This window comes from Argiope bruennichi, chromosome X1, assembly GCF_947563725.1.
Source record: "Argiope bruennichi chromosome X1, qqArgBrue1.1, whole genome shotgun sequence".
NCBI lineage: Eukaryota > Metazoa > Arthropoda > Arachnida > Araneae > Araneidae > Argiope > Argiope bruennichi.
Window position 1 is genome coordinate 87,217,794 of NC_079162.1, and position 72,089 is coordinate 87,289,882.

At 28.1% G+C, this 72,089-nt stretch overlaps 1 protein-coding gene across 1 annotated transcript; it reads left to right on the forward strand.

Annotated features, from left to right (window-relative positions):
• The first annotated feature begins 838 nt into the window (after window positions 1-838).
• Window positions 839-51,121, forward strand: LOC129958181 (WD and tetratricopeptide repeats protein 1-like). The gene is made up of 16 exons (XM_056070447.1): window positions 839-1,268; window positions 8,524-8,620; window positions 8,723-8,806; window positions 11,546-11,592; window positions 24,930-25,041; window positions 28,278-28,465; window positions 28,989-29,190; window positions 30,756-30,870; window positions 33,647-33,853; window positions 34,841-34,955; window positions 36,301-36,474; window positions 37,907-38,045; window positions 38,149-38,239; window positions 40,300-40,525; window positions 41,072-41,264; window positions 43,102-51,121. The coding sequence occupies exons 2-16, from the start codon at window positions 8,573-8,575 to the stop codon at window positions 43,300-43,302; spliced, it is 2,142 nt and encodes a 713-aa protein (XP_055926422.1). The 5' UTR covers window positions 839-1,268; window positions 8,524-8,572; the 3' UTR covers window positions 43,303-51,121.
• The last annotated feature ends 20,968 nt before the right edge of the window (window positions 51,122-72,089 follow it).

The following is a 72,089-nucleotide window of genomic DNA, read 5'->3' on the forward strand; positions in this document are numbered from 1 at the left end:
AATAGCACACCCATTTTATCTGATAAATATAATTTGCTTCCACGTCATAGATGACTGGACATTTAAAAACCATCATGGATATTAACTATGTCCTTGAAGAGTTACAGAGTCTTATAATTCTTTAAAAGCTGTCAATGGAATGGCGTACTAAATTTCATATATAGAGAATTGCTTTATCTGAAGAAAGTATGTTGTATCGGTGTTCCTGCTTAAGGATGCGATTAACTTTTTTCTTTGAAAAATCATGCATACAGAACTTTTACTCATAACTCTCATGGGATCAAAATTATTAAGGATGAGATATGCGATGACATTTAATTAAAAAAACAATGTCATAATAAATCTAGCGAAAGAAAAGTCAGCCTTTTTATAACAAAACTGGAACAAGATAAAAAGAAATGAAGAGGATATTTGTATTCCTTCTTTTTGCATATAAAGATGAGATAAATAAAACTATCCTGCTTAAAAGAAGTTGGAACAGAAACGTAAATAAATAGTTATAATACATAGGAAATTTTTTAACAAAACATAATTATGAAGTAACAAAATGAATGAAAAAACAATGATTATTAACAGTAGAAAATATATCGATTTCGTCACTTAAATCATTAACGAGCTTTCAAAGTGAATTCCTCATTCAATGCATAAAAAAGGTAGTGTTGAGAGTCCTGAGATATTTGGTAATTTATATCTTGAAACTCAACTTACATACATAACTGAAAGGACATATTTTTAGTATCACCTCTGATGCTCTGGACTCTTTAGTATCATTTCTAGACGTATGATCGATTATCCGATTACGAAGTCTAAATTGGTATCGTGATCGTGTATCCTATACCGCAGTTTATTTATCAAAAATTTAGGAATTCAAACGAATAGGAAAAGAAAACGGGACATGCCGAGGAATTGACGGAAATTCTTTTTCTTGTATAGTTATTGCGCACGAAACTAGAGATTTTGCAATAACACTGAAAAAAGCAAGATTTTTTTTTCTTGCAGCATTTGATTGCAGAGAAAAATTTATTTTTGTCAGCTGAATCAGCAACTGATGTGTTAACGTTGAACTTCTAAAATTATCAATTTCAGAAAAGTTGCGAAATCAAATATTATTAATATATGTCGTTTTATACGTAGTATATTCATAAATGTAGTGAATAAAATTATTTCAGATGCACAGAAAATTGTGTTAAAAAGTTGTGAAAGCTGAAAGTTATACGAATTGATGAATTTGGAAATAAGGAAAACACTACAGTGTTATGTGTAGCAAGGTAAGTTTTCTGTGTATCTTTTAGAAACAATCATAAATGTCTGTCAAATTTGTCGGTTACTGAAGGAGGATTTTCGCGTACGTTCGACACATCACGAGCTGCTAACATGGATGAAACGTGGGATTTTGAATAAGATTTGCATCTTAATTCGACGACGTATAAACGTAAATTAGAAGTCCTTGATATGAGAAAAAAAAGTTTGTCTGCATAAACGTTAAGAATTGCGGATAAAAATCTTGTTACAATTTCTAGTTTCATAAAGGATTTCCAAGGAATCGAATTCGTTTGGAAGATGAAATACTTTGTATCCGTTCTAAATTTCTAAAAATATTTTTTGTTTTGGCTACCTTAAAAATTGATCCACAAATCTCGTTGCTTGTCAATGATTTTTTTATGCATGAAGTTTCATTTTTGCTGTATAATTTTTTTAAATATGCTGTCACACAATAATTTTTTAACTGTCTTTCTGGACAGATATTAGTTTTATTGTTGAGTGGATCTTTTAAAATTTTTTCATTTATTTTCTGTGATTAAAATATATTGATATATTTTGTATTTTTCGTTTGTGGTATAAAATACTATAATGTTTATAATATAATTCATGCCTTTATCATAAGAAAACTTTACATTTTTATGCAGTAGAATTTGCATCTTCTGACATATCCTAATTCCTATCTATTTTTTGTTCATGTTTATAGAAATTAAATGCATTTTAAATAAATTTTACCTTAAAGTTCTATGATTTATTTGTTTGAGTATGATTTTTGGAATAATATTGATTTTGTAAAAGACAGTCTTTAAAGAAATTGCTATATAGTGAAAGTTTCATTTACTTTTTACTTTCAGAATTTATAATTTAATATAGTTATTATTGTAAAATCAGTTTGCCATTATTCTTCACTTTTTATATTGCAATATTTCTAAAAATGTAAATAAAACTTGTTTTTCATTTATAAAATCTGAACTAATAAATAAACAAATTGAAGAAATCTATGAATTATCATTAGTTCATCAGTGTTAATATTCTTATGAATATATGTATCTTTTTTGGTGAAACTATTAAAAAAAGACATATGTATAGTAGCATTTTTTTTACAGTAACTAGATTGAAATATGAAATATCTTTTGTTCAATACTACCAGTTCTTTCTTGTTATTTTTTAGGGTAAAAAAAAACTTATAAATGAAGGTGCAACTTTATAAATATTTTTGCTTTTCATAAATTTGTGAATAAGTGGGTATCCCCCTCCCCCCCCAGTATGTATTTTATTCATCAAATCTTTCCTGGTGTTCTAAAAGAAAGTTATTTTAACATGTTTTAAGTTGAGACCTCTCTGCAACAGTGTACTGTGAAAATGATCAATTACTCTTGTAAGAGAAATAGCTAGAAGAGCCATCAATTTTAATTTATATACATTTGTTTATCACCCCTTTCTAAGTATACAATTTGTGATGCTTCTAAAGTTTGTGTGAAAATCTGAAATTTTTTCACATCCTATCAGCAGAGCAGCTTATATATTTAGTATATTAGTAATATGACATTTTTATAAATTGATTTTTTTAATACTTTAAAATCATGAAACAAAACTATATTTGAATGATTCTATTTGGCTGTCAAATCCTTGCATCAAATTTCAATTCAAGTACTATTTTATCAAAAAGCTTGTTTTTCTTTTAAATAATTTCTATTTCATAATGGGTTTTTGATTTTGATGCAAAATTTTTATAACTTTACCTATCATTTCAAAATATATTAGAGTTTACTGTAGAATCAAGCGGAAATAATTATTTTTTTAATGATGATTTCTCAAAGTATTTCTGGCTTCTTTATTTCTAAAATTCTGTCTTGAGGTATTCTTGAAGTTGACCCTGTCATTATTTTATAAGAAGTGTTTATTACCCTTAACTAATTACAAAAATTTTAAGTTTGTAGTAATTGGAAAAATTATTGTATTATTGAGTCAATATGAAAGTCTGGCTTATGACTAGAAAATGGATTAAAATTTATAAATTCACCATTAAAAATCAAGCACTGAGAACAATAATAATGAATTTTTCTTACAAATAGAAGCTTGCATATTATTTTATCAGTGTGTATAGCCTCATTTTATCAATACTTTATGTGATCATATTCATTGCTATGTGATATTCAATGTGTATGTAGCTGCTGCTATTATATTCAATGTGTATGTGGCAGCTGCTTTCTTTAATTAGAGAAAAAAAAGTTTTAATTGTCAAGCGATCATTTTTGTTAGTTATTTGAATTGAAAATATTGTAAGTATAATTTAGTATGTAAATCTGACCAATTAGTTCATCATTTGAAACTAAGCAGTATTTCAAATTAAGCTTTATAATGATACTATTGAAAGCAAATAGTTTATCTATTGAAAAGTTAGTATTGATAAAGTAGAAGAGACAGAAATATAATCAATAGATTGATAATGTAATCATCTTCATCATTTCTGTTTACTCTTATTTAACTTATATATTTTAAGAATCTTTCTGATGCAAGTAGTTTTGAAGGCATTTAATTTCTTTTCTGGTGATTTAGTAAGTTTCCTAATTTCACTACAATAAAGAAGTATCTATGCATGATAGTTTAATGCTTTTTGTAAAATGTGCATTTAATGATGAATGAATGTGATAGCATTAATCACTTAATTTTGCAAATTAATTTAATTCATTTTCTGGAAATCAATGTCAAAATTGCAGATTTGAAGCATTTTCTACATTTGTTTAAAAATCTTTTTTTTAAAGTATTTACTTATCTCTTTATATAAATAATTTGATGACTTGATACAGCTGTACTTTTAATTTTGAATTTTGAGTGTTATGCAGTCTCAAGAGACAACTGAAAACCAATAATTTTTGTGAATAAGTACATTTTCTATATTCAAACCATTACTGCCTTCAGAATATTTTACTAATTGTATAAAAGGGCAAAATATCTCTCAAATGATCTAAACATAAATTGATAACTGACCACAAATTTATCCCCTTTTTCCTGCATAGTCCCCCCCCCTTTGTTTATGTTTGTGATAATTTTATTTTGATATTTGGTTGAAGAAAATTTTTCCAATTTTATAAATATTTCTTTTGTGCCTTTATTTCTCTTATTAGAAATGAATTATTCAGAAAAAAATCTATAGTCACAAATGGAAAATATGTTTCCCTGTGATTTTATTTATATCTGTACACACTGATTAACAGGGGGAGATGGCATTATTAATTGAAAAGAGTATAAATTACTGCACAACATTTAGTCAATGGTAATTTTCTTTTTTTACTAACTGGATTTAACAGACAAAATATTTTTATTTTTATTCTGTGAAAATGTTAAAGAACTAGTATCTATTTAGAAACTACAATTTAAGTTAATAAAAAATAAAAAGACATTTTTTTTTTTTTTTGGCTATTTGTATTTTAAACTTATATAACTTTTGTTATATGCATTATTTCCAAGTTGATGATAAATCACATTTTTCTTTTTGTGAAATTATAACAAGAAATTAATGATATTTGGATTTATTTTTATGTTCAATTTTGTGGAAGTGTAAAGTTTGTAATGATTTACTTGATTCAAATATATGGTTAGTTGATTGTTATGTATAAAAAGCGAGTTAAGAGTTTTGAAGCTCATAGTTGACTTTATTGAGGGAAAATCTTAGTTTTCTGTTTTTTGTATCAGCTTTATTAAAGTCTTTGTTCTAATTAATAAAACATGTGAAGTTTTTCAGTATTTTCCTGTATAATTTTTCTTTTAAGCTTATGCAAGAGTTTTTCTTTTAGTTTGCATACAAGAAGAGAATTTTGATATATGAATTTTGTATGTTAGAAAGGCATTGCAGATTTAAAATTTATTCAATTTTTTGTTATATAAAATGAATTCTTTTTATTTTTCTCTCATTGGTGTCTCTTATTTCCATATTTGAGAATAGGTGAAATTTCAAGCATCTGCTCTTGTTTGATAACCAAATGTGATGTTTGTCCAGATACATCTGTTTTACTTGGAAATTAGAAACATTCCAAAATATATTTTTTTAAAAGTATCTTTTGACTTCTGTTAAGCCAGAATTCTTATATTCAGTGTCATATGCTAGATTTTCTACATTTTAACAGTTATTTAGTAAGTATGGTTTTGCATCTGTTTTTATCTGCTTCATTTCCAGCTAATGCAAACTGGTTTAAAAAGATACAATAAAAGGATAAGATACAATCATCATCTTTGTCTAAATAATTGACTTATAAGGACATTAAATGTTACATAAATAGCAGAAGTTGTTTTCTCATATATCCAAAACAAATGATAAATATAAATAAATGATATGAAAATAAAACCTAGGAAAATTGTTAATGTAAAGGTTGATAGGGCAGAAGAGAACATAAAGAGATTGTTTGATTGACTACTTCTCATTTCCTTTATGATTAAAGATGAACTGCGAGCTTTGCAGTATTGGCAAGAATATCAAATACAGTTGCTGAAAAAATACATACTGCTGAAAAACTTTAAGTTTAAATTTTTATATAATATCCCCTATTAGTCATATTTAGTAAAATATACTTGGCACATCAACATTTGAAAAATTTCATCCTCCCATATCTAAAGCTGATTAAGTTATGAAGCTTTGAATATAACTATTGTAGATCATTTCATTAAGATTTATCCTCTGACATGTTAAAATGACAAAAAGTATGATTGGACTAAAATGATGAAATTCTTAAAAGTCTTATAATTTGGTCAGTCTTAATAACAATAAGTTAGGATGTTTTGTCTGTTTGCTTAAAAAGTTAATATTTCAAGAATATTTTACTATGTATGATTAATAGATCAGGTGAACTTTATAAAAATTTATACTGCATAATTTTTTCAGGAGTTTATTTATTGACTTAAATAGCATAAAATAAAATCCATCAATTTTTAGCAATTTTACCAACAAAAGGTAATGGTTTAGGACTTATCTATTAGGCTATGATTAGTATGGACACACTGTGTGTGTGTGTGTATGTATATAATGAGCTTATATTGCATATTTGTTTATAAATGAATGGTGCGAATGCAACTTGAAAGAAATTTAATAATCAAAAATTCATTTTATAAAATTGTTTCTGTAAACAGAAATAAAATTAGTAAAAAAATGGTTTTATAAAAATTAAGTAAAGCATTTTTATACACTATTGAAAGTATCATGTTGGTTTTAATTTAAATAAAATATAAATACAAATGCATATATAAGAAAAGAAAATACAAGTGTAATTATTTGAAATTTACAGAAAATCTCACCATTTTATGAAATCAGCAATTTTTTTCCCCCCCTTTGAGTAAAGCAGCTTTTACTCAAAAAGAAAAAAAAAAGTATTCTTCATTATTTTGCTTAATTTTATTCCCTTCATCTACAAGCTTTTTAATGTCAGTTTTAAAAAAAATTGGAAGTTTAGCATTAAAAAAAATCTTGACATCTTCTGTATGCTTTTCACACCTTGTTTTTTTTCTTTTATATGATTCTATAGCTGATAACATAAATCCTAGTTGGTAGGCTTTAATATGAGAAAATATTCTAATCATTCTCTGTTAGATTCATTTAATTTATTTTGGATATTATGCAGTAATGATATGACTTTTTATAATTTATGATACGTTGTATTCTTTTCTCTGCAGGTTACTATAATCCTTGGGCAAAAGGGGTCAGCATTAACTCCTAAAGAATAATACTTTGAATATGATATACTTGAAAAGAATAATTACATTCTTTGGTTGAAAGTCAGTTTTTTGGCATAGATTCTGATGTTATACCTTTATGAGAATCTGCATAGTGCCTTTTAGATTTCTCTGGAAGATTCATTTTTTATTTCGCGTCATCATAGGATTAAAAAAATGAATGAATTTTCATATTGAAATTTTGAAAAACTCGTATAGATATATAATCCACCTATTTGTGATTATTTTGAGTGAAGAGTTGTATTATTCCCATCTTTGTTTATACACCATTAAAGTCTGTATTCAATCCTTAATAAATACTATGAACATTGTAAAACCAATCATTCATTGCCACTCCACCTTATTAGAATACACCTATAATTTGTATTATTATATACATCAAGCCCCCCTTCCTTTTTATATATTCCAAGCCTCTCCTTCCCTTGTGCTTTCAATGGTCAGCCAATCTAAATATAATGGAAATTGAGTAATATTTAGAAGGGTTGGATAATTTAACTTTCCGTTCCACACCTGCCAATTCTGACTGATGATTTGTTTTAGAGGGCTATCACCCTTTTGGTATGATATAGAGTGTTTGTTAGTGTCTGTCTTAAAAATTTTTGCATAATCATTAGCAGTGTAATAAAAAAAAAAAAAAATAGAAAATCCATGATTGGATAAATAGCTATATTACTATTTTTTTTTTAAAGAGTCACCAATAGAATTTGCAAGGTCAGAATGTATTTAATCAGTGGTAAAATGCAAAAATACTCTTTTTTGAATTAAATATATATTTTATTGTATAGCAGAAGCCAAGGAATCTGAGATATTCATTAATTTTATGTATGGTCTGCTAGCATTATGTTGTTGCACATCTTATCACCAATGCACTTCCCTTTTTAAAATCTGAAAGATATATTAATTCTGCAATGCATTTTCTTTTAACCTTAAAAGAGAGTTTTAAAGAATAACTTTGCAATGAAAGCAAAAACAGCTTGCAAATATTTAAAAAATGTATTGGTAATTTAAAATAAAAAAGATATTAAACTGCACCAAATATTAGAAATACCGACAAAAATCTGAAAACTGTGTCAAATCAATTTGTGTTAGGCTGAAAGATGCAAAAATGAAAATAAAAACAATTGCAGATTAAAGTTGTAAACAAAAATTTTGAGTTTAAGATAATGCATTGCAACACCTAGCCATATCTACTGATATGATATATATATAGTCTGTTGTTCTAAAGTACAAAGCATTATAAATTTTTTTCAGGAGCCAAACGTATTATATTATGCTGGGCGATTAAGTATAAAACTTATGTATTTTTTTAATTATTGTGATCACCTCTTATATTTTTCAAATTAATAGTGCTAAAGGGTTCATTTTTAATTTTCCTTATATGTATTTAATGAAATAATCTCCAGTATGAATATATTTAAGTTTATATTTTATTTAAGTATCCTAGAAAAACAATGCTTATAGTTTTTATTTGAATAATATTTTTTTTTTATATTTCTAAAGTCTAATTTTTTTATTAACATTGTTTTTATTCTTTTCCAGGTGCCAGTTATAAGCCTAACATGCAACTACTTCTTCTGAGCTTATAGCTATGGAATATAATAATGTTCTTAAATTACATGCTGCACGACAGATAGATGTAAATATATTTTGGTATTTTTTAAAGACTAATATTAGCATTTTAATAGCAAATACCCAACTATACCAACATTAACTGTTTTTGTTTTTTCTTTCCTAATAGGATGGTTACAGATTACGATTTCAACGCAAGTTGCATGTTACGCAGAATTTGGTGAATCGTTTAGGATTAGAAGCAGAGCTAGAAGTAAGTTTTCAAGTAATATTTTTGATAATTCAGTTCTGCATTGCTGTAATTTTTTTCTAGGACGTATTCTTGTATCAGACAGTTAATGTTAATTCTGCAAGTCAGTTTAATATATATCTGCTGTACCTTAAACAAGTTTTTTAATAATGACAAATAATTATGTTTTGACTTTGTGAATTCTTTTTAATTTTAATTAACAATAAAACAGGAGAATGATTTAATGGTTAAAGCAGATTAATAAAAAATTAAAATTTACAAAAATAATTTTGTGAAGTATGTGTAAAAGATGAATTAAAATGTGGAAGGTTAGAAGACTTATTTGCCTCTTCATTTGTCCATGAAAGTCACAATTACAAAGTTCACATTCCCCGCCCCTTCTCCTCTGCTACAAATCTGGAGACATTTCTTGATAGAATAACTTCTTAAAAATTAGTATATTCCCCCCCCCCCCTTTTGATTTCTGATAGAATAATTAATCAATCAACTAAATACTTGTATCTTCATAAATTTTTAAAAATGTATTTTATGCTTGAGTTTCTTTCTTTTAAATTAAGAATAGTTGAATTAGTTTGCAAACATATAAAATTCTTTCTTTCACATTCATTATATGGAAATAAACAATATCAAATGAAGAGCATTTGGATTGTGCACTTTGGTAATTTGGAAAATTGTTTTGGCAAGTAAATATCATATACCTACATATTATATATTTCTTTTTTCTGTTACTTAATATATCTAAAAAAAAAAAAAAAAAAAAAAAAATCAATTTTATAAGTGACATTTTCACTGAATAGAAAATTTGACATCTTTGCTTACTTTATGCCAACAAAATTAAATAGCAACAAAATCAAATTGGTTTTAACTAATAAAATTGAATTTTCCCCCCTTCTCTTTTTTTCTGGGTGGGCAAGTTTCAGATCAAGATATCGAAATCTGATTAGGCATATGAGCAAATTTTTTCAATTGAATTTTTTAAAATTGTGTGCTTAAGCATACTCAGTATTGATTTGCATAAATTACTTACAAGCTTTTTTTAAATAGAATTTTTAATTATGTTTTTATAAAAAAATTCCCTTAAAATAATAATTTTTCTATAATTGTACTATACCATAGATATATTCAAAAACAGCATATTAGTTATTTTTATTTTGCTCAAACATTGTTTTCTAAAATAGAATGGGAAAAAAAAAAAAAAAAATTCATTAAAACATTTTCTAAAATGTGGTAAAAATTTCAATAATAAATCAAATTTGAAATGGACAATAAAGCAATAGAGAATGACAGTTTGAAGATTATGAATTAGTCATCTCATAAACTAAAACATACCATAGTTTTTAATGTATTTTTAAGAAATTTTGAAATGACTTCATATATATCTATACAGTTTGAAAGAATATATAGCTCAATCAATACCAAAATCAGCCCGAAATTCAGATATGGTCAAAATCAACCAGGAAAAAAAGAGCTGCTTCAGGCTTATCAGTCCAAGCTTCAAAGTTTATCAACTGTTAAATTACATGTAGTTTTGACAGAAATGCAATCTGAATTGAGTTAATCTAGTACTCTTTCTCAAGTATTATAATTGAAATTCTTATCTTCTTTTTAGGAAAATTTTAAATGAATGGAAATAGTAATTAAAATTAGTTTAAGAAAGTGTTATTTGATCCTCAAAAAAGGGCAATAATTCATTAAACTCCATCTTATACTAGAAAGAGGCATTGTAGAGAAAGCTGTGTGCAATCAGGAAATGCTTAAAGTAATAATATAAGAAAATATAGCATGCACAATGTTGGAAAAGTACAGAAAACTAATTTTATTTAATTTTTTTAATATCCAATCTGTTCTGTTGGCATCTTTTAATCAATTTTATTTGAGAAAAGAAAAGTATTTGAATTGAAATTTAAAGTTTTTTACATTGACACAAAAAAATCATATTGCATTCAAACTAATATTTTTGGAAAAATAATTATATTCTATTCAAGTGTTTCATGAGATCATCATTTTGAAAATCATGTAATTTTGTAAATTGCAGACATAGTCAAAATTTTGAAACATATTTCCAAGGTATGTTATCATGAGTGAATTGTGAATGTAAGTGATTGAGGTGTTCTCTCACATCAACCTGCATGTCAATACAATAATTTGTGTTTAAAATTTCCTCATTTTCACTTGAAGCTTTAAGAGGGATTATGCAAATTTTTAACCTTAAAATAACTAGGAAAAGGCAAAATTGCCTCTTCTTTGCCCTTTCCTTCCCTCGGGCAGTTAGCCTATCATGATGCTTTTAAAAATTTGATAAATTCAGACAAAATTTTATTTTTGGTAAGATGGTTTCTTCATTTTAAAATCACATGAAAATCGCTTTTGTATTATTTTTAGTTCGAAATTTGTTGGCACAAAACTGAGCAAAAATATTTTGCTTTCATTCTAATTAACTCAATTTTTTAATGGAAGTATCTAAAAAACTAGCATCTAAAATCTACCTATGCTTAAGTTTATCCTGCAGAATGTCTACTGACAAACAGACATGCATACATCGACTTACATTATTATTAGAGATTATTAGTTTAAATTACATCTGTAATGGATATCCTAGAAATTGAGTACATTTTGTCTACTTGTTATTATATCATACACAACCATTATGTATTAAATGTATATAGTTCATAAATATTGAATTTCTGTTGAGAAACTTTGCTATTGATTTTTTTTAAATATGTAATATTTGTTGTTTTATAGGGACATGGTGGATGTGTCAATTGCTTGGAATGGAATGATAAGGGAGAGTAAGTTTGTTAAACAAATTTATTTTTGTATCTTAGTTCTCTGTTACTTGAAGTGAAAATAGTTCATGTAGGAAGGAAAAGACAGATTTTTCAGAAATTCCGGGGATTTTGAATTTCGATACGCGGAAATTCCGGGGATCGTCGTTCAAATGAATAATAATGGATTATTATTCATTGGAATAATAATCCATAGGAATAATAATGTAGGAATAATAATGAATTATTTATTTTGATCTGGGTAGTTTTGTTTGCTTTGAAAGCAGAAAACGCAAGGTCAGTGTGTGTGGTGAAAACTTTTCCTTTCTTTCTCCAAAGGCAGTGATAATGCGTGAAAAAAACTTCTTTTTTGTTCTTTTCTTATTGCGAGTTATGACTCATTCCCCCGGTTCTCGGACATTCTCTTCTGGATTCTTTTCGGCAAGTAAGCGCGGCAGAAAAAAAAGGGAGAGACTTCGTTCGACCAGATGTGCGATCACGTGACCTGGGTTCAAAGGTCTTAATTTTGCAAAATTAATGGTTATTAATTTTGCAAAAAAAGTAATTCATTGAACTTTTATAATTAGGTCATTCAATACTTCATAATCGTAATTTTTCATTCCCCCCCCCTTCTCGAAACTCCAAAATGTCGGTAGTAAGTCCGTAAAAGTTTCAGGGGATTTTTTGGGGTCCCACAAACACCCCTGAGTCTCTAAAAGTTTATATAATTTTTGTTTATGCAAGGGACCATCTCCATATTAAAATTCATTCTAATTCTATTTTTTTGAATAGCAACACCAATTTAGAATGCAAATTCAAATTCTTCAGGACCTTTGTATAGCAGATGAGAATAAGGCACCCTCTTCATTGTTTTGGTGAACTTTAAATGCTTTTTTCCCCTAGTTTTTTAATCTTTTTCATAATAATCAAAATAACTTTACACTTATGATGTTATCAAACGAAAACGTTTTTGGCAAACATTTCACTGTGTGGGCTACTATATTATATTTTTTTAAAATTCCTATTTAATTTTGATTTAAAAAAAGAGTATTCCAAGCATTTAATTTCATATAGAGTGTAAAATGAAGCATATTCAATATTAGTTAAAATACTTACTAGACAGTTATTCAGCATATTTTATTTTTATGTTTCTATCACAAAATTCTATTTTTTAACTATTAGGAAAGCAAGGTTAGTAATTATTTATCTAGGTTATTTTTTGGAGATCAGTCATTCTCAGTTGAGGGTAAAGCTAAACTTATGAGCCTTTTCTATCCCACACTGCTTTGCAAATACTTAAAAAAAATAATTAATTAATTAAATTCTGAGGATAATAGTTCAGCCTTAGATACAGCCACTGGAGCAAGTGTTTTGCTGCAGACTGTGCACAGACTTCGATGAAAATGAATTTTCATTTATTGTCAACATTTCTACTATTGATGCTACTAATTTTTTTCTAGTTTCTCTTTAAATGATGTCTTACCTAAGATAACGAATGGAAATGTTGATAACCCATGCATATTATCATCTTAAAATCATTAAAGATTTTAAATTTTTGGTTTTTAATTATTACAAATGATTTATTATAATGAAGTTGTATTTATATCTGAAACTAAAGACAACAGCTGAAATAAATTAATAAAAATATATCAGCAGATGTTCTCAATATTAATAATCGAAAACAAAAAGTAGAAATCAGATGTTGAGTTATAAAATATGTAGGCAGGTGGTCCAAAATTTTAAGATACGATTTTCTGAAGAAAGATCAATATTTTTTGAAGATAAATGAAGTTTGTTTTCCAGTTAATCCCTTTCTTGTAGATAATCATTATTTATCAATTGTGCAAGATGCCAGAATATATCTTTCTTTCTTCCAATCTTTTCACAATGATTACCATTCTGGTTCTTGTTTGTAATATAAAAGTAATAAAAATATTTTTATGATGCCAGTAATTATAATTAATATTTATCATCATTTATGGTATATTTGTAATTATTATCTTCCGCTTAAAAATAAAATTATGATTTAAGTATTGGGTGAATGAACATTTATTTTTGCACTATACAAGAGTTACGTATTAATTAAAACTGTCTGTAAGTTGATCATTTTATTTAAATAATTTTTTTAAAGGAAATATATTTGTATCTAAAATTGTTTTCCTTTTAACAATTAAATTATTATTCAAGTATTAAGAGAAAATATATTTATTTTTCCATACAAAAGGAAGTAACAACTGAAGGAAGTATTAACTGAAACCTAAATTGTTAATTTATGTAATTTTGAATGTTTTTTTAAAAGGCGCATTCATATCTTTAAATATTTTTCTTCTAAAAATTAAATTATAATTCAAGAATTATGAAAATAAACATTTATTTTTGCATAAAAAATGAAAAACGTATTAATTAGAACTATTTGTATATTGTTAAATTAATTTGAAATAATTTCGAAAGAAAACAAAAAACACTAGCTCAGAATTGAACTCGGATCTCGCGAATGTCAAGCCAGCTCCTTACAAGTTCCGCTGTTCCTAGTCGCGGCGCAGTGACACATTATTAATATATAAACTATACTGAAAGTTCGAGGGCCATTTTCTCGAAAATGGTCGGTTATTGCGCTTTAATACTTCATTGAATGAACATCCTAAAGACATACCACCATTATACTAAATTTCACTCCGAACTCGGTTTTCCACTCTTCTTTGAGATTTTTTTTTTTGATCATTTACTGTACATTCGTCAACAACAACATCAAAAAGAATACCCGTGGAACTTTATTATTTATTGTCGTATTTTCACAAAATTTGTATCAATGGAAATGACGGAAAGGGACAGGCTTATTGAGGTAGACAAACTGATTAACTGAGTTTATTAACTACTACCTCGACATTTTTCCATTACGGGAGTCGTGATTTTTTAATAATTCGATTTAGCCAGCCATTTTATGTATGTGAATCAAATTTCGTTTCAAAATTCGCAGTAGTTCTTGAGATATACTTAATTTAGTTTTTTTGAAAGCCCAGCCGAAAAAGAGCCAATCCACCGGGGACCATATATTAAGTAAATTTCAGATTTTTAATATCTACAGATAAAGGGAAAAAAATATAATTATGCATTCGTACAGTCAATCTGTTCGGCAATCAAATTTTATGTCATCTGATTAAAAAAAAATTAAAAATTAAACAAAATTTATATTAATTTAAAATTGTTTGATCTGAAAATAAATTTATTATTTAACTAACTGCGATATAATAATTGTCGTTGAAGCGTGTACTTCATAAAGATTAGAACTATAAATACAAATAAATTTAATATAAGATCCTTTAAAAAGTCAGTGTTGTTTATCGGCTGTAGGAATTTCACAATTTTTGTGAATATTTCGAAAGCTATTTGAGACATGCGCACAATTTTTTGAATTCCGGCATTTTAGCAAGCCAGCTTTACTCCCATGGAAAAATTTTACTCTGTTATTATTTACTTTCCCACCAGATTTACATTAAAAAATTCATGAAAAATATTACGTTACGTTATTTCTGCATTTATTTCTTTATTTTATGAAATCTGATGATTCTCTTTAAATAAGTGAAAAAAAATTTGAAAAATATTTAATAGTTTCCAAGCCATCATTAAAAGTTCATAAAACTCATTTAACATTGGAATTTTTATTTTCCAAAACCTTATAAATCAAAATTATCGTAAAAATTCCATAAAATTTTATTGTGAGGTTAATTTTATGACAACAAATAATAACAATAATTAAAAAAAATGTAACTGTAATGGGAAAAATTTCGAGTTAGTAGTTAATTAACTCGGTTAATCAGTTTGTCTATCTCAACAAACCTGTCTCCTCGAATAATTTCCATCGAGACCAAATTTGTGTAGATGCGATAATAAATAACAAATTAACAGAGCTGCTTCAGTTTTGTTCTTGCTGACGACTGTACATTGTTTGAAATTCTTTTGAACGAAGAGTGCTGTGACTGAAACAGCGATGTATACAGGGTAATTTAAAACTTATAGTCCAAATTTCGTGGGGAAGTAACGAATACGTCAGAAAACCAATTTCACATAAGAAAGTATGTCCGCAAACGTCATCTGCATGGATAAAAAGGACATTTTGTTCATGCAGATGAAGTTTGCGGACATAACTTTCCAATGTGAAATCAATTTCCTGAGATATTCCCTACCTCTCCACGAAATTTGAACTATAAGTTTTGAATCATCCTGTATTTTGGACCATTTCAAGTACTATCTATATTCCGTTCAATAGGATCTTTTAAAATTAGATTTAGATAATGGATTGCATAATGTACAAAGTAAACACGTGAGGCTTTTTCTGTTAAGCATTGTTGTAAACATTACATTCCCGATCATTACTGTTGCATGGGCATATCTTTGCCCATGACATTTTCTTAAATACAAGCCTTTCTCTTGTAGTGATTTCATAATTTCTTCAAGTTTCTTTGATGATTGATCTCTAATCTTATAGAGAGAAAAAATCCCTGCATTTTTAACTCAACAGATTTACCTGCTCTGTCGGTCATCATTTTCAAATATCTATAAACTTAATTCATTGGTCAATTTTAGAAATATCTTGAGTTGTATAAAAACTGTAGTGGTAAAAAATGCGGCCTTATGAACATCTAATGATGTTATCATTAACTTCATGTGTTAAGAAGTTGATAAGCTCATTTTATACTCGGGTATTTTACTCTACTATATGGATGCTGGATAGATTCGTTTAACATTGGGCCATAGGTTGGAAATTTCCCTTCTTGCTGTATTCGAGCCGCGATAGCCTGGTGGTAAGGTTCCGGCTTCGAAACCCGATTCCACCGGAGAACCGTCGTGTAAGCGGGTCTGGTGCATTTTAAATCCGTCGGAGCTAAACACCTTCCGGTGGTTTGGTGTGAAGTTTGGAGAAGGGGTAGGGGTACCAGCTCAGGTGTCGTGCCTGTCATCTGACCGCGGTTCAAAAGTATGAAGTCCGCTCCAAAATAGCCCTAGTGTTGCATTAAAACGATACGTTAATATAACTAAAACTGAAAACTTCTTGCTGTATTCAAATCCCTCATCAGTTTCATGAAAAGCAAGATTGCATCTTATAAAAATTAGGGATTCTTTCTGTAATTTTTATGCCAGAAGCTTTTTTCATCCTCCTTTCTTTTCGTCTACAGTCCCATTCTTTCTTCCAATTGTTTCGTTTATAGCTCCATGCCTGCATTACTATTGTAAACAGCAAAAGCATTAGCAAGTCCTTCATGACTTGTTTTATGCATTCTTAAATACTAGCCGTCTTTGGCGACTAGCTTATTCGCCTAGATTATTGACTTTTTGGGGCAGTGAAGCAGTTAATATGAAGTGTATTTTTAAAAAGGATTCAAGATGCTATTTGATACGATTGAAAGACTAAATTTAATTGAATAATTAATTAAATTTGTGAATTAAATTTATAAATTAAATTAATGAATTAAATTTATAAATTAAATTAATGAATTAAATTTATAAATTAAATTAATGAATTAAATTTATAAATTAAATTTATAAATTAAATTAATGAATTAAATTTATAAATTAAATTAAATTTATTAACGTATTAAATTAATTAAATTTTATTGAATTCAAAGAAAATATTAAAAACAAAGCAGAACATTGTACGGAAATAGAATTAATGCCATGAAATTTTTTTTTTGAATTTTAACATGCGAAAGTCATTCTGTGAGATTATCATTTTGGAAGATATAAAGGTCTGTTTCTATAATAAAGTCATAGCGATTATCCAGCTGGCGACGGGTAAGCCTATTTCGCACTCGATTGAACTTTGCTCGACTTCTATTTCTATAATCTTTATTTCTTTTACATCTTCTTCCCTCTGACTAAATGGAGTGGACGGCAAACCCGCAAATGAAAATGTAACTACATTAGTAAAGCGAAGTGTTGAATTAAGTACAGCTGTGAATACAGAAACATTCACTGATGACTGTTTCTGTATCTACATGAGAATTAGTCATCAGATTGTGTGACGCTTTGTTTAGATTTGATTTTTACCGTTCAACAAGATAAGACCGATAAGTAACGTTGCCGATTTTTGTGCCACGTGGCCGATTCAGAAACAGTCACTGATGACTTTTTCTGTATTTACATCAGAAATAGTCGCCAGATTGTGTGACGCTTTTAGATTTGATTGTTACCATTCAACAAGATAAGACCGATAAGTAACGTTGCCGATTTTTGTGGCACGTGGCCCTATTTTGGGCCACGTTTGTTAGGGTTTTATGGTATATGTACATGCTTCCAGACCTTAGCTCCTTTAGTTAGCTCTTGAAGTTCAGACTTACTAATGTTAATGGAAGCTGTTGTTTGCATACGGATTGTAAAACCTTCCACGCTTTTGCGCATGCGTTAAGGATGGGTTTAATTCGCCAAAATAGGGGTGAGAGGAAGGATGAAAGGATGTTTACATTTAACAATAAAATAAACTGTTATTTCCCGCGGACTGAATTAAAATAAAATACGACACTGACATACACGTGAAAACAAAATTTAAAGAATGAAAAGCAAGGTCAAAGAATGACGGAGAATTTCGGAAATGCGCTCATCCTTCCGCGTCTCACCCCTTAGTGAGATAAAATCGTTGAAAAGTGGTAGTCTCAGGATACTGAAACGAACAATAATTGATTGATTATAATAATTTTTTCTTGCGTTAAGTTGTTACTTAACGCTTATAAATATTGTCTTTTTTCAGATTCTAATATTTTAGAATTTTAATTAATTATTGAACTTAAATCTTTAAAAAATTATTGAATAGAAATACTTAAAAGTTTTGATATCGATCGAAAAAGGAGCCGCTGAAGTGCCGCAGAGCGTAATTTCAAAAATTTCTATTCGATAATTTCGGAGATAAACACCGAAATTATAATGCGTGGCAATACTGCGATTTTCACACTTTTCTAGATCTTATCGCAGTTTTACATGTATTAATTGAGAGGAAAATATCGTTTAAATCTTAATTAATTTCCTAATTTTTGTCTTAATTTAACCCGTATTAACTTCATTCTAAAATGTTCTCTTATTTCCTTATCCAATTCCACTTTTTATTTAATTATTTTTAACACGCGCTCTAGAAAACTGTAAATTCAGCAGGTTCTCTGAGCGAAGGGATAACAGTCCTTAATGCTTTCAACATTGTTTTAAAGATGCCTAAATTTCCTATCTTAAATCGCCACGAGTCAAGGAAATCTCTCAAAATCTCATTGTAAAAAACATTGAAGGAAAAATTTCGCTCTCTTCTGCTCTTGTGTCGTGATGTAGCCTGACGTATTGCTAACCGCTTTTTTTTTTTTTTCTGTATAAATTATGCCTCCCGTAATGGAATAAAGCTAATCTTCTCGGCCACGCATCTGCTAAAATATGTTACATATAATATATCTAATATATAAAAATGAATTTTTATTTATTCGTATTTTATGCACTGCCATACCGTTCATCCGAGTGTGATAAAACTTTGCCAGCGTATTGCTTGCAGTTGCGCGAAGGTTATAGGCACAGTACAATTATATACAATTATATAAAAGGGAATTTTTGTTAGTTTGTCCTTTCTATCATTCCTAATTAAACACGATAGCTATTTCGATATTTCCAAAATTATTTCTTCTGCGGCAGCAACATTGCTGGGTACCAACTAGTATATATAAGAACAACTGATTTTTAATAGAGACTAGTTATGCATATCAAGTATTTGTATAGTAAACAAAAAGCTTATAAGACAACTGATTCAGATTTTTCGAGACTTTCCTAAAACCTCAATATTTCATTTTGTACACAATTCCTTAATTAATTTTGTACACAGCAGCTGGTTTCCTTTACAATTCTTTAAAGTAAAATTTGTTTTTTATCAGTAAGTTTCTGCTTAATGCGGCAGGTATTTTTGTCATAAAAAAAACGGATTTTTTTTTGTTTTATAATTGATGCTTATAAAGCAAATGCACATTACAATAAACCGAAAGATTTTTTTTTTTCATATTTCTATGCTGCGGATGAGTGAATTGTTGAGTAATATAACGAAGAAGTAAATTAATAAAATTAGAGAATACATTTTTGAGAGCTTATAATTAGTGAAAATCCACTGTTTTTCATTAATTTTTGAATTTTTTCTTTATCATTAATTATGAGGTTCTTAACTTATTAAGAGGAATAAAATGTATTTTATCAAATGCAGTCTATTATTTCCAGTTGCACATTCCCTACAAAATGCAAAAAATAAATGAAATTATTTCAGTATGCTATTTTTAGCTCCTAATAATCACCATAATTTTCGGGTAATTCATCAACAACATGAGTTGTCGATGAATTACAATAGTTCTATGTATATGCAGAGCAAAAAGTTATTTAGATCTAAAAAATATCTTCTTTATTTTCTCTGCGTATAACACAGTGCAAAATTAACTAAGCTTCAAAACTAGATTTTTATTTGTTGGCAAAGATACCGGAAATAACAAAAATTGAGAGATCTTTAAAAAAAAAACCCCACTTCAGCTGTTAAAACAACTTTATGTGTTATTTTTTCATTTTATTTATTTTGCGTGGTATTTTGCTCATTCTTTCTCATGAGATGATATTTAGAAATCTGAATTAAGGGAGGATTCAGGCATTGTAGACAATGGCGTCGTTTCTAGACTTATTCATAGACTTATTTCATTCACACTTTTCAAGATTCTTTTGATCAGCGCTACTCTTTGGACTTTGAGCATCTGCGCACAAATATGGAGTGAAAATTCGCCTAAATTAAAAAAAAGAAAGAACAGAAAAAAATAATCTTTTTGGAGAATATGATTTCTCAAATCAGAAAAATCAGGATATCAGTAAATGAATTAACTTTCTAGTTAGAGGAAATTCTATATTTAATTTACTTTACGAGCTAATACGAATTCTTGTTAAAAGTTTAAAATATTTCATCAGTATTTATAGTCGGAATATCCTAAATGATTATGACATGAAGATTCTGCCTATTTTCCTTTTTGCTATTGACTTATTGACCTTTAAAATATGCCTCATACGCAGTTTTCTGTTATTCAGTATATATACATATAATATAATATAAAACATTGTATTTGCTGACTGAGTGTATGATTTTAAGTAAGTTTAAAAAAAAAAGTTAAGATTTGTTTTAGTAACTTTGCCTTGAGCTTTGTGAAGTATCTTCTGGTTTTAATATTTAACAGTAATGACTTGGATAATTTCCATGTAGGGTGTTTTTTTTTTTTTTTTTTTTTTTTTTTTTTTTTCATTCTAGTGCTATTTTAGTATTTTGTTTGCGATTGCTAAAGATGTGAAAAGTTCCAGAAACTCGGGTCATCGTTTTTCAGTGCATTTTATCAATGTAACGTGAAATGAAATATTGAGATATTAGGTAGATTCCTATAAGAAAGACTTCGGAAAAGTTTCTTTAGTTCTTCACCGATTATGGTTCCTAGAACCCAAAACCACTCTTCGTTCAAAAGTTATATATATATATGCATGCGTATAACGCTTTGCCCATGGAGGGCACGCAACACAATATTTTGGGCACGCCACCGATCAAAACGGTTTGCATTTTAGTTCAAAATAACAAAATTAACTATAAAGTATTAAGAACAAACGCGAATGTTCCCATTCCATTTAAAAACAACAACAACATATATTTATACGGCTGTTAAAAATTCGCTTTCTGAGAAAGAAATTGATTTGAAAAGAATTGTTTCAGTAACTGATGGTGCTCCAATATGGTGAGAAAAAAAATGTTTTCATTAGTTTATTTCAAACAGACGTAGGACATTCGATTCTTGAACTCCACTGCATTATTCACCAACGAGCCTTGTGTTCTTAGAGTGGTTTAACATCTTTTGATAATATAATGGCCACAATATAATGATATATAATGGTTCTCTTATATCGTAATTAGATATTTTATATCATAATATATAAGAATCTCTTATATAATGATATATAATCATCTATTGATAATATAATGGATTATGGTTAGTTACAAAAATAGTCAACCTCATATCGTTGTGGGCTTGAAATAAGAGAAATTAATAATAATAGAATAGGTTTAAAGTAAGCGAAAAGACTTTAATTGAGGCTTTGTGCATGAAGTCAACTCAGTGTTTAAGGGCGTACTAATGTAATGTTCGCTGGGTGAGCCGCGGGAACGTACTTTAAAGATTTGTTGACTGCTTGGAAGAAATCAGACTGTTTCTGCAAAATGAGGAGGAAATTGAACAATACTCACAGTTGTTGGATGTTATGTGGCTCTCAAAATGGATGTTTTTACAGACATATGCCAACATTTCAATGAATTGAAAGTAAAGTTCAAGGCACAAATAAAATAATTATCGTCATGATGGATCTCATTCGAGCATTTTGACATTGGACTGCATATTTTCAGGAACGATATTATTACAAGAAACTACAAGTACTTCCTAAATTTGAAAAATATGCATAAATATTAAAGATTTAGATGTACATGAGAAACCAGACGAAGAAAAAGTTATTGAAGAATTTATTTCCGAAATTGATTCTTCAATCAAGGAATTTTCAGCGAGATTTTCTTAGTTCAAAGAATTATCGGAAACGCTCGAGTTTATTATGAACCCTGATGTGACTTCATTTGATAAATTGAATTAGTTCCAATTCGATTAGTTGGAAATTAAAGAATTTGAAATGCAACGGATTGATTTCCAGTCTAGTTCAATATAGATTAAAAAAATTATTGAAACAAGGAAAAGGAATTGATTGAAACAAAAAGATTAACAAGCAATATAAATAAAAATACCAGTAATTTCCATTCCAAAATACCAGTCCATTTTGGAAACATGGAATTCGATTTCAGACACATTTAACTGTTTTGAAAAGCTGGCTCATGCTATTTTAACCATATTTTCATCTACCTATGCCTGCGAGTGATTATTGTCAGAGATGAGAAACATTAAAGACTATCTTAGAAACCGATTGGCAGATGACTGCAATTCAGCATGCATTCTGCTAAAAGTAATATCTTACAATCCTAATATATTTGTCATCTAATCTGAAACCACAGACGCACACTAACGTTACTTTAATTTGAATGACTCGTATAACTAAAACCTTTACTTCTATAGAGTGCAAAATGTATTTTTTCGTAGTGAATAAAGAGTTTTGAGTTGTTATTATTTAATTTTATTATTATCCCAATAATCGTGAGTCAAAATTATTTGACGGCACGCTATACCTCATGTAACATTTCTTTAGAAAAAAAAATGGTATGTTGATCCAGAAAGGTTCGCTACCCCTGAACTTGAGTAATTTTGTTTGGATTTTAACTGGCTTGGAATAAGTTGTTAGAAAAGTAAAAATCGCGGACTACTTCGTAAATGGCCCATCTAGCTCAAAGGGAGTGGAAATGTTGGGGTGGGGGTTGAAGTTTTCTTTTCGCTATAACTTTCTTAATATTGAAAAGATAATATTAAGATAGAAAAATAAATCCAATTAGCCAAACTAACATCTCATTAAGACGAACAGCTTTTGTATTTAAAGTATTTTGATAACTGCAATATCTTAGAAGTTAGGGGCTGAAAAGTGATTTTCAAGCCCTAATTTTGATTTATGGCAATCAAAATTAGGGCTTGAACAATTTACGTTGAATAGTTTTCTCACATGAGCAATTTACGTTGCCAGATAGTACTCTACACGTAAAGGAATATCTTTTTGCTGTCCAGCTTGCCGAGAGGATTTTTTTTAAAAATTACTTTCTATATCTTTGCTAACAATTGATAATCTAATTTTGGGGCCTAGTTTTGCAGTTTGTTACCATTAACAAAGAAAATAAATAAAATTGATATTCTTTTAGCCCTGAATATATTTTTGCTATGCTTATATATGGAATTACTGTAATTCATCGACAAGTTGATGCATGAAAATTATGGTGTTGATTTCAAAATTAAAAATTGCACGTTAAAGCAATTTCATGTATTTTTTGTTTACTTTGCAGGGAATGTGCAAACGGAGGCTAAGACCAATTTTGCTAAAATAAATTTAATTATTCTTAAATAGTTAGAGTATTTAACCGCTAGTGCTAGAGTATAATAAACAGATAGTCTTGAATTTTAAAATTTGAGAAATTAATGAAAAACAGTCGATTGCTGCCGTTTTTTACGTCTTTAAAGCTGCGTGCTTGAGCAAAAGACAATTGTCAGTTTTATTAATTTTTTCCCTTGTTATGTTTGTCATTAATTCGCAATTTTCGCGATATAGCGCAGTATTTTATTGAAAAATAAAATACAACAATAAAAATAGCAAAAAAAAAAAAAAAAAACCATTGTGAATTTTATTCAAAAGAAATAATGCCTTTTCCAAGCCCAAAATAGCTGCAAAATATAATCCTTGAGTTGGTTACGGTTACGTTTGGTGATCAAATGAGTCAAGCCCTTCAGTCAACTGCAGGACTGAAAAGCCCATTTTCAAATTATTTTTATTGCTTTACGCAAAACAATTTCAAACTATAGGTCGAGCGCAAAAAATCCAGATTGTATTTGATTTCTTTGCTGAATGGAATAAATTCCCCAAATACTTATTCAGCTGCAAGGGTTCAGCTTGTTCAGCTATTCTCTATTGACGGATGAAAATAAAAAGAAGGTTCAGCTTTATTTGTAAACAAAATGGCCTGGAAAGACATTCACGTGCCATATGCAAGGCTTGTATTGTAATGATTACATTAAAGAAAAGTTGCATTACTGGCTTTGCTTTGTAGAAAGGCTTTATATACTATATATATATAATGTAATGATATTTCTAAATCTAAATTAAATCCTGATTAATTTCCTAATTTTTAATTTAACCCATATTAACTTCATGCTAAAATGTTTTCTTATTTCCTGATCCAATTCCACTTTTTTTATTTAATTAATGTTACAACAGCTCTGTAAAACTGCTTTAATCAGCGCTTTCACACGCTCCGAGTGAAGGGATAAAAATCTGCCAAAGCTAAGCGAATTCTTTTAAAAAATGTCTATTTCCTCCTTGCCTAAATAGACACGTGTAAGGAAATCCCTATCAGAATCTCATAGTATATAATCGCCGGGGGTTAATATTTCGGTCTCTTGCACTCTTGGGCTCTTGTATCGCTTGTGAACAGACATTAGTTCGTCGTCGCTTCTTGTACATCAATTATGCATCCCGGGATGGAATAAAGCGAAAGTTTAAAATTAAAAAAATGTCTTCTCTCTTCGGTCATGAGATTGCTTAAAAAAATGTGTGTTTTGAAAATATGCAAGCTAAAGGTTGAACTACTTTTAGATGCAATTAATTGGCTTTTTTGATTTACAAAAGATGTTTTATTATTCTTTTAGTCTGCTGGCCAGTGGATCTGATGACCTCCAAATTCTTTTATGGGATCCATTCCTGCATAAAAAGCTACACAGCATACCAAGTGGTCATCATGGGAATTTGTTTTCTGTAAAAGTAAGTAATGTTATCTTTCTTATGTAAATCGTTTGCCTTAAAATTCGGTACTTGTATTTATTGAAATTGCAAAAATATAGGAATCCGAACCCTTTATATCTTGATGACTCTTGGTAATACCACTTTAATCGAATGCTTAAATTTTCGTGATATGATCGCATTTCCTGACGGTACTTAGTAGGGCTACCTGCTCTCGGAACTACACTCTGCAAGGCAAGTGTAGTTCCGAGAGCAGGAAGTAGATGACAAATAAAAATAGAAATTAAATTATATTAATTAAATTATTTTAATGTATTTTTCTGTTCGCAAAACTTATAAAATGCATTTTATAAGTTGTTGATAAATTAATACAGGATATAAATTGAATATTGTTGCTGTCGTGTCCATGGAAATGCAAAAAGTGAGGAAAGATAGTCTCGGATACTGTCAAAGATTCGGAAGGCCACTGCCGTCAGCTTTGGTGCTTCAGAATTGTCAAAGATCTCCCAAAATGGATCCATCAGCAGTAACCAGCCAAGCTTTAAGATATCTGCGCCAATAGATGGGCACTCGAACTAGTGTCTCGGTGTGAACTCAGTTTCCGGGTAGTTCTTGCAGTAAATATAGGTTCTTGTTCCATCATCTAGGAAGAATCTTCATTCCCTTATAATGATTTGTTCTTATTCTAGCCAGTGTAGTTGTTAAATTTCAAAGTTTGTGAGGCACTCGAAGATGTGTCTCGGTGTGAACTCTGTTTCCGGGTAGTTCTTGCAGTAAATATAGGTTCTTGTCCCATCATCTAGGAAGAATCTTTATTCCTTTATAATGATTTGTTCTTAATATAGCCAGTGTAGTTGTTAAATTTCTAGGGAAATCAAAGTCTGTGATTAAAGGCTTCCTATAGGGCTGATTTATAATCTACATCTGACCACAGCGTTTGCAAGTGTGATGGTGGAATTAGGTTGGACAAGAATTCGTGCCTCTTTGGCCAAAGTATCCGCACACTCATTACCCTCGTTGTTTACATGTGCGGGTATCCATTGCAGCGCACACACTAGATTTCCTTTAACAATGCAGTTGATCGAGTAAGTCATTTATAGTAGAGGTGATGTTTGTGTCTTCGTTTCCGATGGCCTCTAAGGCCGATTTAGAGTCTAAGAAAACAACCAATCGCCCAGCAAGATCCATAGCTTGAGTATTAGTCAGGTAAAAAGTTAGAGCTTCTTTGATAGCTAAATATTTTCTGGTGAAGTGTGAGGTCACCAAATTTGTGTTAATTTTAAGATTGACTTTTTCACCACGTGAAGAATGAAGAGAATGCGTGTTCCACCTCTGTTGAGAGATCTATCTGAAGAACTGCCGATGAAAGCAACTGCCAGGTTCTTCTGGGAGAGCTTTTCTATGATTTCAAGCCCCTTTTGTCAGAATAATGGGGTCCTGTTTTTTAGAGCAGGGTTGAAGCAACTTCATATTAATCTTAGTGTTCGCCGGCGATGTTCTTGGAAAGAGAGGTCCCAGAAGAAAATTTAGGGGTGAATGCTCCAGTTGAATATCTCTATCCAGCTGAAGAGTTGATATAAAGGAGTGAGTTTCTTTTATAAACTGCAATGAAATGTTTTTGTAACTCACCTAAAACGCGTATTCATCTGTTTGGTGCAGTAGCGGTGTCATGGCGGTTTAAGGCTACAGAGAAAAAGTGACTGTGTAGCACAGTTGCCTTAGCATATTGGAGACAATTTTTGCACATTTGTCCAATTAAGGCAGAGGAAGTGTTTGTAGATTGAAGATGTGTGTTTAATATTTTAAATAATTATAAAAAAATAAATAATTATAATTTATAATAAAAAATAAAAAAAAAAACAGTGAATTAATTTTTATTCATAAAGTAATATTAAAATTTAGTTACTTTAAAAATAACAATTTTAATAAATAAAAATGTAATTTTTGTATACCTTGCTAAAAATGCTTGTTCTTAATTGTACTATAAAATATCAAAATTAGCAACGCAGTCACTGGGTGCACAAGTTAAGGACGGATTTAACTAACGAAAACAGTTCAAAAATAATATTTCCTTTAAAATTTTTTTTTTAGTTTTTGAATTAACCACAATTCAACTTATAGGCAATATTTTAATTTTATGTTAGTAAGAAATAGGGATAAACAAAAATAATTCTAGTTACAATATTATTAAAAAATATTAATAAATAATGCATCAATCATTAATCAGTATTAAGTAATTTTTGATTCGATTTTTGTAAGAAATTTCAATAAATAAAGTATTGATAATTATTACTAAGTTTTTTTGTCCTATTTAAAAAATTTCAATATTTATTTATTGAAATCGAATTTATAATTCGAATAAAGAAACACTGTAGAACTTTGTATGTAGTATAATATTTGTATAATTTGATTACAATAATTGTACAATAAAACTACAAAATAAACAATGCAACTCGCATCTAATTTGATAGCGTTTTATAAATAATAAATTTTTATTACCTTTTTGATTGAATATTTTGTATATGACATTGAATAAATTAAAAGTTAAAAAACATTTACTAAAAGAATTCAAAAGGTATAGATGCATTTAAGTAATTGAAACAATAAGAAAATTAAGTGATCTGAGAATTTTTTTAAAAAAATTGGCAAGGAAATTAAATTGTCTAAACAAGCCAAGTGTCACTGTATTTCCAAATTTCTTTTTTTAATATAGCTTTCAAATTATTTTAGTAATTTATTCAAATTTAAGAAATGATTGATATGGGGAATCACTAAACAGTTATACACTGATTCAGTCAGTTTTCTTTAAAAATTCTTTGCAAACCAGTGGCATGAAAGGGACCTCACAATTTTTGTGTCTTTGTCACAGGTGTAGGGCAGGTTAATATTACGAAGTACTGCCCTGCTCTTCATGGCAATTTGCAGTATTTTTAACCATTGTTAACAGGAAGTGTGATTCACTGAAACTGGACTGCCTACCTGTATGAGCTGTACTTCAGTATATGGCTGTCATTAACATTATAGTGTTATAAACCACTCATAGAACAGATGCAGAAAATAGTTTTGCAATATTTATTCTGATAGTCCATATTCATTTACATTTTATTAATGCTGCAAAGAGGTAGCACTATTAGTGTGAACTAAAATGTTGTGATATACTGATTGAGAATTTGGCCAAATATAATTTTTATATTTGAAAAATATTTCCAATTTTAGTCTAAACCTCTTCCCCCCCTTTTTTTTCTCTTTCTTTCTAGTTTCTTCCACACTCAAGTGATACTACCATTGTTAGTGGTGCTGCAGATTTCAGAATCAGAGTTCATGATGTTATTTCTAAAGAGACAACTATGTCTTGCAGTTGTCATGGTGGCAGAGTTAAACGTCTTGCTATTGCTCCTAATGCACCATCTATGTTTTGGAGTGCAGCTGAGGATGGAATTGTAATGTAATTATCATTATACTTTTATTTTAACATGGTTCATGTAAGATTATATTTCTTTTTACATAAAAAAAACTTGTTTTAGATTTTATACAATAATAATATTAGTCATAGTGTGTTGATATTCATATTTATCTACACTAACTATGCATTATTTTATTAATGTAATATGGAAAATGTTAGAGATATCAGATTGTGCTTAATTGATGAAATTTATTTTCCATTCTTTTAATGTGTTTTGTTGTGATCTATTAGAATTTATTTTCATATGGTCAGTATTTCATGACTGATACATTAAATGCCACCTTTATCTGTATTTAAGTTGTCAGAATATTGAATTTAAGTTTTTCATAAATGTTTTATTTATTAAATGAGCTAATTTCCTGCTTATAAAATAAAGACCCCAAAATTTAAGAATATCTTACAGATAAAGTGCAATAGAAATGAACATGTTTATATGTTCAGGATATTTAAAAAAAAATTTATTGCTTCCCTCGTATTCTGTTTGCTGATTACAAATATTTTACAGGCAATATGACCTCAGGGTACCTCATCAGTGTTCGAATATATGCAACAATGTTCTCATTAATTTAGTGTATCATCTGGGCAGAAATGCTGAAGCTAAGTGCATTGCAATAAATCCATTGCGGCCTGAACTTTTAGCTGTTGGTGCTAATGATCCATATGTCAGATTATATGACCGTAGAATGATAAAACCTACTATGGCAAAAGTATGTAATTTCTATTTTTGAATGAACTTTTTTACAAGATACTTTTCTCTAAGTTGCTTTAGTTGTTATTATAATAAAATGAAAGAATTCAATGAAAAAAAATTTAATTTCATTATTAGTAAAATCTCATGATATAGAAAAATTCATTGCTTAAAATTGTTTATTGCATAAAAACCATATGTGTTATTAAAGCTAAATTTCTAAAATAAATAATAACTTTTTATTGGACGGTTTATGTGATAAAAAGAAAAAAAAATTAGCAAGACAGTTGAGCAAAAAATTTTTAATGTTAAATTTCATTCGGTGAGGGATGGTCATGGAAGCATGGCAAGGAATCGGTCGTGATGTAATCGAAATAGAATTGGTTCTGAACTTGTATGAAGAATATTCTTACTCTATTCTGAACCTTAAAAAAAGTATAAACTAGCAAATTGTGAAAATTGTGAACTTGTGTGAAAAGATTTGAATCTGTTATCTGCTTCTCAGTTTAAAACTACACAAATGTTTTAAAGTTGTAACTTTTGTCATTACTGTGACTCATTTATTTTAAGCTTTACTGAAGCATATATGTGACATTAAAGTGGAAAATAATAATAATAATAAAAAAGCTGCAGATACAGAGTCTGCGGAATTTTGCGCATTTGCTACAAATTTAGCAAATCACTAATTCGGCATTTTTAAAAGTTGGGAAATGAAAAAGAACATCTGTAATTTGTATTGATAAAATTGTGAGATTGGTAATTCTTTAGATTCTTTGTGAGAATGCAGAGAAAAATTAATATGGAAAATTTTCTCTGAAGTTATAACTGTCTGTTTGAATTATTTTTACTTTAAAAGCAAGAAAAAATTGCTTTGCAGTTATTTGTAAGTTTATATTTCGAATTTTCTGTAAAATTTTCTCTCATTGCATCATTTTATGTACTAAGCTTTTGCCTTCTGTAGGAAATCTGCATGAAGTTTCTTTATCTTCTGTTTTCTGTTAAGAAATGTAGAAAATCTAATTGTGATTTAAGAAAAGTATTAAATGATTTGTATGCAACTCTGATTGTACAGTTCAATTTTGAACAGTAAATGTTAAATACCATTTGTCTTTCTAATGAATATTGCTTTTTTTTTTGCTTTGCAATTAATAATGTAAATGCTCTATTATATCTGTCATCTAATATTTAAATTATTGATTTAGCATTCCTAATAAAAATAAAGGAGTTTTTCATTTAACAGGGGAATACATTTTTTTCAAAGCTGAGCCCATTTTAACTGTTTAAACATTTATCAGATTGTTCCTTTTCTGTTAAGATTGCTAATTTTAATAATCTTTTTTTTCTAATAAAGTAATGATAACTATATTCAATATTAGAAATAAAGTACAAAATTTTAAATGATTCAAACCAATGTCTTTTTCTAACTGGTATTGAACTGGATTAATTTCTATTTTTCAAAATCGTGCTAGCTTTTTAAAAAGAAAAACGAAATTTAATTTGATATATTTAATTACATTTTATGCTGTTTAAATGAAGTATGCAGTTTTTTAACTTCTGACATTTATGAAGTTATATTTTTTTTAGTATCCTAGAGAACAGTCTTCCGGTACTCCATGGGAAAATTTATCTTATTTAAATGATCCTGTAGAACCAGGAGATGATAATTTACCACCAGGCTGTGTTTCATATTTCGTAGCCGGTAATATTTTTAATGATATTCATTAGTTAAGAAATAATCTGTGTGAAATATGTTTTTTTTTGTTTCAGTAACATGGCGTTTTTTAAATTTTAAATCTATTTTAGTGTTGAATTATTATTAATTGTTTATATTAAATAGCTATTAATCGCGATTAACGCGATTAATTCTGTTATTTTTGTATAATTATAATTTTATGGATCAAATTTGAAATAACTAACTAAATATGCTGTCTTAAGAATTAAATATACACAAAATTTACTATCATATCATTAATGCACTTAATTTTTGAAAGGATCAGATGCATTTCTTATTAGATGAACTGTCTGTAAATGCATATTTAAAAATTTAGTTTAATTCATTGAGGTCGCAGTATTCAATATCAGCTATCGATTCTAATCATAAAATCGAGACTCATTAAAATACCACAAAATCTGTGATTTTAATACTTTATGGTTTTGGGTGTTGGTGAATCAAGAAACTGAAATTTGTGTGGAATTACTTGCTTGCTATAGTTCTGATAAGTTCAATCAAGTATTCCAAGTTCAATCAAGTTCAATCCAAGAGGTTGTTTAGGGAATTGGATTGTGAAGTATATGTTCATTGTCTGACTACAGTTTAGAATTATGAGATCTCTCTCCCAATAGGCTTAATATAACTAACTTACAAAGTACTACAATACTCAACCTTGTATTTATTGTACTACCTTTTTTACCTACATTTATATACCTATATACTTACCTGCCGACGAATTTTATTTGTACTGCCTTTGCAAATAAATTTATTTGCCCCTTCTTTTTAATGTTTGAATTTCTTTTCTATAATTCATCTTAAATAATAAACTTGATTAAAAAATTTATAATTGAATAAATCCTTTCATTTTTGTGTATAACCATGGAATGTTCAAAATAAGATTAAGATGCTCTTTTTTTTTTTTTTTTCCTTTCGATTCTTGAATTTGAGAGGTAAAGAAAGGTTAATGAAATTAGATGTTCTTCACTTTTTTTGAAGATCATCAAAAGTTTAAGTTAAGGAAAGTTTTTCCTTTTTGAAATATGAAATTTTTCTCAAGATTTTAACTTTTGGTTAAATTCATTTAATGAATCTGCTATGGATGCATTGATTTGGTTTTTTTTTTATCACTTGAAACAGAAAAAGAATTAACTTTTTGAAGAAGGTTTGCAAGGAAAGTACTGCTTTACAAAATCACGCATTTGATTTATTTATTGGAGTTGGAATTATCATTTAAATGCAATTTCCCCTTCGATTTGTATGATTGACTAAAAATATTGTTTTATTTATGATAAAAGCATTTTTATGTAAAATAAGAAATTGATGAGGAAAAATACTTCCAAAAGTAGTATATTTGCGGTTCATTTTTCAAAAATAAATACTGAAGCTCGTATAAAATATATAGAATTAATTCTATATATTTTATGTGAGGTTATTAAAAGGACAGTGAAATATATTTTTGGCTGCTTTGTCAAAAATGGCATTTTTGAAGGCACTTGATAAAAAACTAGTTTAACTGCTTGTAGGAAATATGAGACTATTTGGTTGCATTCTGATATTAATTTATTTGTTATATCTCATCCAAATGGTAAACGGGCTATAAGAATTTCTCTGAATCTTGTGAAATAAAATTTTAAAAATTTGTTTAACTAAAAATACTTTTTTGTTTAATGATAAATTTTTCAAGTTTCTAAAAAAGTATCTTTAAATTAGCATTTTATTACTAAATCAAGCTATAGCTAATTACTCGTTTTAAATACTTTATTTCTGTTTGCAAGTTCATTATTTGATAATAGTAAAAATAAAGGATAAATTATTTTATGTATTTTTCCATATTTTCTTTGTAGAATTTTATACAAAATATTGCATGCAGTAAAATATCAAGTAATGTCTATTAATTTACATGAAGTAATACATTATATAATATTCAAAAACTACTTCTGATATTTATGCTTACCTTTTGAAGTTTTAAAAATAAGTAATTCTTAAAACTTTGGCTCAATAATATTATTTTATTGAGAAAATATTTAAAAGTATTATTTTAAAAATGTGTTATTTTCAAAGTACTATTTTAAAATGATTAGGGAAATTTGATTTTTATGTTTTGAGAATGTGCTTCTATTTATTGGTATGGAATGTATAATTTTCAATGATTGATTTGTGGCATATGTGATACTGAATGGGTTGAAAAAGGTGAAAATAATTTAAATTAAGATTTTTAATTTTTGTATATCTATAATAATGAAAAGTTAAATGCTATTAATTTTTTTATTAATAAATGTGTATCATCAAATTGGCATAAGAATAAATAAAATTAGGTTCTTTCAGTAAAAAATCTTAGATTTTTTTTTTAAAGTGATCTCTTGTTTTTCGGTATCTGTTTCCTTGAAGAAATATAATTTTAAATTTGACTTTTAATTATCTATTATACATTATATCATTTTCTTGATAATTAATTTTTATTTATCAACAAACACAACAATTAATTTTCATGGATAGTTAAGGTTTCATTGTGATAGTGGTGTTATATATGATCTTAGTTTCGTGGCAAATAGATGGGGTTAGTTTCAAGAAAGGTTTAGGTTTAATTAGTCCTTATTGTCTATATTTTGTTTTGCCCTTTATTAAATGAAATCTCTTTTGTTAAACAGCCATAACCTTTTTATTTATTGAAGCAATATAATTTTGATAATGTGCATAATGATTTCATGTATAATTTCCCCTACAAATGGTGGAATTTTACCAATAAATTTGAATTTTATTTTAGGGCACTTACCATTAAAGCAAGATGATTTTAAAAAACGATACCGAACATTAACATCTACGTATGTCGCATTTAGCCCTGATGGAAATGAATTATTAGCTAATTTAGGTGGAGAGCAAATATATTTGTTTAATATTCTTAAAAAACGAAAACAACTTTCATTTGATATGATGGATTTTTCTAAACCCAGAGACTCTTCATCTAGTTCGAGTAAGTATTATATCCTTTTCTTTTTATTGCTGCTTGATGTAAATCAACAGCGGCCTATCAGTTAAAAAACGAGCAGTGTTTGAAAACATATTTCGCAGGAGAATGCAATTTAAAATATAAATATAAAAAAACAGGTCTTTCTTTAAATAGCCCAAATGTTGCTTTTTTAAATTTCAGTTTATCGGAATTATATTTTAAAAATTATTAATGTATCTTTTTTCGATGCGAAAATTTTTGATTTATAATTCCAATGTGGAGTACTATCTAAATTTATATTTGACAGAAAGAATTAAAACATACTAATTAATGGATGGATAAAAAAAATCAACTGTTGTGTCACATTAAAATAATTTATCTTATAAAAGAAATGTTTTTTTATTTAAATTGTATTTTTTTCTTAAAATTTTTTTGTATTTTTATCTATCCTCTTTCTGTCGATATGTATGTTTTCAACCCTTAGTAATTTGTAATAATTCTCTAGGAAATTCGATCTATTTTAATTAATTATCCTGTGCAGGATTATTAAGTTAGATTATTTGTGTTATTCCACTTTCTTTTCAGCAATCCTAAGGAATGGAAATTAAAGTCTAACACCCAAGCTTTCTGGTCAAATATTCAGTAAAATCTGTTGTCTAATGGTGTTAAGAATTCTTCAATATTAATCTTGTTCTTATCACAAAGTTTTTATGAACTTTAAATTTATTTCCTTTTAAATACCGCATTGTGAAAAATTTTTTTTTATTCCTTTTCTTTTTACATTTTAAAGTATTCTTCAGAGGCTGTATAATTCAGCCAGAACTGGAAAAAAAAATTAGTTTTTATAAATTTTGTATTGGCATTTTATGGAAAGCATTTTTGAAGAGTTTTTTTTATTGTGTTAGGATTTTAAATATGCTGTGTATTTTTTATTTTTTTTTGATATTTATACAATGTATTAAAAACAATAATCGATACGTATTGAATTCATAAATAATTGATCTCCATTAGGTGACTCCATTTCATCTAAAAAAAGTTCAACGAATGGGATTCATTCCAATGGAATTAATGTGTCCTGTATGTATCATGAAGTTCCTTCTTATGCAACTGCTCCTGTTCATAAATGGTAATTTGTTAGATACTATACATTTATTTTATTGAAGCAATATTTTTTATAATGTTATTTTAGTTTAGTTTAGTTTTTATAATGTTATTTTGTTATTCAGTTATTATTAGTGTGGATTTTTGCAATAATTGTCATCTGATTTTATAAATTACACAATATTTGAAAGTATTGAATAAATCTCTTGGTTTAGATTTACACTTTTATTGGAGAGTATGCGAGTAAGTTTTGGGGATATCTCTTCTGTTAGTGTTATAATGTAATTGATATTATTTTGATTTCTTGTTGTTCAGTTTCTGAGATGCTACCAGTTTTATGTTTTCATATCAGATGTAAAGATGGAGAATGTCAGAAAAAGCAACCCTGGATAGGGATTTATCCAAAATTTTCTTTATCTTAAAGTATTCATACTAGTTGAAATGTATCAGCATATTTTTTAAGCATTGTTTTCACGACTTAGTTTGCAGCATGAAAATATCAGATAATCTGACTTTAAAATATATAGGAAGTGTGTTTTTTCCATTAATCGTTATACTGTCTATTTTGTGATATTGAGAATCTTTTAATGATTTTTTTACGGAGTTTTCGTGATCAACTGAAATTTTATCTTTCGAGATTAATAGAAAAATTTAATTAAAAGTTATTATATTTAAAATTTTTGAGAGATGAATAATTTTGAAAAGCTAAAAATTGTTTGAAATTTTTTAAGTATATGTAGAATAAAAGCAGTAGGTCAAAATATCTATGAAATATTATTTCCAATGAAGCCTTATTGATAAGCTATAGGGTCGAAGAAGAAACGATCTTAATTTTAGCATGAGGATAAAGTTAAAACTCCTTTCTTTCCTTTGTTCATTTAAGCATCTTATTTGTCTTCAAATATTATAAGGCTTTGTTTTCCCCTGAAATATGAATAACGTTTTATTAATATCCATATTTTATTCTGTTTTAAATCTGTTATGGTTGTTGTAATACAATTGATTTCTTAATAATTTAAATACAAATTTCAGAGTTAGTTTTTCTTAATAATATGTTGAATGTTAAAAGTGTCCACATTGCTTTGTATTATTATTCAAATTTTTGCACTTAATTCTACATAGTTAAAGAAATATACTGAGATACTTTTCATTTTTAAATTTGAAAATTACTTTGAGGTACTTTGTACTTTTAAATTTATAAGTAGATTTAAATCAGTTTGGTTCTCATTGGTTTACTGAATACTGTGGCAGACAGACAGAAAGAAAAAAAATAATGAATATGATTTTATTTTAAACATATCTTATTTCTAAAGTGTTAATTGTGTTGAATTGTGGCATTTAAACTTAATTTGAATTCCATATTTTTATAGGCCTTCACCATCTGCTGCTGCAAAATTCGAAAAATTGAAAAAGAGAGCAAATGAAGCTTTTGATAAACAAGAATATACTCTAGCTATTAGTTTATATAGTAAAGGGATTATTATGTTCCCTGATATTGCTTGTCTTTATGGTAATCGAGCAGCGGCGTATATTAAGAGAGGATGGTAAGTATTTAGAATTTTTTTTAGCTTAAAAAAATTTTCAGCATTTTTAACTTTCAAGATTATGGCAAGGAAAAAAACAAAAACAAAAACAATTTTGATTTCTATATTGAGCATTTGGCAAAAACTCTCCTACACTAAAATATATACAAAGAGAAATGATTCTCGTATTTAAAAACGACTTGGAGATTTAGAGTGAATATGACTCTAAACTTTTAGAAGAATGTAATATGATATGGAGGTTATAATATCAAATTTGTAAATCTGTTTCAAAAATATATTAAATTTGTCAACAAGAAAAATGCCTGGTACTAGTGAACATAACTCTTAAATGTTATTAGCTAGATGAAGGAAATTTGCCATGTGGTCTAACATCAAAATTATAGATCTATATGAAATTTTGGTGTTACTTGAACTACGACAAAGAAGTGCTGTTCTAAAATGTATATTAGATTTTCTTCAGTTTATCTTCACTGTGCTATAGAAACTAAACAAAATGCATCATATTGTGGAAGTTTACAAGAAAGAGGAGTATAGAACATTCCAGTTATTTACAATATGTAAGTAGATTTTATTTATTTTCGATGTTTACTGTTTGCTGAGGAAATTCATAATTTCTTCAATAATAAATTAAAATTTTGGCTTGCTGTTGCAATCTAAGAAAATGGTAATTTGGAATTTATTTTTCTGTTACTCTGTACTAACGCGTATCATGTCAAAAGACTGGAATACTATTGAAATTTTATATCTTCATTTTGTAAAATACAAATTCCCATTAGCCTTCAGCAGTAACCTTTCAATAAGTGAAGTAGCATTTCTTTACTCTCCGAGTAAATTAATGAATGGTGAAGAATGATCGGTTCACTCAAGCTGTACTTTATATTAGGTCCCTCCTTTACGAAAGCATTACATTTTTTCAAAAGTTCATTTTATTAGAAAGTAAATTTTGGAGGCTGCTTGATGCTAAAGCATTTATATGTATGCAGGAAAATTCTGATCCACCTACTCTTTGATATTTCAGGTCCTAATTAATATTTTGGAGAATTTATGTATACTTTACATGTAATATATTAATTAACAACGTCTAGTTTATGTGACTTTGATAATATTTAGTAATTGATAATAATCATTGATTTTATCAATTACTAAATATCATATTGATACTCATGATCATATTATATATTGGCCTTGTAAAAAATAATAACTGTATGAAGACATTTGTTGATTTCAAATATAATCTGATAAAAAAAAATCATGAAAATAAAATTCTAACATTTTTTTAAAATAGAGAACTACATCTTCATTTAAATTGTATTAAAGCGTATAATGTTATTTATCTTGCTTCCGTATATACCTCTTTTGTGAAACTTCAATATTTTTATAAATGTTACATTTTAGCAAATGCCTGCTAAGTTTTAGAATCAAAAATTTTCAGGGATGGTGATCATTATGCTGCAATTCGAGATTGTTACATAGCCATGAAATTAGATCCAGATTATCTGAAAGCACATTTCCGTCTTGCTCAATGTTTACATAAGTTACGATGGGTTAAAGAGGCGTTGGAATGTTTAACAGTATGTATAATTTGAGTTATTGCATTATTCAAAATTGTAACTATAATTATGTAGTTGTCTCCCATAGAAAGCTGTAAAGAATTATTAAAATCTTTCAATATAGGCTATCAGATTGAAATTTCCTGAATATGCAAAGACTAAAAGTTTTGAATCATTTGAGACTGATGTCAAAGTTGCTTGTTTTGCTGACATGGGTGAGTTTTGTTGTTTACTACTGTTATGATAGCGAATCTTCTTTATAGAAACCATCCTCTGATTTCAGCAAAGTCGGTCATAGTGAAGTGCTCTCATTTTCGGAAGATGAAATACATAATAAAACAATTCATAATTCATTATTTCTAATTCAGTGAATTTTCCGATTAAAAAATTTTTTTTTTTATGTTAAGAAAAAGTCTGCTTACCTTTAAATTTTTTGGAAATAAATTATTTTCTATTTTATTTTTTCATTGAAAAAGTAAGTTTCTGAACGATTCATCGGAACTTTTTGAGAAATGGAGAGTAATATTATCAATTTTTTTTCAAAGTATATTTAGTTGATGGTTTCCAGTCGTATCAGTAGCTTCTTTGCCATTTTCGAATCAATGCCCAAAAGGATAAACATTTATTTTTATATAAGTAAATGTAATAAGATTAATAGTTTGTGTATTTTTATATTTAACTCATAATTTTTTACTGAGGATGTAAAGTTATTTAACTTTAATAGAATTTAAACTTTTTAAAACAAAACTTTCTTAATAATTTATTAGTACATTCATGCATAAATAGAATAAAATTTATTATTGCTTAATGTCTGTATACTAATTTAAAGTATTTGATTGCTCTGTGATTTTGATGGTTCAATTTTTGAGGTCTTATTCAGCGGGTAAAGTCAGTTTTGCATTTGTTTATTCAGCTTTTTGTGCAAGACAAGGGGCATTTACCAAAACAAGACCTGTTCTTGAAATTTTCATTTTTAAAGTAAAAGTGTTGGGTCGTTCTGCGAAAATTTGGTGTTCTTGCGGTAGGTGATCTACCGCTCTTATTATTTCTTAGATGGCATTACTGAGTATAGCGAACATAATTTAGACTACTTTGCAAATTTCTTACATTTAATTTGCTTGCAAAGCTCTTAGTTCTTGCTCCTATACTAGCAATACCATTAGATATTTATTTTAATGTAAAGAAAACAAACAAATGTGAAGGAAATTGAAATCTATATCCGAATTTCTTTATATTTTAAAAAATAGCTCGTATTAACAATTCAAAAGTACAGTAGTGCTTTATAGGCAGTCTTCTACACAAAGAAAATTGAAACAAAAATTAACCAAACACTATCGCATCATAATATACAAACTGTGAACAAACACCTACGTAATTATACAAATTATAGGATTAGAAGAGAAACAGTATAAAATTTTATTGGCCAATTTTACCAATTGGTAAATTTTTTAAAAGGCAATTCATTAATACTCCTACATCTCAAAAATAGATTGCAAACTCTTTGAAGACAGAAGCAATTTTTTTTTTTTTCAATGGATACAAGATCTGCAAAATACTAAAATATTGATATTTTGAATGAAGGAACACAAACGTAATAATTAGTTTATATAGAGACTACCTCAAATATAATTTAGACTAATATCTAAATTAACTCTAAATATGAAAGAGTGCATTATCAACGATAAATAAATGTTTGTGTTATTATTTCGTTATTTTGTTTTCCTCTTTGGACAAATAACCCTCACACATTTGGCGGGGGTATCCAGCTTGGAATGTTTCCAGCATTCATTGAGTTTCTGATCAATACAAGGTTACAAATCCTTATGATAGAATTATAAAGGATTGAAATTTTTAATATTTGACTACATTTGACTGCAATCTGATCAAATTGGTCAGTCGGATCATTCCATAAATTCAAAATGCCGATCAATTGCTATTTCATTTCAGAATTAATTTCGTTTTTTAATTATTGATTTGAAAAGCAAATAAATCTATTATGAATAGGGAGCGTTTCATCCTCCCAGTTAACCGGCTATGACAAAATATTTCTATGCGAAAGGAGTTGAATATAAGTTAATTACCCATTTAACAAGTTAAAAATTGTGAAACATGTTCTAATATGTACTTGAGGTATGTGACAATACTAGATTGCAATTTAAAATGAATAGAAGTGAAAATTCTTATGATCTACGGCTAGTAGCATTTTTAAGAAAATAATACGGAACTGTAGTCTTCTGTTTAAAAAGTTTTTTTTTTTTTTTTTTTTCTTTTTTAGATATAGAACGAGTTGACACTGAAAGTGACGATGATTCCAGCATATCTGGTGCATCGGCAGCCAGTAATTCTGTGAACAAACGTCGTTCAAGTTCTGTTGCTAAAGCTTTACTTGCCATCTCCGATCAGGAGAAAGCTTGGAGAGCGTCTGCTTATGACTATGAAGCTAGATTTTGTGGCCATTGTAATACTACTACTGATATTAAAGAAGCTAATTTTTTTGGAAGGTATCTAATGTTTATAGCTTTATTTTATATGTTGGTAGTGAGTTCGATCGCTGAAATTAATGAATGAATGTAAATAATGGTGTAAAAATAGGATGGCAGGTCTGGAAAAATGCCAGGGGACCCTTATCCAAAATGTTTAAATTACACTGGCAGGAATTGGACGTCCGTTGGCTCGAAAGTTAGATGTTGAAGAAATGTAGATTTTTTTCTGAAATGAAAGCGTGAAATATTTAACTAATTGTAAATTAGAAATGATTTACAAAAAATAAAACAAGGAAGTATTTCAGTTTTTATTTTAATTTTTATCTCTTTTTAGTAAAAGACCCTTAGAATTCAACGCTATAAAATATTAGTAGCATTATGAATCTTCCATCTCTCTTGTTGAAGAACTTGTATAACTAGTGTTGGGCTTAATTTTCTACGGACCTTTTCCTGTACATTAGTCAAGAGTTCTGTATTGTTTAATTACATAATTTAATGCAAGTTTTTTAGATGGTAATTTTTGCTTTCCTTCTAATTTTGAATTGTTTCCTCTTTTTATTTTAGTAGTGGACAGTTTATTGTTGCTGGATCAGATGATGGATCTATTTTTATATGGGATAGAATTACTACAAATATTGTTAGAGTTTTGCGTGGTGATGAATCTATTGTGAACTGTCTACAGCCACATCCCAATACTTGTCTTCTAGCAACGAGCGGAATTGATCCAGTTGTGAGATTGTGGGGACCCAGACCTGAAGTGAGATTTCTTTACAGTATAATTAAAATATACATTCGAGGCTGTTTAGAAAAAAATCTAATTTTTTTTTCTTTTAAAAATTTTATTATATAAATTCGTTATATACAAAGAGGGAATAAAGCAAAGTCTTAAACTTATCTATGCAGTTTGATAGAAACACATATTCTAAACTGTAAAGGAAATCTGTAATCCTGCTTTGTATAGCTGTATTTTAAAGAACTCATTTTTCATAACTGTTCACACTGCTGTGACTCATTTTTCTTGTTAAGTTCTTTTTAAATAATTTGTTTATTACTATCTGCACCATTTACCTTAGTGTTTTCATTACACTTTGTTCAAGTTTTACAATTTTGCCATAATGTAAAGGCAGTTCATCAATTATCAATATGTAGAAAATTGGACTGCTCTATACCATCTGTAATAGACCGATGACTCATTTGCTTCAGGTTGTCGATTTAGTAAATTTTGATAAATAAGTTGTTGAAAAAAAGAAAAAGAATTATTGAATATTTACGAATTTTTGGAAAAAAAAAAAAGTTATGGCGAAAAATTTGTTAAATAAAAATTATCTTTTGTAATATAGAGAATAAATAACATGTAAAAATCTATGGAAGTCAAGGTTCTTAAAACTTCGTTAAATAGAAAACTTTATTAAATGTAAGTTTGGGAAATTCTACTGTATTTTTTTTTATATGATGAAATATAAGTTTTTATCTAGTATAATACTAGATACCTCTAGTTGTACCGCTATTAAAATGAGACCTGGAAATTATGATGTAATATTTTAGTTATTGAGTGAGGAAAAAACGTTCATGTTCGCGATATCTTCACTTGAACACTATGTTGTGCTGTGTGTTTTTGTTTATTACTAAAATATTAATGTGTCAGTAAAAGACTTAGAATTACGGACATTCGGTACAATATATAGAAGGTGACGTTTGTATTCCAGATCTATTAAAATAATATATGCTTAAAAATTTTGAAACTTTTTCGTTTTGTGCAATTTAAATGATCTTCTGTTTCAGTTTGCAGGTAAGAAAACTTTCTTTCTAGTACTGGCAGTTTATTATATTATTTTTCCTTCAGTTTTTATGTATGATGTTTTTAGCTATTATTTTCTTAATCAATGTTTTTACTATGCTTATATCCCTTATCAGATTTAAAATATACACCTTTTGCTTCTCTACTTTAAACTTTATTAAAAGTACTCTTCTTAGCTTTTCTTCTAAATCTCTAGAATAGTCTGCATATGTAAGATCAATTATAATTCAGTTCAAATTGTTTTTATAGAAGTCATGGGACCAGCAATTTTTAGAATTAAAAAAAAAGTATAATATATAAAACTAATATAAACTAATATAATAAGTAATATATATAAAACTATATATATATAAAATATTAATATATAAAATATTAATATATAAAACTCAAGCTGAATCTGCCAAAAATTTGGACTGCAGCTTCAACTGAGAGGAGTACTTGGAATCCCTGATATCTGCACCATTTCTTATATATTTGCTATAAGTATACCTCCCTGTTAGTGATTTTATTTTTTGTGGAATCTAGAAAATCATTGTGAATGCACTGTTTCGACAGAATAAAATTAACCATTTTTCAATACTTTTTTATGTCTGCATACATTTCTAAGCAAAAAATATTTATTTTTATATGCCTTATCGTTTACACAAATTTCAATACATACCACAGATGTTAGCCTTGCACTGATGAAATTAGATTTCCCCTTTTGACATCTTTCTTTAAAGTTATGTCTTTTGACGCTTATACTTTTATTACCTCTTATATACTTTTATTCATTTATTTATTTTTTAAATTCTAGGATGGTTCAAAGGAAGATCGTGTAATCTGTGATTCAGAAGATGCTGCAGTAGCTAATCAACGAAGAATGAATGCTGATCCTTTAGAAATTATGTTACTAAACATGGGTTATCGTATACCTGGTGTGCTAGAACATATTTCTGAGGAATTCGAGCCAAGGAATGGCCCTGATAGAAATGTTGTTCAGTGTCGAACAAGTTAGAATTTACTTCATCAATATTGTAAAATTTTTGTACATATAAACTGTGAAAACATAAGTGAGGAGATACTCTCTAGTACAAAAAATTATATTAAGTGTGATATAATGCCAAGGTATTGAAAAGGCTTGTGTTAGATAGTTGTTATTTGATTAAGCATTCATATATGAAGCAAATTATTTATTTAAAAAGAAACCTTTAAGAAAAAGGCTGATACATATTTTATATTTTCAAATCATGCTGAAAATTTATAGTTTGATCCATTTGTAAATATTAATTTCCTTAATTCCGGGGTTTTTATTTGTATATAAGAAACTCAAAAATCATATTAATGTTGCAGTGATAAACTTTCTTTTGACAGATTTAGGAAATTAAGATATTTGCTCTAATAATGTTTCAATTTAAAAAGCTCATTCATTGATACTCATGTTGATATTTGTTCATATTTTTATAATTCTCAATGTATGTTTTAAACTCAAAGGACTCTTAAACTTTTAATTGTAAGGAGAAGAAATAATTTTTTTGTATACTTATAGAATTGTAGAAGCATGCTTAAGTATTTTTAAGCTTCAAGGTACAACATTTCTTTTAAATGCTTCTATTTATCTGTTGTTGATTCATTATGCATGATAATTGTTTGCATTAAAATAGCTTTGAAAGTATTTTTGTAATAAAACTGACACATACCGAAAATGAACTATCACGGTGACACATAACGAAAATGAACTATGGAGGATTAAGGACCAAAGCAGATTTTTTTTTTTTTTTGCTTATAAATTTGGAATTGTTTTCTTTACAAATATGTATATGTATACAACAAGAGCAATTTAAGGCCGTTATGTGTTGCAATAATAACTTATAAATTATTTCTTCAATTTTTAATAGAACTTTTTGAGTTTTTTTTCGATTAAAAGACAATTTTGTGAAACATTACTAGTACGGGATTCAAATTGGTTTAATTTATTAATAAATGTATCAAAACTAGACATCGGAACATTTCTTAACAGTATATAACAAATATGTTAAAATTATTCTTTGAATGCTTCTCCCCTACATCTCTGGTTTCACATGCTTTGTTGTAATGCTAAAATTTGAAACATGTTGATCAGTTGAATGTCTTGAAAGTCGAATTAAAAAAAAAAATATTTTTGCAATTCATTTGAAATCAATTTTTTTGCATGATTTCTAAATAATTAAACATATGTACATATGCAATACATTTTACTGTTAGAAGTAGATAATTCCTTCCCCTATACCATTGACATTCAAACAACTTATGGAACTTATTGGTTACTATTAATTTCCAAATGAAAATTTTCTTTCTGTGTTGATTAATCATTAATTGCATTTGAAATGTGAGGCAATTTTTTTCAGTTTGAGAAGTTTCTTTATCATAATTATGTCAAATCAAGTGTGCAATTTGAAAGCTTACTTTTAAAGGGATATTTTTATTTTTAAGACTATGCAGCTGAGTACTGTGGACATCTCGAAATCCATCGCTCTTTTTATTTTATTTATGTAATACAAAACTGTTATGTATGAGTTAATGATACTTCTTAATATTGGAAATTTTAAATTGTTATATGAATATAGGGTATTTTTATGGTTTTGTTTTTCCTGTTATGCTTCATATATTTATTGTTGATAAATTTTAATTTTTGTTGTTTTTTGCTTTACTTTTTCTTAGTTTATATAGTACAGTTCTAAACGATTTTTATATATTTATAAAGCATTGATATTAAATTTGTCTTAACTTCTAGAGCTGATATTTCTTATTAAGTTTATCCAACTGATTCTTTTGCGGTAGAAGTACTTAATAAAAATAACTTTTTTAGAAAAATGTTAGAGGACATGTATTCTAAATCTCGTTTTCATCACATTAGGGGTATATTTCTTTTTGAAATTAAATACACACTTTCCTGATGGTTATTTTTAAATGCCAGTGAGTTCTAGTTCTCTTTTACAAAATTGGCTAATTGCTTCAATAATAAAAAAAAAATCACTGTGTTATCATCATCATCATTATTGAACCTTATACAGAGACAGCAGATATAAATTCAGTTTTGAAATTATTTTGCTAGACAGTTTTTTTTTTTTTTTAATTTTATGTGCAATGTTTGACTTTTTTGTTGTATGGGGATTTGGTGTGAAAAATTTAATTTTCAAATGTTTCTTTGTGAATAAAATATTTGTTTTATTGAAAATTTAGATATTTCACTATGTTACGATTTTTTTTTCTTCAAATTTAATAAATTTTTATTCAATGTCGGTTTGTCAGATCAGAAATGAGAAATGCTGCAAAAAATAGTTCACATAAAATGCAATTAGAATATAATTCTTAATAAACAAGAACAGCTTTGCCATTAAATTGCCCAATATTTAAAATTATTATTATTAGAGTTGCATTTTAGAAAATTATCGATTTTTTTTTTTTTTTTTTTTTTTTTTTAGATTTGTGATTCCAAATAATAGAAAACGGATTGTATTTAAACAATTGCTCCACTATTGTAACATGAAAGCGAAATCAGAGCCTAATATTTTTAATTGTGATTTTACATTGCATTTTAGAAAAAAATATAGACTTATACTTTTATAAATAAATGACTCCTAATAATATAAAATTGATATTATTTAAAGAGATAGAGGTCAGGGTAACGTGAAAGTGAAATTAGAACCCTTTTTTTTTATCATTGACAATATACATTTAACTTGCAGTGTGTTAAAATAAAACAAGTTAAAAATATAAACTATCGTAATGAATATGTACTATATAATGGATATATTCGAAGACATGCAGTTAAGACTTCTGAAGCTGTATTGTAGCGAATGTTCTAAATTGGGTTTTCGTTTCACTTGAATCGATTAAAGAAATTCACTGGAAATGCTGCTGTTATTAAAGAATATATCTTTTGCAAATTTACTTACTTATTTATTAACTAATTATTATTTCCATTAGTAATATTATTAAGTAATATTTCTGTTAGTATTACTGGCATTCTTTCATTAGATTAACTGAAAAAGATAATGATGAATCAGTTTTTTTAAGCTGACTTTCGGTTTCTTCTATGAATTTTTGTGTTAGAAAACTTCAAAAAAAATTCTTGTTTATTTATCAGATAATCAAAAGGATTGGATAAAAGAGGCATTTAAGATCAATGCTTTATTCAATATATTATAAATAAACCGTCAGTATTATGAAATTTTTGGTGCAAACATACTTCAAAAATTTATATGTTCTAAGTTTCTCTCGAATGTTTATTATATTTCAAGATTTAAATTTTTGATAAGAAGCTATGCAAGATAAGAATTAGAGTTTATAAACTGCTTTATTTTTAAAATGGATTGCATGTAAATTGTATGCATTGTGCTTTACTATACGATTTTGCTTGTATATATATAAAATATTAATGAATTTCTAAAAATATATTTTTTTGCATAATTAACTTTATTTATTGCTTTTATTTGAGAATGAATTCCTTCTATGGAAGTCGGGAATAAATATAACAGTGTGTAGCATTAATATGTTCTTGCATGTATTGTTATGAGTAATGATATTTTATTGCTAAATCGAAATAGCAAGCTGAAAAAATGCATTTATCACTGCAAGTGGTTAACATTGAATTAAAAAAATATTCAAAATTTAAGAAGTACATTTATGAGCTATATTTTATAGCTTTTCGTCTATTTAAAATTTATGAAAAATTGCACTGAGTCTGCTTTAAAATGATCCATAATTGTGTTTGTTTTTTAATTGTTTAAGATTCCTTTATCTTTATGTGACATAAATACTTAATTGCTATTGCGAAATATTTGTCATTACATGACGCTTTCTCAGCGTTTCACTCTTGTCACTAGTCACTGATTTTAAATTCATATCTAATTCTGTATTTATTGAAAAAAAATTTCTCTTTGTTTTTTTCCCTTATATATTATCAGTCGCTCAAGCCACAATCGATAAATGTTTAGTTTTATATATATATGTGTGAATGAATTTGCTACATACATATATAGCTTGTCATTTAGTTGTTTTTTGTTTGAATTGAAATGATGTAGAATCTTGTTATAATTTTATTATTATTTTTTATTTTTTACTAAAGTTTGTAGAAAAAATTCATGATTATATAATATTATCCAACTAAAAGTTTAAAGCTGAATAATTAAAAGCTTAATATTGAAAATATAATTATATAAACTAATTACTCACAAATTGTTTATTAGATTCTTATATATAATATTAATTCTTTTGATCAGGTACCATTTTTATGTATTTTATATTATACTTATTTATTCTTATTACTGTATAAAAACAATTTTTGTTAAATTGTGATATTCGTATTGTCATGCCATCAAATCTTAAATTCCTAAACAGATTTCACAGTATTTTAAGTTGCTGAAAGAAAAGCTTTTCAAACTTATTTAAATTAATTTAATGTACATGAAGACTGTTAATACAGTTTTTTTACTGTGATCATTAACTTATTTATTGTTGTGTATTTTTTTATGATTTCGGCATTATTTAGTTTAAAATGCTCATGGCCTTAAAGGCATATGTTGTATTTGAAAATGATTAATGCTTTTAATATTGTGATTTTGCATGTGCATTATTTTGTGTTCAGTCAAAGATTTTTAGTGATGATAATGTTTTAGTACAGATGTGGTAAGCAAGTAAATATTTGTGTGATTTTTATATAAGTCCTAATTCATATGTTTCAATTTTTGAACAGTTATGAAGCACACTTTAACGTCATTAAAAATGGTTTATGGAAAATTATACCCTAAAATAAAAATAATACTATGCTAAGTAATATTTGTAATGAACTGACTGAATAATCATTTTTGAGTTGTAGTTTTATGAAAAACGCTCAGAAATATTGGTTAGTATTGAAGTCAGCTTCATTTAAAAACAAAAAGAAATGTATCTAAAAAATGCCCTCTACTTAATTTTTCTGAAACGAGACATTGATGTTTAACAATTTGTTTGGTAACGGCTTGTGTACAAAGTTCCAGGTCCTCAATTTCATGAAAGTTAAATACACCTATAATATTTACTTAGATGGAAAAATCGGCATTTTTAGTCCATGAACATCAGCTAATTTTGCAATACTATGGAATGAAACATATAATAAATAGCATCCAGATTTCTGTATTTTAAAGGAATATTGAAATTCGTGTTTCTTCTGATAAGCAGTAAATTGTTTTTTAAGAAAAAATACATATAAAGTAAACTTCAGCCGGCCGCGGTGTTTTCAACATTCATACTTCACACTTCAAAATTAATTTTCAATGGAGATAGTGTATTAGAAAAACACTATCAGGTCAGTTTAAACTAGAAAACATGTATAGTTGAACAAATGTAATTAAAAGTTAAAAATAAAGCGAATTTTAATTGAAAAATTTTTTTTTTACTGCTTAATAAGTAGGTATATGATTTTTTTCAGCTGCTGAGTTAGCTTGTAACAATGACTGGCGCAATTCTTGGTAAGGAGCCTAGTTTTTCAGTGTTTCAATGCCTCTTATAGATTCCCCATCTTTCTTAATTTGGGTGAATTTAAATAATTATTGGTAAGGAGCCCAGTTTTTCAGTGTCTCTCATAGATTCCCCATCTTTCTTAATTTGGGTGAATTTCCATTGTAAAATTTTGCTTTTACAATTCTGTGCCTTTTTTTGGTATGACAGTACGATCAACGCTCTATTGTATGAATGAAATGCTGTACTGCATACAAATGAAATTCTAATTTTTGACGTCTTATATGCAAACATTTAAGATTGTGCATATGGTCAAAATCATGTTCTATAAAATCGTGCTTGGTAAAGGTTTAATACATAATAAAAGCATATCTTTTCTTCTGTTATATAATTTAAAAAAAATCTTATGTGTATTGTTTAAAAAGTTTGTTGAATGTTATATTGGAGTTTGCTGAATTAATTAAATTAAGGTTATAGAAATTTTTCATTGACTTTTTTTTTGTCATTTTTTTTTTTTGTTGAACAATATTTGCCTCTAGTGCAATTCATTTTATTGGCTAATTATAGTATATTTTTTGTGTAATTATTTAAGAGAAATTTTATTTTAATGTTTGTAGGAAATCTTTACCGTTGCAATATTCTCAAACGCCAACAAAAATGACTAACATTCCACATGAATTATTTAGTATTCTGGTAAATATTTCTATAGATAGATGTCTTTTCATGATTATGCATAAACAAGCAGTAGATCTATATAAATGTGTTGATAACCCTTGACGTTTGTTAATTTTTGAAAAAAAAAAATATACTTCATTTTCCTGATCTTTAAAATTTAGTTCTTAAAACAGCATTTGGTCCATCGATATATTTGTATATTTAGGATGTTAGTCATTAGAAAATAAGTTGAAATAAAAATCATATGATATATTAGAATGTTGAAATTTCTGTGTTATATGTTAGCATCATATTTACATCAGAGAACTCTTATTGTTTATTTTTTTGTTGGTTTTATCAAATATATATTCTATTTCTGTTAAAATTTAATTTTAAGTTGTATTGTTTTTGTTGAGGTCGCTTATTAACCATTAATTTAAATTCCAGCTTTTTGCTTCATTCATTTTCTTTTGATTCCATTGAATGCAGAATTTTAAGATAGAAATTAATACAAGATTTGTACACATTTCTTCGAAGTGTTGCTTTACCAATGAGATTATTACAAATCATATTCATTGCAACCGATATTTTTTGTACTTTATTCTTAAGCTTTCATTTTGCTTTCAGAAAGAATTCTGCCTTTTCTTATGTTCATGAGATGCATCTTATAGTTAGGCTATACTGTAAGACATATGTTTTCTTAACCTGACGCTTACATTATTCTGATAATCTTTATTCTTTTCTGAACAATGATAAGTAGTGACATTATAAAAGTGTTAAAAAGTTTTCTTTATTTTGATAACTTTTTTAGATCAAAATTTCTTCCTTGTTCAAAAATTTCAATTTAGAAATTAATTTTTTTTTGTTTCCCTTTAATTTGTGTTAATGAAATTAAAAAACAGAATAATGTCTGTTGCATTATATCTTTCTCAATAGTTACATTTTTGATAAGCACAGCATTTGTTTATTTGATGAACATTTTAGTCATCATCATTAGGCTTCCTTAATGACCAGAAACTTTAAATTTTAATATTATGTTTAAAATAATTATACAATATATAAATTTTAAATCCCAAGAATCTAAAGTAAAAGTTGATTTATTTAATTTATCTTCATTGAAAAATAGTGTTATTTTTTTACAAAATTATCATTGTTATTATTATTCACTGGAATGTGCAATCAACTGAGGATTTCTCTATGTTCATTATTTTATTTGCTAAAAATATTTGTTTTATTAAATATTATTCAATGATTCATAGTCAAATTCTCTTACTCTGCAAAATAATATAAATAACTTATTTTTTTTTAAACTTCACATTGTACTTTATGAAAAAGTGCACAGAATTAATTTACTTTAAAAGACAAACAAATTGTGTCATGGCATAATGTCTTACTGAAATTTAAATGAAATATTGTTTATAAAGTCAAATGGAAATATGTTGTGGTGTAATAATTATTAAGGGGCCTTGTTAGATAGTTTGTCGGCTGTGTTTTTATGGATAATTTCTATACCTTAGATATGAAATATTTCAACTTGCAATATGCTTTAGTTAAAAAAATCAATGTACAGCCAATAATATATTCTGTAAATGGTTTGTTTGATACTGATTTTTAACATTATCTGAATTATGTTTTGATGTATCATAAGTTTTGGTTTACTTACAGATTTTATGAAAATAAAATGGAGCTATGCAGTTTTGTTATTTTTCAATGGATTTAATTTTTATTCATAACACTTCACTATTTTCAGTTAAAAATCTATAACGTAGATTTACTTTTTCTACTAACTGTAATATTTTGTATTTGAAGATGCGAATTGTTAAATGTCGAGAACATTTTACATTTGAAATAAAAATTAACGAAAAAAAATTGCTTAATCATTTTAACCTTGTCAGTGAATTCCTTTAATTAAAAAAAAAAAAAAACCAAATTAAGTAGTAAATAATTAAAGGATATTTTTCTAGCCCACTTTAAATGTAATTGTAAATGGAAATCCTAATTAATTTCCTAATTTTTATCTTAATTTAGTCCATATGAACTTCAGTCTAAAATGTTCTCTTATTTCCTGATCCAGTTCCACCTTTTTTATTTAATTCAACACGAGCTCTAAAATTGCTGAAATCGGCAAGGTTCCACTCTCCGAGTGAAGGGGAAAAAAAATCTGTCGATCTAAACATGTTCTTTTATAAGATTCCTATAATTCCCTTACCTAAATCGACACGGGTTAAGAAATCTCTATCAAAATCTCACAGTATATAATCATGGGGGTAAATATTTCGTTCGCTCTTTTCTCTTTTCGCTCTTGTGCCGCGCTGTAAACGGATGTTTACCTTTTGTTTTGTCCGCGCTTCTTGTACATAAATTACGCCACCCGGGATGGAATAAAAGCGAAGTTTAAAAATTCGAAGTATCTTCTCTCTTTTCGGCCAGTGTTAAAAAATTATATATATATATATATATATTAGTCAAGCAATGTATATATGTATACATATGTAGTCAACAATCATTTTGTAATCCTCATTGATTTTATACATAAGTGTCCTTGGTTTTAAAAGAATTTCTTTTTACAATATTTTCTTTCATCATGAATACTATTTTCTTCATCTTTTGAACTCAAAATTAACCTTACCCATCTTACTTTCAAAATGGTAATTTCTTAATTTTTGTTTGCGAATAAAGATCAATTTTTATCATAACGACAAGTAATATATAATATGTAACATATTTTGTTTGAAGTAGAATGCAGGTTCGAAGACATAGAAGACGCCGCTTTGGATTTTTTTATTTCGTTTTATTCTCTCTCGGGAGGCAGGCATGATTATTTACAAGAAGGTGCCGAGCGTCACAAAAGCAGAAGTAAGAAAGAGGGGCGAAATAAATTATCACTAGTCTTATATAACATAGGATTTTCGGCCACGCGTCAATTCAATATTCGTGGTGATCTTTGACAAGGGCACCGAAGGGTTTACGTTCACTTGATACTTTGAAGTGATTGCGCAGTAATTTTTACACAGCTTCAGTTGAATTAATTAAACAGAAAGTGGAATTGTATCAGGAAATAAGAGAATGAAATTACTATGGGCTAAATTAAGATAATGCTTTGGAAATTAATTTGGTTAAATTAAGAGTTTAAAATATCATAATCCCCCCCCCCCCACACACCGCAGGACGTGGAAGTGCATCGGGGCCCTTTGACACACAACCATACCTTATAGTGGTGTCTGAGTAAGTTTAATTTAAAAGTATATTGAAAGTGACACCTCAGTTTCCCTTGCCTTTACATTATACAAATATTAATACAGATATAACATTCATCATTTTATATTAGAAGCATAAAAAGACTTCAATTTCTGAAAATATTAAATAAAAATCTTAATTATCAACAGTAATAAAAAAATATTAATAAATATTTTTAAATATTAATAATATAACTATATTAATAAAAATATTAAAGTACTGAAAATATTAAAAAAGAATCTTAATAATTAACAGTAATAACAAAATACTAATAAATTAAACAGTATATTGCACAATATGGTTCACAAGAGTTTAAAATATCATTACACACATATATGTATTGCTTTTTCCTATATTTATTTATACATATTATATTTTCTGTTAAATAAGCAAGAGAGATGTTCTGATTAAATCATACTATTTCTTTATTCTTTTTGACAATGAAGAAAAAAGTTACATTTTTACAGCTTTTAAACTTTTTTTTAAACATGGCCAATAATTCAACCACAGCAAGTAAGAAAAAGAAGGGGGAAAAAAAAAAGCTGTGTGAAAGCATTCAGAACTTATATACTTACAAAGAGGATTTTACGAAATCCAGCTGATAAAGCAGTTATTTTAACTGGGAGAATTTCACGTGATACTGCAGCTCAACATTGGATATTTAATTACAGAAATTAGATGAGAGTTGAGTTTGGGTTCAAGAGGTTAGAAAATAAATTTTAAGAAAGTGGTTGGTTTGAATTTATTACACATATACACGCACACAAATACAGTGCAGAGTATAAATGAAAATCGTTATCAGTTTGGAAATTCAATCATTCAAATAATGTATCAAAAATATTAGAATGTTCGAATTGTTGGCATTGAAAACATCTGAGTGGCATATTATATTCTCTGAAAGAAAAGTTAACACAACCCGCTTTGGCATTCCGATATATTTTGGAGTAAGTAAATGTTAAAATGAGGTATCTTATATCAAGTAACTGGTAATCCCTTCTTACCGTAACTCATGAGTCCTTGATCACTAAAACCTTTAGTAATTTCCTACAGTTAGTATAACAAAAGTAATCTCTATATCCGGTAGAACCAATTCAGACTTTCATGTGGAGCAATAGTTAGCCCGAAAAGTTGTTCCAAAAGTTTATGGCTTTGTTTTTCACTATCGACCCCAAATAACTACAGCGAGTTTCTTTATCGATTTCACTTCACCCACACCACTGTTTAAAACTTTATCTACCAAAATTGTAGACACAGTATAAAAATGTTCTTTCTTTGATGACATATACTTGAGAGCAAGAAATGTTGGTAGAATTTGCAAATTTGTTTCAACTGGAAACGTAGCAAGTTCTGTTCCCGCGCCATTTTTTTACTACGGAGCTCGCGGAAGATAGAATCTAGACATTTCCAGTTTTGATGCTTACCTTAATGTTAATCGGATTCCAGACATTCCAGAATTATCTTCAAGATTGATGATCACCTTTAAGAGAGACAACAAAAAGTTTTTGTCGCTTTCTTTCTCTTGATAGTAAGGGAGGAACTATTCTGTTAATTTTTAGCTTTCCCGAGATATTAAAATAGTTTCCACGTGTTCAATGCGCACATGGCCCTTTAGATGGACAATACATTGGTCTTTGATATAGCTTAGACTCTTAAGTGGCTAGTCTGCTAGAAATCAAATGAAAGAATCATTTAGAACCTTACATAAAGGCTGAAAGATGTGTGTAAGAGCTGATCTTTAGTGTATGAACTCCAAAAAGCACCAGAATAAGCAACGAAATTAGAAGTGTTCAGAGCCGATGGTTGCCCTTCCCTTGTTGGGTTCCGTGGTGGCCAGTGTCATCGGGCTGGAATCTTTCACAATCCATGAGAATTCTCTTTGTTAAATGAGTATCTCCATGAGCCTAATTTTGAAACGCACTTCTATGTATTTTCCATGACCAAACAAGTATCGACAAAGAAATATTTGAAACATTGAGGTATCGCTGTTTTTAGTACAAAACTAAAACATTTGTACTAAAAAAAATAAAAACCAGATTAATCCCGGAAATCAAAGCGCTGGTTGATATTAAAGTAATAATAGATGTTCATAAAATGCTCAATTCTTCCCAGAATATTTGTCATATCTATTGGAGAATTTTTTAAATTCACTTGGTGAAAATTGCGGGCGAACTGAAACTTCAAGGAATTACACATGTACGGCTTATTTCAATTCGATGAAATAGGCAATTCGTTACAACAAAGCAATTCATCCTTATTTTCTACTTCCCGAAACATTTAGATTCTATCAAAAAAGGATATATAGAATGTTATATCCCGCTTCTAGACCTTTTAATGTTTCCAGTGCCAGCGTTAAAATCATTCAATAGTTGGTTACTAGCTGTGCTTAAATTGATCATGGCAGTACTAAATGGACAAAAAAAAAAGTTCTTAAATTGTACAACAATTTAATACTATCCCCCCAGCGGTATTTCGTTTTTCGATGGCATTATGGTCAACTTTTTATGATTGACCTATTTTTTATTGAAGGGTCGAAGTCAACTGAAACGTTGGTTGTAGTGCAGTTTTTTGGGGTAGATACTCTCAGTGATTGGTTACATGCCTCGTGCTCAGTACTGACAGTGGAACCGTTTACAACTTTCTTTGCCCTCCCTACAATCTTTTCCTTAGTAGCACCATTTCTGTTCGTGCACTGATAGCGTAGGTGCTTTAAAAGATCTATTGAATGTCAATAATTAAACATATCCAATAGGAGTTAAGATTTTATGTTATTTAAGTTAGTTTAAACATGCCGACTTTGAATTTTTTTTTTTCTTCTTGGTTGGATGCCAATCACTTGAGTATTCTTTGAAATGAAAAACTGATTGTTGCGCTAAACTAAAGCAGCTGTCTTTCTTTTGCATCTGTCTGTCATTTACTTCCGGTGTGTTATTGGCAGAGACAATCTGAGTTATTTTTTATATGCCCTTACTCCTCAATATCTTTGTTCTATTTGACAGAATTCATGGGATTTGCAAATCATCAAGTAGCATTTTATCAATTTGGGAATTGTAATTCCAGTGCAAAGAATTGGTGATAAATTAGCTCACCTTTGTATTGGTAACTCAAGATTTTCGTAAATACTTGTTATTTACTGAGACAAAGTCATATTTCATTATGCCCCAAGAGGCTGATTTTACTATTTTCACATTCTAAAACAGTGTCCAGTTTTTCAAGATCATCGAATACTGTTTTTTGATTCATCTTTCGATTTGAATGGTGATGGATGACTAGTGACAAAATATACTAATGCTTAAAAGCATTAATAGCCTTAAAAGGCGTATCAGGTTTTGCAAATTTTATTCAGATTTTTGTTGTTTGTCAAACTTTTGAATTCGTCCATTGACTTTTAACTCCACATTGTAAACATTCGTTTTTACTTGCAATAGCCCTTAGCGTAGTGTCTGTGAATCTGTTCTTTTCTTACTTTTTTAATAAATTTCGTCTGTTCAAAGCAATATGTTTGGTATAATTTAGTCAAAACTGGGCTTACACCACTAAAACCACAAAAATAGTTTAGGATGATAGCAAAACTATGTAACTAGATGTGTTTTTCTTTGGAAAGTAAGATATAAAAATTGAGTATCATATTATTTAATATTAGATTTATCAATTTGTCAATTATTTGAGTTGAAATGCTTTTTATTTATCAAAACAAAGTTTAAATTCAACAATTTGTATAGCATCTTTTGCTTTTCATCATCATTTGGAGTTATTTGTGGAAGTTTTGCAAAGGCACAATGCTGTGATTATAAATATCAATCGCAATGACATATTTAAGTTAAATTCTATAATTTTTTTATCACTTATTTCTAAAATCATATTTGTGCAAAGACTGCATATCTTACGAATCCGGAATATATAGCATATCTATATTATACCTTTTTCCAAGTCCGTTTGCTTGATGAATGAAGGCCAATTGACATCGACGACTGTCTTTGTTTTGATAACGGAGAATAGATGATACAAGACCCATTTCATAACGGATCAATTGTGCATGAGGACTAAGTGTACACGAAAAAGGTTATGCATCAATAATAGGGCATGGAAGTCTGGCGGATGGGTTTGGGCTTAGGTATCGTCTTTGTCATTTGATCACCGCTCGGAATTAAGGTGTCCATCATAAATAACCTTGTAACTTCAAAACGGAATTTAAATCCAACAAATCAATTTATCTTGGGAAAAAAATAAGAGAGTCAGGGATTATTTAAAATTAGATTTCGGTTAAGTTTTTGACAGGCAATACCAAATGAGACAATTATGGTATTGATAATTTCTTTTATCATTCATTCAGTTATTCTCAACATTGACATGGTAAGAATAGTGTGCACAACACACACACACACACACACACACACACACACACACACACACACACACACACACACACACACACACACACACACACACACACACACCGACAGAAACAATGGAAATAAACGATACGCACGCACACACACATACACCCAGAGAGAGAGAGCGCGACAGAAACAATGGGAACAAATGACATGCATGCACACACGCACGCCCACACACACAAAACGGCAGAAACAATGGAAATAAATGACACGCACGCATGCACCCACGCACAAAACGACAGAAATAATGGAAATAAACGACACGCACGCATGCACACTCTCTCACACACAAAAACACACACAGAGAAAGAACGTCAGAAACAATGGGAACAAATGACATGCACGCACACACACAAACACACAGAGAGAGAGAACGTCAGAAACAATGGGAACAAATGACACTAACGCACGCACACACACACATAAACACACAGAGAGAGAGAGAGAGAGCATCAGAAACAATGTGAACAAATGACACGCACGCACGCACACACACACACAAATTGACATAAACAATGGAAATAAACGACACGCACGCATGCATACACACACATAGACACACACAAAACGACAGAAATAATGGAAACAAACGACACGCATACACACACACGCACGCACGCGCAAATTACCATTATTTTTATGAAAGCATTTTGTCCAGAATGTTTTTTTTCAATAGAAATAATTTACATCAAAACGCTTTTGCTGTCTAGGTTGGTTTTCAGTTTAATAAATGAAACCTTTTGGTTTTGTAAAACCCTACTCCGTTCAAAAACAAAAATCAGTATTTTCTTCGACCTGCTCCGTAACCGAGATTAAGATGAATTACTTTGCGATTGCTTTGAAATACCAATAAATGTTCGTTTCCAAATCAGAATTTTCAAGCGTGGTGATATATTATACATCCCTGTCTCGTAGCAAGCATAAAGCCGCTTGAAGGTTATTAATGGTTTATTCTGCCTGTCAGCATTTCAGAAGGCAAAGCCGTTCTCTTTTATTTTGGAGAAGAAATAAATGTTGGTCATGTAGAGGTTCAACGGCTTGAAGCTTTCGCCTTTCCAATCCTTTTGATTCTCTGGCTAAATGAAAACGAATTTTGAAATGGAATAGTTTTGACTGAAAAGCGTCAATTTATCAAAAGCATTGTAGCTTTAAAATAAAATGTAAATTCAGAATATCTGAAACATTTACAGTCAGAAAGCTGTTATTTTGATCTTCATTATAATTCTATTTTCATTGCAATCGTCAAAATAAATAAATAAAAAAAAATAAAACTCGAGATTTTGACGAATTTTCACATTTCAGACATGCCTCAGACCGGAAAACTTTTTTTTTTTATAGTTATGTGCGTCTGTCTGTGAACACATTGGTTCAAAAACGTTTTTAAACGCTAGAACGATAAAATTTGGTATTTCTTCATAGGTCCAAATTTGTATTTATTTATCTACTTCACAGGATTTATGTCTATCTGAGAGTTAGCGCAAGTGATAACTACTGTAACGGTATGTGATGAGCGAGAATAGAACCTGGGACCTTGTGCTTCGCAGCCCAGTAACATGACCACGATACAAAAGCAATTGCTCGTGTAACGTAGCTGTTAACTGGCTTTTAAGCTTTCACCACACTTCAAAAAGGAAGGAGGTAGATGGTTATTATTTGATACACAGTTTTAGTAATTGAAGTGTAGATCCTTCTCAAATTCTGAATTAAATCAGTCAAGGTGTTGGTCGTCTGTCTGTCTGTACTTTCGAATGCATGCAAAAGCGATCACTCAAAAACGCAACTGCTTAAACAAATAAAAGTTGGTTTGTGATTTTGTTACTAAAATTGTGGTTCTGTATCAAATTTCAGTTCCAACAGCTCAAAAAAAAAAGACGTCCGAAATGCATGTTTGGCTTTCTTTATCATACAACGAACCATAAAATACTCATGTGCAAAACTGTGAAAATAAAAATCTGAGAACGGCTTTGCTATAAACCTGCAATTTTATGCGAGAGTGAAGCAGGGTGGTAATACTTTTATAAAAGTGTGCGCTAGAAAGTTTCGGTGGGGCATTCCAGGGGGTTATCTTTTCGTATACGAAGTAAGCAGGTACTAAGTTTGGTATTCTTTAAAATATTCAATCTTTATATTTTAGACATCCATGAATCTGAAGAATTCATTTTCGGAGTTACATATTTCTGTCTATCTGTCTGTAAACACGTTAACTCTAAAAACAGAATAAGCTAGACAAATAAAATTTAGTATGCATTTTTTTACCTGAAAACTACAGAACTATATCAAATTTCCGATAAATTTCAGCTACGGGACGACTGTCAGTCTATCGAGTGCATGCATGCAATTGCGACTCAAAAATTGAGCGAGTGAGAACGAATTATATTTGGTATAATGTCATCGGCATGTAAGTTTTTGACTGGAATCAAATTTGTGTGTATCGTGTTCACAGACAGACATAGTTGCAAAATTGAATTTTCCAGTCTCAGTGGGGTTTGAAATGTGGAAATAAATCAAAATCTGGAAGTTGAATTTTTTGACAATTACAATACTTTAGCTTTGTATATTTCGCGTACGAGAAATATTTTTACAAAAGAATAGTGTTTTAAAAAATGAATAGAAAATTGATGAATAGATTTTTGGAAAAGTGAGTAGATAAAAGTGAATTGCTAGAACGTAAAATTAAAACTAGGAATAATTTCTATTAAATATGGAAGTATATAGCGTGGAAATTATGACCAATAAAATTTATGTTGCGACGAAAAAGGGCGTGGATATTATAACCAATAACTAACCGAGAATTTATATCCGTTCTTCAAGGTTTCTGATCGACTTTCATAAAAAAAAAAAAAAAAAAAAAAATAGCGCTGTATTTGAAAACGAAATTTGCGGTGGAAATATAGTCCTGTCGTATGCATTTATTCATTTAAAAAAGTTTTAATAGCCAATAAAGTAAATTTTATTTAATAAATCATTTTATTATTGAATAATATTTGGCAGTTTAGTTTAGTTTAGTTTAGTTATATTAACGTCCCGTTTGAAGCAACACTTGGGCTATTTTGGGACGGACCTCGTCATTTTGAACCGCGGTCAGATGACGAGGACGACACCTGAGCTGGCACCCCCCCCTCTCCACACCACACCACACCATAATATTTGGCAGTGAATATTCAATCGAACAACTTCTCTAAAACTTTAATTGTTCATTGAGTTGCAGAAAAAGAAATAAAATCCTACAAATTTCATTAGAATACAAAATATTTTCTTATACAAAAACTCAGTGTCAAGTTCGTAGTTTTATTTTAAAAATGCAACATTCTTATATAGCTGTCTTTGTTTTATTTAAAAAAATATTTTTTAATTTCTAAAAAATTCAATTCTTTTAAATTCAGTGGATTTTTTTTTACTATTCGGTATAAAATGTAAGGTCTTAAACCATTATTATGTTCTCATTTTTTTTAAAAAAAATTTACATTGATTATGACTTATAACGTTTTAATTCAATATATTTAATGCGATAAAAATAAGCTGCCGAATTTATATTGGGTTGGCAACTAAGTAATTGCGGATTTTTTTTTAGAAAATCAAAGACAATTTTTTCATGGAACTAAATAACTTTATTCTGTAATGTATTGCCCATTTTGATCAATGACCTTTTGCCATATTTCAGGCAGCATCATAATCCCACATTTATAAAACTTCTGGTTTTTATTAGCAAAAAACTGAATCAGGTACGATTTGACATCATCATCATTATTGAAATTTTTACCATTCAAGGAGTTTTGTAAAGATCGAAACAAAAAGTAATCAGATGGTGCAAGGTCAGGACTATATGGTGGATGTGGCAAAACATCCCAACCAAGCTCCAATAATTTTTGCCGAGTGACCAAAGATGTGTGTGGCCTTGCATTGTCATGATGGAATACAACACCTTTTAGATTTGTCGATTCGGGCCGCTTTTCTTCAACTGCATTGTTTAATTTCGTTAGTTGTTCAATGTAGACATCAGAATTGAACGTTCGGTTGGGTGGTAAGAGTTCAAAATAGACAATTCCTTTGTAATCCCACCAAACTGATAACAAAACCTTCTTTTGATGAATATCAGCTTTTGATGTTGTTTGAGTTGGTTCACCTGGCCTGCTCCACGCTCTTTTCCGCTTGATATTGTTGTAAACAACCCATTTTTCATCGCCAGTTATCAGTCGTTTTAAAAATGGATAATTTTCATTACGTTTCTTTAGCAAATCGCAGCTGTTAATGCGTTGCGTTAAATACGTTTCTTTCAGTTCGTGAGGAACCCATGTATCGAGTTTTTGAACATAGCCAAGTTGTTTTAAGTGATTTTCAATGCATGTATGTGATACATGAAGCTTCTGTGCAATCTCACGTGTTGTACTGTGACGATCCGAATCGATTATTGCTTTGATTAGGTCGTCATCAACTTCAACTGGACGACCAGAGCGTTTTTCATCTTTGAGTGAAAAATCACCAGAACGAAATTTGGCAAACCAATTTTGACACTGCCGTTCTTTTAAGGCTTCGTCACCATAAACAGCACATAACTTTTTATGAGCTTGCGATGCGTTTTTCCCTTTGCGGAAATAAAAAAGCAAAATATGACGAAAATGTTCCTTTTGATTTTCCATTTTTCAACGAACGCCAAACGAAAACTACGCAACTGATGAAAAAACTTTTTTTACTGATTGACAGCTGAATTGCCAACTATCAAATAACAAAATGTGTTTTACATTTGTACTAGGTCTGCAAACCTAAAAATTCAACTGCAGACATCTGTGAGTGAAATCCGCAATTACTTAGTTGCCAACCCAATAGTAAACATTTGCTTTAATATCGAACATTTCTGTAAAAATATGTTCCAGTTAATACCTTCAAATGTTTTTAAATTAGTAAGAACTTAAAATCAGTAATAAGTTTAGATTTTTATATTATTAACAACCGACAATAATTTGATTACAATATTTTTAAATGCTTAATTTATTCTCTTTTATTTTCTGCTCCTTAAATTATTTATTATAATAATTATAACACTAGATATTTTACTGTTTCGTTTATAGATATCTCTACAAAAGAAAGAGGCGAAATCAATCAAGAGTAGGGGAAAATGAACAAAACAGCGAGAGTGGTTTCTCCGAAACTTTCTCATATATTCTCCAATCCAATAAAGGTTTTATTTCTCTTCTTTCGTCTAAAATTGTGGATATTGGGCAAGGCCGCGAATACCTTCCATGACATTGGTGAATGATAGTTACGAAATATAGATCGTGGATTTAGCAGTTTTTACATCGTAAGAATGTGCGTTTTCGAGGACTTATTGCCCGCCGATTGACTCCAAAATGTGACATAAAACCACAGTTGTAGTCATAAAATAATTTACTGAATTTCATTGATTCAAGCCATTTTGTTTGGATGCATACGAAATTGCAGACAGACAGACGGCCAACTATTTGATGAATTTGGTTCAAAATTTGATATGTATATATATTTTTGATGATAATGATGTGTATCAAATTTTATCTACCTATGTCTTTGCGTTTTGTAGTTACCGAATTTATTTGTACTCAAGCAGCAAACAAACTTCTTTTGAATGGATTTCTTTTAAAATTTGAGAGAGATCTACAAATTTCGTGTAAAGACTATATCTAAAATTTCATTCAAATAGCTGAAAGTGTTTTTGAGTAATCGTGTTCACGATAGACAGAGTAAGCGTAAGAGAGTGACGGATAGAGTAATCGTGTTCACGATAGACAAAGTAATCGTGAGATAGTGACATATAGAGTAATCGTGTTCACGATAGACAGAGTAATCGTAAGATAGTGACGGATAGAGTAATCGTGTTCACGATAGACAGAGTAATCGTAAGATAGTGACGGATAGAGTAATCGTGTTCACGATAGACAGAGTAATCGTGAGATTGTGACAGATAGAGTAATCGTGTTCACGGAAAGGCAAATTAAAAAAAAGAGCATTTCCCTAACTAAAGGAGGTCTGAAACGAGGTGATTGATCAAAATTTCGATTTCCAATTTCTTGATGATTGCAATACTTTATACTTTTTATGCGAGAGAGTCGAAAGAATTAAAACGAAACTCTGAAAACAAACAGAATTTGAAGAATACTAAGCTTGAATTCTTTTATTGTCGAAACTGAATAATATTTAATCGTTGGTTTCGTTTTCACTTGCCATATAAAAAAAGAGCAGGACTGGCAAATAAAGATTAATGTGAAACTTAAATACTACTAGTCAATGAAAAAAATAATGTATATGCTCAAAGCTTATGAAATTAAATCAAGCTGAGTTACTGAAACCAAATTACTGTTAATATTGCTTTCTTGCTAAAAGCTTCAATAGATGCATTGATAGATTGTACAATATTAAACAAACCAGAAAATGTCGTAAATATTTAGAAATCTTTGTACGCGGAAAGGGATTTTAGAAACCTTGATATCTATCACTTATTTAGAATAAATTAAATGGGAAAGAGAAATTGTTTCGTATTCTCTGAAATATGCAAAAGTGATTTTTGCTGTACTTGTAAACTGCTTTGGTTTTGTTAATCCAAATTAAAAAGTGTCTTTAATCATTGGAAAAAATATCAGTGAAACTCAATTCTTTGAAGTTAAAAAAAACGATTGCCAACTATGTTCTTTTTATATGAAAGATTGACAAAAATTAAATTTGTAATTCATAATATTCATCAATGTTTCAATATACAATAAGATAATTCATCATAATATTCAGTATTTCATAATATTGAAAAAAATTGAAAATTTGTTTTGGTTCTGCTCATCAACTGAGAGATAATTTTTTTTTTAATCTAGAAAAAAGTGACAAATCGTTGTACAAGTGCAATGTCGGAAGACGGTTTAAAGTATGATACTGTTATATTTGTAAAAGGAACAATAAAATAACATTGATTTGAAAAATATTTGCAGAATTTTTATTATTGGAAAAGCCAGAAAAAATTAATTTTTAATACTATTTACTTAATAATAGTTTTCCTTTGAGATATATGCTTGAGTTTTATACAAGTTTAAACTTTATTATTTTTTCGTGACTTTTAATAAGCATAGAGTAAAATGGTAAAATTATTACATATTAATTCCATAAATTATTGTAATTGTTATATTAGAGAATCATGTTTTATTTTTTAATAAAAATAATCAAAATTTTTAAACTTAAGTGCTGGTATCTCACAATCTACGTATTCTTAAACAATTTTATCCAGCTTGAATATTTTTTTTTTAATGTTTGTAAAGATGAAATCTTTTAGTTGATTTTTTTACTCTCTTCCCAATATGCTGGAGTTTTGGAATTTTGCATATCTGTGTGTTCACAATGAAAATATACTTTTTTGATACTATAAGAACTTAATTATTAATTATTCGATTAATCTAATAAAATTCTGATTCTCTAGACTGGCTTTATCTGGTAGTGAATTGGAGAAATATTTGACATCAAAATTCAAATTCAGACGGAAACAAGAATGGAAAATATTTCTAGAGCAAATGAAATATTATTTTATTGTTGAAGAATAAGAATACCTACAAAGAGCCGTTGCCATAACTCATGAGCAAAATTCTAAGAGAAAAATTTCGAAGCAGACGATTAACAATTTGTATCAGAAGCGCTATGGATTTAGTCTATTTTCAAGTTTTTTTATTAGTGAAAAATTAACTAATTAAGGAACTGTTAATCAAAATGTTCTTTCAAACCTTTATATATTTCAGCATTTGTGAACAACATTTGCAATTCAAATATAATAAATATTATTAACTTTGGAGAAAATCAGCTGTTGGAGGTTTTTAAAATCGTCTGCTTCAACTGATATTCTAATTTTATTAAAAAAATAATTCAGAAGATAAAAGAATTCTGCATATTGCAATCTTTTATAAACAATAATTTTTTAGTGCAAAGATGAAATGGTTGCAGAATTTCAGATGAAAGGGTTTTAATCCTTAATATGTCATCTAGCTTAACATATATGCGATCTGTTTGTAAATTATTTTATTTTTAGATTTGGCGCTGATTAAGAGAACAAAATACTTCAAAATTAAGGCTTTTTAAATTAAAAACAACATATTTAGTCCGAAAAGACAAAGATCTTTTTACAGATAAACAACATACAAAAGAAATAAGCCACGACTCGATCTCATGGCTAATCTATACCGATAACCAGACTTTGTCACCATGTTAATGAGGTCTTATTTGCTTTGAGGTGCGTAAAACTATTTAAATATTTTTGAAAAATAAATTTTTTTTTTGTGGAAAAAAGTCTATTTTTTATTTATATGTTTGGAGGTGCAAAAAGGTGGGATAAGTTTGCTTAACATCTTATTAAAATATACTAAAATATAGTACAGTTAATCGATTAAAAAGGTATATAAAGAATTTTATTTAATGGTTAATCTTCTATTACATTCGTTGATTTGACACCAGTTTTTTAATCCTACTTTGCAACAAGAGCGGGATGCCAGGTTTTTCTTAGTTAAATATAAGAGCTAGTGAAACTTGAGTCATCCATCCGTTGCTAAGTTGACACCAACTCATAGAATGAGTTAACTATTGAAGACGCAATCGTGGCATCTAGAGCATAATCTTTATGGATTTGTAAGGATTAATCCACAAGAAACTCCTGTTTCTTTAAAAACTTTTTACATGAAGAAAGTTTTTTCGAGGAGTAAATACATTTTACTGACTTATGTTTTTCCTGTAAACAGAGCTGTCATCCGGGGAAAAGTATTTGGCGCTCCCCCCCCCCCCCCTGTTTCATTCAAACTTTCCAGACAGGGATTACCGACCAAACTTTTTCAAAATGTTAGGAAAGAGACATGTTTATCAATTTTAAATCGCTGTTTTTTAAAAAAGGTAATAAATGAAAAAATTTCAATACAAACAGTACACAGTTTCAATATTCAGTTACTTATTAATGTATATAATGTAATATAACATTGATAAAGTATTTTCTTTTTATTCCAAGCTTTTAGCCATAAAAACGTTTTGAAGATAAAGTTATTGGAAGCTATTTAAGTCTGAAATTTCTATAATACTCGAAATAAAGATGCATTTATTTTGATATAATTTAACCCCTTGCCTGATTCGGACGTATATATACGTCTCCCTAAGTCAATGTGTTAACTGCCCCTGGCGTATATATACGTCTCGCAACTATATACGTATATATAACTGACGTATGGCACTGGGGACCGAATCTCGCAAGTTATCCTCGGCAGGTAAGGGGCTAATATTTCGCCAACAAATACCCTTATTAGAATTAGCTTTAATTATTAAGATTGTAATTTGCAAAAATTTTGAGCTGTATAGGTGATTTGTGTGAAAAACTAAATTATTCTTATCGATAAATTAAAAGATACAATTTAACATGAAATTCGATCTGATAAATTGTGGCCTTTCATATAATTGATGAATGTAAAGACCAAAATCCAGTTCTACAATTAAACTTTATTAATTCATGTTTTCTAATAAATGTAACTCACTTTCTAAAATACACCCAAAAGTATTTGTGTAAATATAAAATTTTTATTTAAACTATTCATTGAATTATTTATTTAATTATTATTATTTAATTTAATATTTATTTAATTATTTTATTCATTACTGTTTAATTAATTATTCAATATAAAATTATTTAAATTGTTTATTTAAATTACTTGATAAGTTGTACTTTTTGTTGTTTTGCCTGATAAGTTGTACTTTCGTATACAATATGTACAAAGAGAAAGTATTATAATCGCCCAAAAATTCATACTCAAGATTTTGATGATTTTTTACGTTTCAGAGCTTTCCTGAGTCCATAAAACACATTTTTGGAGTTACATTTCTCTATGAACACGATATCTAAAAAAAATGTCTAGAGCTGGATGAATGAAATTTGGAGTTGTCTTTGCACAAAATTCGTAGATTTTTGTTAAATTTTGAATGATATCCATTCACAAGAAGTTTGTCTGTTCGCTTGTCTATGTGTATTTTGGAAGTCTTAAATTGCGTAGTTGTAGAGATAACGATACAATATGAAGAGATATATCGATAATATTATTTATACAAATTTATCGTCTGAAATACAAATCCATATCAAATTTTGAATCAAATCCATATCAAATTTGAATCCATACAAATCCATATCAAATTTGAATCCATTCAAATCCATATCAAATTTGAATCCATACAAATCCATATCAAATTTGAATAAGTTGATTGAATATCTATCTGTATAATTCCATGCGATAAATAAAAACTGAAATATCTTAGATAAATGAAATTTGGTATATGATCTTGGTGCTAAAATTATAGTTCTATGTCACATTTTAAGTTAAATACATCCAAATAAAGACTTCCACCCAAAGGACTTCCAAAATGCATACAAGGTTTTCTTCATAATACTACTAAAGCATAAAACGTTCATATGCGAGACTATGAAAATAAAAATCTGAGCACTCGTGAGATTCATGGTCTTATCACAGGTTCACAGCTTTTATGCAGGGAAAGGGGAAGTAAAATCTTTATTAGGGAGTATATGAGACACTTTCGGAGATACCAATCCTGTTGGATTTAATAATATATATATAGTAATTTAAAAATAATTTTAATATAAAAATACAGAATTTTTTTGTAGTTCACTTATAAAATATGGTTAATTTTTTAAGAAATGCGTTATAATATAAGAAAAATACAGCTTCTCGAATGAATGCTATCGATCCAATTAAAAAAATTGGTTTTTCAAATTAAATTTTCAGTTTCTTTAAGCACAATTAGAGCAAAAGATTTTTTTTTTAATTCTCAGATTCGCATCAGCATTCGTTTTTTCCTCCTCCCCCCCTTCCCGAATATTTTGGAAGCTTATTATTGCCTATCCATTATGTCGAAATCCAGCATAAATCGAACCGAAATTTCAATATATTCCATTTGCAATAATACCATGGTGCCATCTATAAAAGTAAATTGTTACTATTTTCCGCTTTGGAATTCCCAGAATTTCTTAAGTTTTAGTTGCTCGACTTTCCAATTACTTTCATGAGATAACACTGAATGATCGAACTAATTTTATTATCTAATATATTTATGGATAAATGTTTCTGCAGTTCTTAATTATCTAAGGAATGGTGCTAAGAAATATGTTGATATGCAGGGGCAATATTCGTCCAAGCATTATTTTTTATGGATTATTTTGCAATCAGAGAGTATGTTTTGATCACGAATTGTTTTGCTCATAAAATAAGAACTTATTAATTTCAAAAGAAAATACAATTAGATTCATATATTTGAATAAAAAAAATGTAAGGGCAGACTTCTGTATTTTTCATGTACATTTTTGCTGTTAATTTTAATAGAAAATAGTACAATTTTTTTGTAGCTTATTTATCATCAAAATAAAGTTTCTAACTTCATGAGAAACACACTTTAAAGTAATAAAATATAAAATAAATGCGTATTAAAATTGTATCATCGATTCAATTAAAGAAAATGGTTTAAAAAAAATGTTGAATTATTTCCTTTAAATACAATTAAAGAAAATATTTTTTCTTAAATTCTCAAGTTGAGAAAGCGTGTAATATATTAATCCAAGGACAACATTTCATACACCGTATCATTTTCTTCTTCTCCTTTCTTTTTTACATTGATACAAACCTACGCATCGTCAGGGTTTTTTAAAAATAACATTTGATGTCTTTAATGTCCCTTTATTGAGTTTTTTTACTTTGATTTGTTCCACTTTCAATTTGTGACTATTAGGTATTATAACTGCTTTCTGGGCTAATCCTTTTCTCTGAGATAAAAATCCTCTTTATTTGATTAGTCCATTTCTGTAACTATTTGTGGTTTAATTAGGGAACTTTTGAACGAAAATTTCTCCTGGCATTATCCTTTAACTATTTTAATAAAATTATTATTCCAAATTATAGCAAAACAAATTTTCTTTCTGTGATATCATATTTTACTACTTGCTTGATAGCCTAAGAAGCATTAGTTATTATTAAAATATTTAATCAATGCTATCTAAACACTTGTCTAGAAAACAATTTCACAAACTACATTTTTATACCTGATTCGTAAGTTGCATATTTTATAGTCCAAACATCAGGTTGCAATAAGGGTTAAATTTAAATGATGGTTTAGCCTCTATTTTATCTTGACGTCACATAAGGTGAAAACTCATCAAATGGTGCAAAAAAAAAAAAAAATGAGATGATCTGAGACGTAATTATTCAATGATATTGTCTAAACTCTATGTAAAAATATTCTTTGCAAAAATGTACCCAATGCAAAGTACAGAATTAATTTAGAAATGCCTCATAGATTAAACACTATTTATACAGAGATTCTCTATTGCTACTTATAAGCAAACGCGACATACAAAAAATCATACATAAATATATACGTGAAATATATACAAATATAAAAAAAACAACATACTTGTGTATGATGTGCTTATACGGACAGTAATACTGATAATATTTGTTTGAACCTTTCTTTATAAAGTTTATTACACGCTTTGAAAATTATATGCAAGCCAGTGGCCATAATTTAATTTATTTCATCTTTCGAATTTATTAAGATAATATAAATGTTACTGTCAATGTGATTATTTATTTATTATTATAATATTATTCTTAATCATTCATTATTATAATATTATTATTAATTATTTATTATTATTATTGCTATTAATTATTATTACCATAAATTATTATCCTATTTTTAATATAAAAGAACATACTTGTGTATGATGTGTTTATACGGACAGTAATAATGATAATATTTGTTTGAAACTTTCTTTATAAAGTTTATTACACGCTTTGAAAATTATATGAAAGCCAGTGGCCATAATTTAATTTATTTCGTTTTTGGAATTTATTAAGATAATATAAATGTTACTGTCAATGTGATTATTTATTTATTATTATAATATTATTATTAATCATTCATTATTATAATATTATTATTTCTATTAATTATTATTACCATAAATTATTATCCTATTATTAATATTGATTATTATATTAATATTAATAGTAATTATCTTATTATTATATTATATCATTATTATTATCATAATATCATTATTAATAATCATTTATTATTAATAAAAGTCGCTGCTAGTATTAATAATAATTGGTTAATGTGATGCATCAATTAGTCACTTTTACCGGTTGTTATTAAAAATTACTGATTAATTACATTAATTGTAACATACATACAATTATATTATTATTATTATTAATTGCATTATTCTTAATAATAACTATATTATTATTATTATTATTAATTAATATTAGTTATTATTATTATTAATTGCATTATTATTAATAATAACTATATTATTATTATTATTATTAATTAATATTAGTTATTATTATTATTAATTGCATTATTATTAATAATAACTATATTATTATTATTAATTATATTATTATTATTATCATCATCATAATATCATTATTAATAATCCTGTATTATTAATAACAATCGCGGTTGGTATTAATAATAATCGGTTAATGTGATAAATTGATTAGTCAGTTTTACCGATTATTTTTAAAAATAACAGATTGATCACATTAATTGTAATATACATTTAGATATAACACGTGAAGTAAAAATTTCGTCTTACTTAACATTAATGTAAAAAAAAGAAAGATTTGACACAGTAAATATGCAAAAATATATGTTTAGGCGCGTACAAAAATTTGAATCTGAACTATAATGTGAAAATAAGCTAATGCATTTTTGATACTCATTTCAAATTAGATGTTATAGGCCATTCTTTCCATACAAGGTATTATTGATAGACATTTGACAGAAGACTTTCTGGCCGTATGGAGAAAGAAACGTAGAAATTCCTTTTTTATTCAATTGATTTCTCATTCAAACGAATGTTGAAATGAATGCTTAGCCTTTGAAATTCATTGATTAATTCTGTACTGTCTGACGTCAGATCCTTTCATGTAAAAATTCAGAATAATTAATTTCCGTCACTTTCAGTCCAGAACAAATATAGAAAGTGAATTCTCGATAAATCAGACTCATTTCTGTTGTTCTTGAAGATAATTGAGTCTGATTTGAATGGGACATTTTCAACTAAAAATCGCGATATGCCATTTGAATTCTATTGGGTACCGATTTTTTGGAAATTTTTTTAGCTTAGAAAAAAATTCGGCTTTGTTCTCTGAAATAGCAATGTTATTGTGTAATATTAAATACAAAGTTTTTAAAAAGCTCACGTTTTTGTTAAAAGTATATTGAATATAATTTCTGATTAAAACACATCTGCTCACTGTATTTGTTTATAAAAATTGAAGAAAATGTATTTTATTTATGTTTAAAAGGAAGCATTTGTTTTTCTTTATCCACTGCCGCAAACGATATTTATGGTGGTCCAACATTTGGCGATATGTATGTAAATGATGACTATAACCGTTCTGTTGGCTTGTCTAATAAAGGAAAATGAAATTTTAATATTAATGTTTTTATTTGTTAATCCCTCAAAAAACATTGAATAAATTATAATTTAAAGTGTTTTAAGTTTATTTTTTAATAAGTCATGTCTTCAAACAGTTAAAACTTCAACGCTTCAGTAATCAAATGATTATAGCTGATAGCGTTTTATATGTTTTTCATACACCAGTATCTTTCATACCACCGTATTTTTTCATATAATTTCATATACCAGTTGGTTGAAAAGTATAATTCTGTTTAGATAAAGGACTTATTATTATAACTATTTATTTATTATTGCAACAACTATTTACGATTTATTATTACAACTATTAACTTATTATTACAACAACTATTTACTTATTATTACAACAACTATTTACAATTTATTATTACAACTTTTTACGATTTATTATTACAATTATTTACTTATTATTACAACAACTATTTACAATTTATTATTACAACAACTATTTACAATTTATTATTACAACAGCTATTTAACATTTATTATTACAACAACTATTTATAAATAGTTGATACGATTTATTATTACAGCTTTATTACAACTATTTTCAAA

Bases quoted from the DNA above. Each gene is read 5' to 3' on its own strand.
- LOC129958181 (XM_056070447.1), top strand. From the start codon at position 8,573: ATGGAATATAATAATGTTCTTAAATTACATGCTGCACGACAGATAGAT. The intron at 25,042-28,277 runs GTAAGTAATGTT...CTTTCTTTCTAG, and splicing joins GGAATTTGTTTTCTGTAAAA to TTTCTTCCACACTCAAGTGA. The intron at 34,956-36,300 runs GTAATTTGTTAG...ATATTTTTATAG, and splicing joins ACTGCTCCTGTTCATAAATG to GCCTTCACCATCTGCTGCTG.